Source organism: Tympanuchus pallidicinctus, unplaced genomic scaffold (genome assembly GCF_026119805.1).
Source record: "Tympanuchus pallidicinctus isolate F22 unplaced genomic scaffold, pur_lepc_1.0 scaffold13, whole genome shotgun sequence".
Classification (NCBI taxonomy): Eukaryota; Metazoa; Chordata; class Aves; order Galliformes; family Phasianidae; genus Tympanuchus; species Tympanuchus pallidicinctus.
Window position 1 is genome coordinate 12,720,618 of NW_026294648.1, and position 72,089 is coordinate 12,792,706.

Consider the following 72,089-nt stretch of genomic DNA (forward strand, 5'->3'; position numbering starts at 1 on the left):
CTATTAATTCCTATTAGCAAATAAATAATTGTATGTGACTACACGTACACACACAATAAGTTCACTAACAGAACTCTGCAAAAGGAATGTAGTCTTCTCTTTTCAGATTTTTTTCTAATAAATACTTTCTATATAGCTTAAAGGTTTGTGGGCAGAAGACTATCCAGCATTTATCTTTGATTCAATAATAACTAACCCAGCGAACGACCTTTAAGGATACTGAAAATATATTCAATATATGTTTAAAAGTGTGATATCTAATAAAATTGAACTCTCTTTTCAGTATTGCATAAACAAACATGCAATGTTTCCAGTGGCAGGAAACAGATAATACAGAAAGCTGTCCACTTTGAAGAGCTGTCCTATAAGAAGAAAAGATTGAAATAGCTGTGGCTTATTAGAAGCAAACATAATAAGATTAAAATTATTACATTTCATGAAAAGGTTTTCAAATTGCAGTTTTCCAGAACATAGGTATGATTCCTGGTATACTAATAGCCTAAGGACACAACATACTGAATGACTTATTAAAGTTTCATGATACAAATTTATTTCCTAACAATACTGTAGGAATTTATTGTTTACCATTACAAGAAGCATTGCTTCTCAAAGGTGTTTACAATTCTCAATTTGCAAAAATTAATTTTCAAATGTAAAGAAACATAGTAATCTTTACGACCTCCTCATTCTTCACACCCAAACTTAATTAGAAACATAAAATGGCAAAATAGGTTAGAACAAGCAAATCAAGGGTTGTAAAGAATTACAACTCAGAGCATCTTTCACTTCACCAATTCAATAGATTATCCCAAAGAACAAAGCAGTGTCAGGTCAATTACCTATCTTCATGTCTATGCTTAGAAAAACAATGAAATAATGTGCTCTTTGCCAAATCTGGGTGAAACTTCAGATCTGCACAATTTTCAGTATTAGAGAATTCATAAAATATTATATCACAAAAGGTCCAATTGTTTTGTTTGCTTCCCTTATTTTTTGATTAATTTTATCAATAGATGTTTACCTAAGAGGAAAATAACTCACGGTAATTTAACTCTAGAATGGTCTCATCTTGACATTATTCTTTATAGAAAGTCTAAAAGACAGTTCGGTTTCATCAGAAAATGAATTGAAATATTTCTTTTTATGGAGAAAATTCAAAGTAGCTAAGTAAACTTAGGAAGAAATATAAAAGCCATTTCAAGAAAGCGCACAGGTATATTCCTGCATCCTGTAGGGTTACTGTTTATTCTACATCTTTCTGAATAGTGGGAAATAATAATCCCTTAATGATCCCTGCTGATCAAGGAAGATTACCTAGAAGGTTGTCAATGCCTCAAAATCTGTTCCCCGCTCTGCTTAGTTCACAGATCCTTTGTGAATGCCCAGCTTGCTGCTATGACTCTGTCTCCTGTCTGGTATAATCCCCCCAGACAATGTTCAGTGCTTCCCAGGAAAGGCAATGTCTCCTCTCTTTCCAGATGGTGTCACCTTGACTGATCACTCTTTATAAAAAAAAATAAGATGCAAATTTGGAAGAGAGAACTCAATCAAATGTTGTCTGTCACAGTATAACTTGACAAATTCACATATATATGTGAAATATATAAAGTACACATTTTACAGTGGAGCTTGGAATCCACTTTCACAATTTCTTTTTTTCCAAATTGTTATTTCAAATAATTAAAAAAACAACAACAAAAAAAAATTTGAATAAAACTTCATAAATGCCGATAAATTGCTTTCCTGCCACATGCCAACACATAGTTGAAGAAAAGCTCAGGAGGGGTATGAGGTTAGTTTTCCCATGATAGGCATTTTGTTCTGATTATGCCGTGACAGCTGGAAAGTGAGTCTTAATTTTTTCAGAAGTGAATTTAATTGCTTTAGAGAGTCAGTTTAGCATATCACTTCAGAAATGCCCCAAAGCTACAAGTAAACCCATTGTTAGCCAAATAGCTCCTTATTTGTAAGCTTCTTAGTTTAGAGAAGTAGTAACCAAATTATGTTTTCAATACCATACTGAGTATTCCATGAGTGGCCTCCAAATCTTATCCCTGTTGGAACATTTTCAATTAAAAATTTGATGATAAGGCTCCATGATTGTCTGAGAACCACTGATGGTAGATAATGGGTTATAATCCAGTGAATTTGGGAATCAGTGGCTTAAAGGTTATCCTGCCAACACGGATAATCCATCAAGTCTAAGCAGTTCTATGGAAATAATTATTTAAAATATGATCATGATTTTTAAAGAAGTGGTAAAATTCCTTTTCTCAAAAAATAATGATTCTCAGCTTGAAAGAAGCTTATCATAAGTGAAAAAAATACATTTTATAATTAACAGTGATTTAACTCTGCTGAGATTACAAAAAAAGAAAATTACTGTTTTAATTATAGAAAGTTTTCTAATTATCCAAATATCATAACTGTATGTTTTCCACTACATGCAGTTCTTAGATAAATGTGAGATAGATACTTTATATCAACAAAATAAGGCATCTCTAGTAACAGCTTTGTATTCTAGAGGCATATCAATTTCCAAACTAAATTTTAAAACTATTAAGGAAAATAATGTTGCATACAGTAGGTAAGGTAATATAAAATACAGCAATTATGTTGTACATTTTTTTCTGTAGTAAAAAAAACATGGGGCATGTATAAATTAAAAACTTTAACTGTCATCTTGCATTTCAAGTATTTGTTGCAACTTTTTAACTGTTTTCCACTATATTTGTAATGCCGCTTTTTATTTTGATTTTTTTTTTCCCCTCAGTGGTAGGCCACTTAATTCATTAGTCAAAAAGTTCAGAAACAAACTGCATTTGTACATGTTTACTTTATCCTTACTGACCTCTATTCATAAAAATGTGATTCAATCAGTTTGTCATCTGATTGAAGATGTGCTTGTATCTTTGTTTGTTCTTGTATTAACCAATACGTTATCATTATCCAATAAATAGACCCTGTCTTAAAGGCAGAACTTCCTGAACAACACCTAAAAGGGAACTGAAATGGAGAGGACAAGCTCCGTGCCTTGAGACCATGCATAAAAAACACACCAATACTGTTAAAGGGAAACAAGAAAATCAAAGTCTGAAAGAAGTGCAATTGTTTCAATAATATACAAATAAGACTGATGGAGGGCAATTATATTTCTCAAAAGATGCAGTTAATGGATCTGGAATGAGGCTTTATTTTAAAACATCTCAAAGGAACCCAACCCCAAAACATAAAAAGCTAACAGACTTTTATTCTAGCACAAGAATATTTTGAAGACCCTTTAGCTGTTGGAACTATTTTTCTCATGTGAGAATTTGACCAGATATGCTTTCCATCATGTAAAGCTTCTGTTCAAGAAAAGATGTTGTTCTTCATACTTAAGAATTTTTAAGTGATTTTCAATAAATAATGAGTGTAGTGATTGGACATTATAGGAAGTACACTTGGTTGTCAATTTTAAATGAATCAATTCATACAGGTACTAGGAAACTGTACTCACAAAAAAAAGGAACACACTCACCAGAACACCAGAATTTAAATTACACTATGATCAACAATTCTGGAGTACGGTACAGAACTGGCAGACCTTTAAGGAAGCTTTCCTTGGGGCACAAAAGCTCTCCATCCCCTGTAGGAGGTCCAGAAAGGAAGGGAAGACACCAGCACACTGCCTTCTCTTAGTATTGATAGTTGATAAAAATTGAGTTATGTTTCCCTTAGTGGCCCCTCTATCATGTTATGTTACTTAACTGTGGTGTATTTAGGAGCAGGATAGAACCACAGAATTATAGAATCATTTGAGTTAGTAGGGATTTTTAAGGTCCTGTAGTCCAGCTCCCTGCATGGGAACATGGAAACCAGCAGCTAGATCAGGTTGCTCAGAGCCCAGTCCAGCTTGTACCTCAAATATCTGCAGGGTTGTGGCACACACCTCCTCTCTGGCCAAAATGTTTGGGCGGTTCACTACCCTTAGAGTAAAAAGACTTTTTCCTTATTCAATCTAAATCTTTCAGTTTGAAACCAATTCCACTTGTTCTATCACAACTGACCCTGCTAAAAAGTCTCTCCCTTTCTTTCTTACAACCTGACTTCATATACTGAAAGGTCACTATCAGGACTCCCTGGGTCCTTCTCGTCTCCAGGCTGACCATCCAATGTACGGATGTTTTCAACTTACCTGCTGCAGACATCAACATGATTAATCATGCATTCCAGGTCATCGTCAGTAAATACATACTGATGTTCCTGACAGCAACGAGTATCTCTTGTATCAAGAGAAGTACCTTGCACCAAGAGAAGTGAGACCAGCAGGTCCAGGGAGATGATTCTGCCCTTCTACTCTGCTCTTGTGAGACTCCACCTGCAGTATCATGTCCAATTCTGGGGCCTGTAACACAAGAAGGACTTTTAGATGTTGAAGTGGGTCCAGAGGAGGATGATGAATATAATCAGAGGGCTGGAGCCCTTCCCCTACAGGGACAGGCTGGGAGAGCTGAGGCTCTCCAGCCTGGATAAGAGAAGGCTCCGGATGACCTTATCGTGGCCTTCCAGTACCTGAAGAGGGCTCACAGGAAAGCTGGGGAGGGCAAGTAGTGACAAGGGGAAATGCTTTAAACTGGAAGATGGTAAATTTAAACTAGATACCAGAAAGAAATTTCAATATTTAGACTAAATCTCATAGGATGGTGAGACACTGGAACAGGTGCCCATAGACGTTGTGGATGTCCCCTCCCTGGAATCATTCAAGGCCAGGTTGGATGGGAATTTGAGCAACCTGGTCCAGAGGGAGGTGTGGAACTAGATGATCTCAAAGGTCCCATCTAACCCAAACCATTTTATGATTCTATCTCATTAATCCCACCAATTTCCCTCCTTTCTGACCTTTAAAAGTTAGAAGACTCTTACAATACACAGCAGAGTTATGATCTGTAATAGTAACTAAAAAATATAAAAAGCTTCTGCAGGATTAGGTTAAACTTACAGACTATTAGGCTAAACTTATAGACTGTGATAGCTGAAATTTCAACTAATAGTTTTCCAAATAAAGATAGCCTGGAAGTATATATATAATAGACATTGCTCAGGTGAGCAGTATGACACAGATAGGCCCATTTTTTAAAACTGCATTGTGCATAAGGGAATTTAGTAACTAGCTGTGAAATATAATTTCACTGAAATGTTACATTTGCAAGAATACAGCATGTCTTGTTACAGTTATATACAGAGAACATAATTCTAGAAACGTAATTTTCCTTTAACTAAGTGTGGAATGTCCTTATGTCTTTTAGACAGAAGAATGACATTCACATTCAATATATATACATATATTTTTAAGGACCCTCTATTTTTCCATGTTCTGGGCCAGCAGGAGTTATGCGCTAACAGATACTGTGCTGATAGTGCTTGCAGCTTTCATTAGAACTCAGTTTAATATACTACTGAAATCTTAAATCTAGGAAATCAAGGTCACCTTGTAACTGTTAAAACAATGGAAAGCACTAGGTAAATGCAGCATGCAAAGAAAATTCATACAATGATACTTTCATATTCTTATTGGCATGAAAGGTTTTCTGCACAACATTTAACTGTCATTCTACAAAATTTCAACCACTGCAGGCAGATTAGCAATCACAATTGCTTCAGTACTTTTCTATCTGTTGTATGGGATTATGGCACTCCTTTTTGCCTACAGCACAAGCAAAGAAAAATTATTATGTCATCTCATAGAAACAGTCTAAATTTACTATCCAGGTATTACAGAGAATATACAAAAACATCTTACAAGACAAATGATGAATTATTTCTAAAGTTTTGTCCCTTTGTAACTTTTAGGACCTGGCTCATCTCCAATGCATAGCTTTTCTAGCAGAACTGAGGATAGTCTCAATCATGTAAGTAGAAGTTAAAGAAGTGCTAATTCATAAGCCTGCCCTCAGTGTAAAACCCAGACAAGATCAGCTCACGTATGCTGTTTCTTCTCTTTGCTAAGTCTACTTTTATACATGTTTTAGGCCTATTCTTTTTAGTTTCTCTTCAAACAGAAATCTTTCTATAATCGTAACTGCTACTGCCTCCATGTCTGGACTCTGATAAACAGATTGTACTTTTATTTCATCTCTCTCTTCAATGACATGTGTTAATAGTTTAGCAATAAAGCCATTTCTAGCCACCTACTGTTTGAACATGTATGAGAAACATTTGTCATGACTTATTGGCAAGTTGATAGCTAACATTAAAAGAAAAAAAAGTAATAATTAAAAAGCCCAGGCAGTCTGAATTGAATTCATAATCTACTTTGACAGGATTCTCTGAAGTATGTACGTGTTGTCTAAAAAGAATATAGCAACAGACACCATATTGGCTAACATGCTTCAGACAGAACAACATTATCAAATCAAAATGATGACTTGGTATGAAGTGAATTAAAAAGAGCTGTATGTGCTTGTTCAAAGATTATTCACACATTTGCAGTTATTCTGATATATCTTCAGTAATACTAATCACTAATACACTGAGATTCAAATACAGCATTTCAGTCACTGATTTTTGTTATAATTTCTTTATTTTTAAAAGATTTAATTATGGCAAGATTTCATCTTCATGATTCAGGCCAGCCATCCATAGCATTTTATTCATATGCATGGGTGATTATGAATTGTCATCCATAAGGAAACAAGCAACACAACAGCTTTTCAAAATGATGTTTAATTTCCTGTATTTCTGACATTTTTACATCAGATACCTATCAGATACTGAAAAACAAAATGCAAAATCAATGGTTCTCAATACCAAATTAATCTCACATTTAGAATTCAAAAGCTTTTTGATAAATTACTAAATTCATACGTTATCTTTCTCAAGCATTCAACAACAGCGTGTTGCTGTGCAATCCATTCTTAAAGTGGATTTTGATGCCCTGCCCAGGTTACCTCAATCTCTTTATGGTCTCAGTGCTGCAGATGTGGAATGCAGATGCATTCTAATGGGAATAGCATATAATTGGCATCACAACTGAAGAGGTCAGAAAACACTAGCCTTAGTTTTATTCCAGTTTAGATGGCAAACAGGAATTAAAATCACTGATACAGCTTCCTCTACCAGAACAAATTGGTTGGTCACTCCTGTCAACGGTAAGAGGGAGTTTGCATGACAGACACTGAAAAAACAGTTTGTCTGTTAAACGATATGATCTTGAATATTACTTGCCAGGTTTTGGATCAAATTCTATCCACCATACTCTGATTTCATTTTAACCCTATTTTCATTGATCTGTGCAGTTGCTATTTCAGAATAATGTTAAAAAGGAGTTACATATGGGCTGAACAGCAGAAGCTCTCTGTAAGATTTCTATTTAAAAACTCACACAAGCCTTAAAAAAAAAAAAAAAAAAATTATATATATATATATAAAAACTAAATATATATATATATATATATATATATATATACACACACATCAAGATTGGTACCAAGGGGGTTATACCTTAGTCCTTATTTACATTCTCACAAAAATTCTTGGGAAAAATAAAAGGAATATATGCAGATGGAAATAAATGCTTCCAGATATTTGCCATTCCTTTCAGCTCTATATAGGAAACGTGATAGTTTGGGAGGATTTCCCAGATGTTGAATGACAATGTGTAATATCATACAATAATAATTCATATTATTACTTTCTGTGGAGATGAAGAACTAATTTAATATCTGGACTTTGAACACAAAGTTGTTCATAATACTTCCAAATTTTAATGCATATTTATCTAAACTGAAATGTACTAATTTTATAGGGATATGAGTAGCAGCTTCAAGCTGTACTTCAAAATCCTGTTAAACCACAACATAAAACTATGCCTATATTTGAAAAAACAAATGTATATAGCAGGTATCTGCATTCTGTCTTCACTTTTAGATTCTCAAATAATCTGTGTGGTAAGAGTTGGACAACTATGAAGGAAAAGAAAATTTACAGAGCAGTTTGGGAATAATAAAGCAATAACACTTTATATCCTCCTATTTCATAATAAAAGATTATTTTGCCCTCCAAATAGTACTGGCAAATCCCATATTTTTATTGGTGCTAGCTGTAATTTGGACAAATCAAGGGATTCTATTTAGTGAAAACTCTGTTGGGATCTATCATGTCTGCTGCCAAATTATATTTCCTTGTCATTAAAACATAATCTTGGTGTTTTATTATTGGATATCTTCAGCTTACGTTAGAAAATTAAATTTGGACTGGTACTTTGCATTCCACTCATAGTGCTAACTGAGATTTCACCATCACACAAATCATCATCTTTAAGGATAACTTTGAAGAAAATCAGTTCTCTCTCTTTCTTTTTTTTTTTTTTTTTAAACTACCTTATTAGGAATGTAGAAATAGCAGAATAAGCTACAGTCTTAAAGTCAGATGCTACATTAATAAAATATGTATACTTTAGTGACAAGTTCTTTTTATCCTCAGGGAAAAGGACTACAATGTGACTCTTCTTGAAGACCTCAAAGCTGATACATGTGCAAGACAAAGCTGGAGTAAACACTTAGGTGCATGAGCTCATTATAAGCAAATTTAGTTAAGGAAACCATTTGTTTTTTTTCTGATAATAAATGCAAAAATAACTATGCCAAGGTTTTCCAAGTGAATATTATCAGAATCCATTAAAACTCTCAGCGTAGAACCCACAGTCAAGATTGGATGCATATAGCACTAGTGTTATTTAAACAGAGGCATCCGCATTTGATGGACACCAAAGGCTTTGGAACGACATGGAAGTGACTGCAAATGCATTCACTCAAGCTCTAAGTATGCAGATGCAGATATTTTTACTTCAGGTGAGCTATGCTGTTCTCAATCACCTATTTTTTTTAATCTCCCTATAAGCTGGCTGTGATTGAATGCATGAGGCCCCCTAGGCAAAGACATCACTTTTGAGTTGCAGAAGTACTTATCAAAATTGTCCGTATTAAGGTTCTGTCCATGGTATAACAATTTTCTTGAGGAAAAGAGTGTAGCTGAATATTCAGCTGATTTTATTAAATCAGTTCTCCTAGGCCATGCTCACATCCTTTGGGGTGTTTGATTTTCATGAACATTTGAGTGACTAACTTATTGGCATGCACATTTGTGCAAAGTTAATTTCAAAGTACGATGAACCAGTATTTGCAGAAGGAAAGTAAAATCCACACACAGAAGTGTTTGTGCTAAAGGGCTTACTGCTGTGGGATTTATCTGATTTACCACGAAATCCCAACCTCCAGCAGTCAATATCAACCAAACTGCACATGATCTTCGGAGTTCAAAATTATTTCAATAACTTGATTTTTTTTTAAATAATTCACATTTGTTTTGAAAAAAACCTGCTCACAAACAAGGATCATAAAAAGAGACCAAGCTTTAAAAATGAATATATCAACTACTTAAACCAGCAATTTTCAGCAATCATTATTTTAGTAGATATTTTTAATGGATAAATATATTTGTAGAATATTGGACAGGGTATTTAGTTTGTTTATACTTTCATGGGAGTAATATAAACCTAATGTTACTGTCAATGCCAGCTTTGCATGCATTTTAATATTCCTTTCTTTTCCTACCATCTCTCTTAAGAACAGTTTCATATTTTCCCTTTGGAAGTTTGAAATAACAGGTCATAGCTGTGGAAAATATAGTTTCATTTGAATTATTGAGTAAATAATTGCTTCTCCAGTTCATTAAACTTAGTAAGAAAATCCAAATTCATGTATATTTTTCTCAACTTTCATGTATATATTCCAGTTCTGCTGCTCGTTTATTTTCAATATGAAAAATTAGTTAAAGTATTAATCTATGCTGTCAACATCTAAGGGAACTAATGATAGCTTCACATGAAATTCATTGTATAATACTGTAATCACACTTTGAAGAACCTCTCATAAAATTGCATTGAGCTGAAGACAGAGCCTCAATAGGGCTGAGCTGTAGTTGTTAAACTATACTGAAAAAAGATCTGTGCTTATGTTTTAGCATTTATTTCTGCTTCAGAAATATATTTGGATTCCACCAGCTGTAGTTGTCAAGAAACACGCAAATTAAAAAAAAAACAAAAAACAACAAACAAAAACAACAACAACAAAAAAAACCCAACAACTTAGAGAACTCAAAGTTTTAGTAAGGTTTTCTATTGAAAATGCTTCTACTTTGCTTATCACTGCAGGATTTGTAGGAAAAGAAAAAAATATAATAAGTTCTGCTGCCTTGCTTTTCTGTGATCAATGGAAGAGCTGAGTTCAGAAGATGAGTATCACCTGCTGGGGTGGAGAGGCTCATTTAAAGTTTTTAGAAAGATAATAAAACATTCACATAAGAAATGAACTTTGGTGCATTGTTTGGAATGGAATAATCACAACAAATATTAAAGTTATTGCTCATGTGTAAGGGCATGTTGTTACATTTACTACTGAAAATGAGAACCTGGAAAAGGTCAGAAAAAGAACTAGACTCTTCTTTCTTCAAAATCTACATGGAATGAAGGAGAAGGGAGAGCACTGTATTTGGTTTCTCCTGAATCAAGGTGGCTTTAAAAAAAAATAGAGAATTGGAAAGTAACCTGGACAGCTTGTTAGAAGAATGTTTCAAGCATTCCTGTGCTTCTCTAAAATGTTGCACTCACGCACAGCAAGTGCCTCAGAAAGCAGCACGTCAGTGGGATTATTGGGTAGGCAGAAACCTCGCCTGGGGAGAATTGTACCCTTTTTTATTCTTTTGAGAATATGATGTGGTGCAGGGCTTTCAAAAAAAAAAAAAAAAAAAAAAAAAAAAAAAGGGCTTGAAGAAAGAAGAGATGCTAACCTGCAAAAATGTGAAAGAAAATAAAGGCGCTCTGGGAGCCAGCACAGAAAGCAGAATGAATGAAGGATTTCTTACTCATACGCACGAACAGAGCTACATTTCACATTTCACTTCCTTCACACATGGAATGTACCACTTCTTTTTATGGTCCTACTTAACAGGCAGATAGTCTCCTGGGAATCCTCCCTCTGGGAATATAGCTTGTAAGGGACATTATAAGTTTTCAGACCTTTACACTTCCCTAGGTCAGGGTCTCACATCACAGTTACCAAACCTTTAGTAAAGGACTGCAGGCTGTCATTCAGAGCTAGCTAATGCCATACCATCCAGTCAACACTGAGTAGAAACAAATGTTTTATTTGCAGGCCTAAAACAGACATCGTGACAAAGCCTAAAAGACTGCTCCCAATTTAGTACATATTACAAATACTTGTGATGTTTGAAATCTGACTTTCTCTGAGTATTAGTTTGCCCACATCAATGTATGATAAATCAAAAATATTACTTGCAATAGCTCTCTACGCTTCAGGTCAAATGGTTCATTACAGCAGTAGATGGGGAAAGGGAGTTGGAGGGAGATGGATAATTAGCTTTTCTCTCCTCTTATTCTGTCCTCACAATTTATATCTTTTTCTTCCTTGGATCCTCCCCTGTTCCTCTCCCCAGCAGACAGCCTCACCATGCAACCTCTCCTGACATGGCACGGAGAAAAAGCTCCAGGATTTAACGTGTACACGCCAGACAGATGCTCATAAAAGTTAAACAGCATTTGTTGTATCAAAAAAATCCTTTGGAAAAGAAAACAAATTTGGATTAAACATCAGATTGTGTTATTTTCAAATTTGTGAAAAGGAAAAGAAGTAATTTAAGATGAGCTTACATTGTATACAAAATGTTCTGCCTTTTGACACTGGAAGAAAACTCTTGCCCTAAACCACTGACTTTGGCCTCACAGGTTAATTAATCCATTGTTGTTGTGTGTACACTTGAGCAAGCATTAGTTGGAGCTGCTAGTTACCTTTCCAGGTAGGTATGTGTCAAAAAGTGGTATTCTATGCTCTTTTTCCATTCCAAGTGTCCATACAAATGCTAGAAGGACTGGGACAGTGAAACAACTAACAGATTATATTTATATAGCACAGGTAAGTAAACTTACCTCAAACACACACATCTTCTCCAAAAGAAAACCACATTTGCAGGTACCAGAATTGCAAGTTAGGATTTGAACCTAGAAGTTAGACACAAACAATTTAAACCTTCAGATTTATTTTATTTTATTTTTTAAACACAGTAACTGGAACTCCTAATGAGCAGAGTTTTTGATTACTTATGACCCTTCCTGGGAATCTCCGGGTTGGGAGGACAGAAAATGATACTTGGTGAAAATTCTGAGATAGTGAATGTTGTATAAAGCCACAGTTGATATTTATTGACATAATGTTTGGAAGCTTTGCAAAGTTTAGGTCATACCTGGCCCTTGAGCCCATGGCAACATCAATGGATGTTCCACAAAGATTCCTGCTTTTAGCAGTGTCATTCTTTATCTTTATCCTTTATCTAGCAAACATCAAAATCTGAGCACAAAAGACAGAAAATGAGCTATTGATTTTTCAGTATTGTCTTAACCTGCGGCTTAATTGAAGGTCAGTATATGTATTCCTGTCAAAGACAGACTTTTGCTATTCATTGTCATTATCTGACACAAAACTCTCCTCAAGAAGAGCACAGATACTTTTCAGACAGTGAATAGAAGAACACACAACCCAACACCTTCAAACTAAGGAACACTGCCAAATGGAGAAGAAAAAGAGCAGAATGATTGGATTAGATGTCAAAAGCTACAAAGAAGCTGGAGCAAGGGGAGGGAGGGAAAAAGAATGCGAGGAAGAGACAGAAAGAAAGGGAGAGAAAGACAGATGAATGTCTATTTGCCATCAAAAGACAACAAATAAATTGTCTCAAGAGAAAGTGGATGGCTGCCTTTTTCCTTCTGTGTTGTTCACTCTCTCACTAAAGGACGTACAACCGCGAATACTTCCTAACACGGTAATAAGCAGCTTTTGTGAATAAAAGGAGCTTGTTTTATTAGAAGACAAATGTAGTATGACAGTAAAACAGAAGTTGGCAGATAATAGATGGGAAAGAAAATCCACATCTTTCTCTTATTTCCTGTTATTGCTCTTGCTTAGCTAATCCTCCACCATCATCTGCTCATGAAGGATCAGATTTTGTCACTTCAGATCTGTCATTTAAGAGGGAAGAAGTATAGATTATTTTAAAATAAATATAATAAAGTAGATTTTCATTTATGAAGATTGTACTTCTGTCATTAACCTACTTTAGGTCACTTTCCTCCTCAGCATTAAATTAATTCATTTTTTTCCCCTGGATAAGTCAGTCGACATCATTGTATACTCCTGCTTCCTGTCTAATGGCTAAAGAACTGTATAGATGAGCGAAGGAGAAAGATTCATACCTGTTTAGTCTCACATGGCAGTAACACTCCTAAGATGGTGATAGTCGACCTAAAATGTTTTGGTAAATCAGACATTCAAGAAAAAGTAAAGTAAAGTAAAATCTTTCCTTTCTGTGAATATCAGACTTTTTGAGTGAAATTTAATCTGTTGTGACTGCATGACCACAAGTATACAGAGTGAACTAAACGTCAAGTCATTTCTATTTAATTCAAAATAATTTTGCATTTGGAGGAGCATTATACCAGGAGTTGAAGCCAGGTGATTTTTAAGGTCCCACCTGCCCAAACCATTCTCCAATATAACCACATTTTAAACATGGATTACTCGGAGACGGATGAATAACAATAGTTAACTGTCACTTGCTCCAGAATGTGTACAGACAAGAGCATACAATGCTGATAACTTGGTTCATATTTGAACTATAAAACTTTTTGTATTAGTGTTTAAAAAATATTAAGTTGAAATACACAGATTGCATGGTAGACGTTTAACATCTCAAAATCTTAGTTCTCCAAAATTGTTTACCCAGAAATCTGAAGTATGAGAGGAACAAAAACAATTTATAATTCCTAAAAGGTTCTAAATATTTTCAGATGGCAGTTCATTACAGCTATACAGATACAAAATAAAAGCAGGTGTTTCATTCAGCAAACAAGATTTTTTCCTGTATCTTGATATTTTATTAGTCTCACATTTCATTTAACCTCCAACTATGTCTCCTGGCTCACCACTTTGCTTTGGATGATACTGCATAACTTTCAAAATTCATATTCATTGGTCATCACAGATTCTGATATCAAATCCCTGTTAACATTTATGAGAGCAAGCATAAGTTTTCAAGTACTTATTAACTAACAAATCTGTTTCTTATTTTAGAAAATTTATGGACTGGCATTTCATCAGAAGGGCTCCAAGTGTGCAGATTTGTATCCAAACCAGTCAGAGCTAGATCCACGATACGCATCTACATTCTGGGGCTTCTAGCACAATCTTGAGCTCATATTACAGTCACAAAGCATGCACAATGATGTGGAACAGCACAAAAGCTGCAGTAGCAGGTGTATGAGATTGGAGGATTATGCTTAAACTTGTGAGTTAGCTCTGGTGAGCATGCTAAATAACTGTTACTATAACCTTTTGTATGACATCTTTGTGTACAGTGCACATTTTAACAATACAAAAAAATATTCTGAAATATATTTTGACTGTTTGAAGTATATGAACTGTCCTAATATTCTGCATCTACACAGAGAAGAGAAAGTTACCATAGGTTGACAGACAAATAGAGAGGATAAAAAACTTATAAGAGATCTTCTTAATGGAGAGCTAAAAGAAATTCAGCTACATGTAAATAACCAAAGAGAGTAAGTTTCCACTTCTATAACTCACAAGATCAGATAGAACAGTGGGATGTAACTAAGGAAAATTAGAATACTATTCTAAGACACAAAGCACTTCTAAGTACAAAAATGGGAACATTAATACCACTGCAAAGAACAGTGAAATGAAGTTGGTTTTGGATCAAGGAGATCAGGAAAGCACTCTGACAAATGAGGAAGGATTAGAAGTTCTTGACTTGTTTATGCCAGAAAAATAAAAGCTTCACAGACAGAGCTGCTTTCTCTAAATTCAGGAGGGTGACAGATTCCAGAGAAGAAAATACAAGCAGTATTAGCATGTTGGAAAGAAGAGAGAGAGGATATAAACCAGCAATAAGAAAGACATTTTAGACATTACAAGATTCCCAAGCAGTAAGATAGGCAGTTCCTCAGGAACTCAGACTACTATGAATCTCTTCACTCACAACATTTCCATTATCTCCAAACTGACATATTTTTTCTACCACAGTGGCTAGTCATTTTCATTCCTGTTTGATAATCTTCATATGTCTTTCACACTGTACACAGTGTGAAAAAAAGAAAATGCAATCAGAGTTTTCAGTTCTTATTTTGTATGTTACCCCACACAGTACCTCTATTGCTTTAGGAATTATCCATTTATTCCTTCATTACTTCAGTATCTGAGTTCTACTCAAACTGTTTTAAATATGGTGGTCCAAATCTTGCTGCCATGGAGGTGAAAAAAACTACTCCACAAGACACATAAATTTTGGCTCTGATTTTTTCTTTCCACCCCATCTTTGCTGTTGTTTTTCATATAAGGTAGTTACCCATACTGGATAGGAAATTCTAGCCTGCTTCTTCATGCTTCCTCATTCCAGAAAAGGGGAAGGCTTCTCTGACTTTTAGCTTGGTTTACCTTACTTTAAACTATTCAGTACTTAAAGAAGCATTTCTTAGCGGAAAAAAAAATTGCAGACCATTCCAGTCTATGCATTTTGGATCTATTATAATACATACAGCACTACAGTGAGATTCTGTTTACAAGCTTAAGTTACATATAAGATTTCCTATACTTTCTTTTGAGGCTCACAACTCCTTTACAGTACATTATGATGGTAGGATTAATTCATAATGTGTATTTGTCTGAATTATTATAATTACCACTCTTCTTCTGCTGTCATGAGAGGTCTCTTGCCTCCTTCTTTTATTATATGATACAAACTAAGGACTGAATACCTCAAACCAATTACTCAATTATTTAATTCAGAATAACTAGATCACATATTTTTAAAAACCACTGAAGAACACAGAGAACTGACCTATAAATTAGGACAAGTTTAAAGACATATCTGAAATATAGAAAACAAGCTGTTTACTATGATCAGAACTTTAAAATATAAACGGACATATTTTACATCTGAGCCTCAAATAGATATTCAAACTCAGAACTAAACAATGACATCCACACTAGAATCCAATCAGCAGCTGAGGAAGAATCAAAGAACCAACTTGACTTTTTTTCCTACCAAAGTGATTTCATGATCGCTCTGTCCCTGCATTATAAAAATTCTGTTGATATGTTATGCCTACATGGTGGGAGTTGTTTTGTGGTTTTTTTTTTTTACCATTTTAATTACTAGGAAGTTGCATTTGACTTCCCACAAGGAAAAGGACTTGTAACTGAGCCAGCCATGTATGAGTGATCCTACAAAGACAGCACAAGCTATACATCTATATTGTGATGAAAAGCCCAAAAAATGATGGGGAATGCATTGAACTTAGAAGTTCCAAATTCCGCATACACCTACATACTCATACACTTATTCATGTTGGTTTAATGACTGTTATCTGGGCTTAAGGGATAAAACTGGGCATTAGTAGTTATAAAAGGAAAAAAAAAATGCATATCTTTTTACTTCAAAAGAGAAAAATCAGACAATTCAGATTTTGTCTTCAATCACACACAAAACACTTTGGACTTTCTGTCATCCAGTAACCTCCTCTACCGTCTCCCAGCCTCTTCCACCTACACCCAAACTCTCCTGCCACACACAAACAGGACAGGAAATACTGCTGTGATACTTCAGCTGTCAATGTTTTTAACTCTTCCTAAGAAGTGATGGTGTGTTTGCTAACTCCTTTCTTTTCTGCTCTGTTTATTTTAAGTCTGAGTCAAATGAGTATCACCTATTTCACATTATTCAAAGGTACTTTACTATTTTAACTGAACTGAGCTCTTCAGAAATATTTTGATAAAACCTCTTGTAGGTTTTGTAAACAAATGTAAAAATGATTCTTGGCCTAAAACCAAGAGTTTGTATTGCTAACAAATACTTTACATCCAGAAAGCATGTGAATTTTTGGATGAACTTCAAATATCAGAAAACTCAGATAAATTCCTTGAAGTTCAGAAGCATATACATTTTAGGGACTCTGAGACACTGAACCTCAAAAAGAAAAAATAACAGCGAAAACAACAATGACAATCGATGTTCCTTGCTGCATTTAAGAGTTTTTATCAATTTTTTCTTTTTCTCATAAATTATTTCCATTTTTAAAAATCTATTCAGCCTACTTCAGCTGACTGTTGAAATGTGCTTTTTACTGAACTCTAAGACATTTTGACAAATTTCCTTTGACAAAATTTGGATAATTTTATCGTAGCAGTTAGTTTAGTCAAGTCTGATACACAGCTGAAACTCTGGAGGAAAAAAAATTATGAAATTTCTGATCCAGAAGAACTAGAACTCTCACTAAGACATTGTAATGTGTTAAACTGTAACACTGCTCCAACCTTTCAGTGAATGATAGGTGTAAGTTAACAGGAGGAAATATTAGCAATAACATTTCCTCTCTTCTGTAAAATATCACAATCACAAGAATCACAAGATTCAAAAAAAACTTTTCCTCTCTTCTGTAAAATATGAAACTGTAAAGGAAAAAAAGGGAGAAAAAATTTGAAATTTTGCAAATTTCATGCACAAAACTATTCTCATTTTTGCTCTGTCTTCTTGTTCTTACTCTAATGTGTTTATTTCAGCACAAAGATGAAAATTATGGTTATGTTTTGTGTTGTTATAACACTTAAATTGTAACACTCGAAAAACATGTCTGTAGGTAACTTTCACAGGGATTGCTCACAGGTGAACATTTCAGTTATAAAAGCTACTAACATTTTTTTTACAATGCTCTCTGCTTTTCTCTGCATTATATCAACACTTCCAAAGTTTGCTGTTTATTTGCAAGCGATTTCAATCCCTGCTATTGTCTTAAATAAATAAATAAGAAGCTGAAACAGTACACTTTGTGCTGATCAAATGTAGATGCCTTTGTTCCCTCAACCTATATTCTGTCATGACAGCTAATTTTCTCATTTTGCTGTACAGGTATTACAAATTGATCATCATTAATGCTCGCTTTTTGCCTGAGGTTTGATTTTTCATTAGAAGAGCATAAATAGAGCAAGTTTCAGCTTGCTACAATTTTTTTTTTTTTTTGTCCAATTCCAAACTACACTTAGATGGGTAAGAGCCATCTGCCTTGTTATCAGCTGTTCCACCTTGTCCTTTCTATGTGTTATTGTAAGAGACCTCCAAAGAGCAGGACTTTTAAGATACAGTCAGATCTACCTCTTACACAGAAATTTCACAGGTTAAAAGAATAAATAGTCATCTCACTTAATAAAGATTGTCTGAGTTGCAACACTTCTAATGCCGGCCATGAGGTAACAGCAGTTTTGGGGCAGAGCATTGAGAAAGAGTGTAGAGGAAGAATGTAGATAGAGTTAATGCTTGGAGGTGAGGACTTCCCATGACTGCATTGAAATGACAATGCTCCCTGCTGTTGAATACAGTTTATTACAACCCTCCTCCAGTATCAAAAGCTTTCAAAAATTCATCTCTACTGTTCTCGCAGTTGTACCCTAATCATAGCAGAGTATATCAGGAAAACATATCACCACCATTACTGACACTTGTCTGACATCCATCTCTTAAATAACAGTAACCCTTTTATATATTTACACATTAATGTTATCCCAGAGCACGAAAACAAGCCTTAAACTGATAAAAATGGAAAATAACTCTTTTATTCGCAGTTGATACTGCCTCTGTTCAACATGCTCAGAGTAGGCAATTGCCCAGTACACAGCTTCATATCTGTCTGGATTTTACAGATAAAAGCTGTGTACAAGAAGGGATTCAGTGTACAGTTCACTGAATATCTCCACTTCTTTTTTGTATTGAACTACCTATAAAATGTGATAGCTAAATGTTTACCACAGTGATGATTTAACTCACTTGTAAAATGCCTTGAGAACAGCAAAATAAAACTCAGAAAATGAAGTTTTGTTATTTTATAGTTATCAGACAAATTCTTAAATGTGATTTCCTTGTTTGAGAGGGCTGGGGGACAGCTTTTTATTCAACTTTTGCTTTTTGTTGAGGTAAAGCCACTAGTGAAAAAATATTTTCCCAACTGTACAAATCTCTATTATCTGTAGTTATGAAGCTTTCTGACAGTTCTTGTGATTTAAGGCACACAGAATTGGCTGACACTCCTCAGACATTTGGCAGCCATCAGACTTTCCTTAGCACAACTGTAACGACTGTGTTTGAAGTAACAGCCCTTCTGAAAGGCAGATGGATCCCTGCCCAGCCTGCTCCCTCAGCTGATTCACTGGAAGAAAGAATGGAGGAGGAAATGTACGTTTTACTTCGTGCAGAATGGAGCCCTAGTCCCAGAATTTATTCACATCTAACCATTACCTGTAAAGAGGCAAGAGAAAATGTGTTTGCTATTATGTGTTTTACCTAGTGTGCAGTTGCACAGAGGAAGGCATAATGGGTTTTAGTAGTTTATGCATGAAGCCCGTGTAGTAGCTGTGCTCTAGTTTGTGACACACTTCGCTTGCTCTCTGACTGCCTCAAATCCCACCTCTGACTCTCATGTTCCCTTTCACAGTCTCCCCTGAGGCTTTTTAACAGCTCATAGTATGAGATATCAAAGTTATGAGGAAAAAAAACCTTTCCTCCTTAGAAACCACCTGCTATTGCCTTCTCTTCCAACACTTTTGCATTCACTGTATGGGAAACTGATTCTATGATTCTATGAAATGAGGAAAGAAAAAATCTAAAATATAACTGCACATACACTGCCTACAGTTGCAAGTCTGCCCATCTCTCTCCCAATATAACTCTCCCATAAAGCACAGGGAAGATATCCAAGGAGAGATAGCTCTTAAGTATGTTCTCAAGCCATCTGTGAACATTTTAAACCGTGTTCCAAACCACACAGGAGACTACAGCATGTAAGTGAAATGCACGGCATGGGGCGGATCCAAATAGATGACTTCTGTAGGGAGGACAGCAACAACCCACACGTTTTTTTGAGCACCGTTTTACCTCTCCAGAGTCAGACTGGTAAGTATTAGGCTATGCATCTCTGTGCTTACAGACTGTTATTCTGATTAAGTAATAACCTTCTGTAGAAAGGAAAATCTTTTATAAACTTTCTTAGAAGCAAAACCAGCCCAGATCATGCTGATATTGAAGCTTTCCTATTTCCATCTGCCATGCACAGGAGTAATGCATTTGGAGTCAGAGAAGAAAAGAAACAAAGACATATTAAACGTATTCCTAAGACCAGAAATTTCTGTCTGAATGAATTGCTATATTTGAGAAACCATGCCAAATTGATTTCTTTAAATAAAGGTTTATTTTAACCTTCCTTTGTTCACTGTGAGTAAACTCTTATGGTAGCCTGTCTTTTGGAGTTAATTGCTGCTTGTCTCCTTGGATATCATCATTTGCATAATTGTGATTCTTTTCAATAAAAAAGGATTATATAATCTTGGAGAAGCAAACATCATAAAATTTAAATTTACATGAAATTAAAGAAATAAGTGTTCCATGGTAACAGTGCTATTAACTTTCACCAAAGAATAGAGTCTTTAATACTATAAAGTCAACGTATTTATAGAAAATAATTTAGACTATGCTGCTTTTCAAATGTCATGCAAAATTAAAACATCAGACCATACTTTGAAGCAACATTACTGAAATAAATATTAATGCCAACTTTACGTTTGTAATGAAGACATAAGGTTCTCCTGAGGTCAATTTCATATTTCTGACTTGAAAAATTTGTAACAGTAAAAGAATTCATACTACATATTGGGCTACAGCTTCATACATCCTCACTAGATAAAGAGGGGATGGATAGCCATTTTATAAATATGTGCATATTTTGAAGTATGCCATGTAAAGTTTTCTATTTCTTCCAGTAGACACAGCATAACCAGTGCTTGCATAAATGAACCACAACAACCCACAGTGAAATTCTGAGTTTATAGTAAAGATTTTCCTGCCAGGGTAACTGGACCATTTTACCTCTTCCTTCTTTAAAGTATGGATTAATTAATTGTATTTGTTCTTATTGCCACTAACATTTGAAATTGCTGAGAGAACATGGCAGACTAATCTAATTAAGAAAGTGCTTTGTAAGCTGAAGAACAAAACCAAATTAGTTCAAAGACCTGACACTGAAGAGCTACCAACTTGAATTCTCTAGCATTGTGTTAGTAAATTTTTAAATAATTCTTTCACAATGCACTTGACACATTCGATACTCCAAGAAATTAAATTAGGCCAATCTCTAGCATAAAAACAAACAATCACTCATACCTCTCTCCCCCTTTGTTTAGAGCCATCCAGTTTCCCACAAAATTTCTTTCAAGAATTTCTTACAATTAAACCAGGATGAAATCCCCAATTATTGCAACCTCAAATTAGTCAGTATAGAGAACACAACTATGGAATATAATATGATACTCAATGCAGTCATCTCTCTTCCAACAAAGGTAACTCTTGAAATAAGATGATGGAGACACAATCAGAAGCACAATGTACATTTTAGAAACTGATGAACCTGAACTTCAAAGCTGAAAAAAAATTCCTACTCCAGCCTGAAGACAAGTACTTTTTCCTTTTACTTTATAGGGTAAATAGGCATGACAGAAAAAAAAAAAAAAAAAAAAAAAAAAAGGAGTAATCTAGATGTCATCATGATCGGAGAATCAATTAATATGAGTCTGTTGCCTTAGCACACCATGAAGTTCCTCAGCTCAGCACGGTGAGCAACATGAATTCTTAGAAAAAGCTACTGGCCACATATCAAGGCATTTCTTTGCCTTCTGGTTTATTTTTTTAGTACAGAAAAACAGATAAAAATCATCTAGCCTGTGATAGCCATCTTAGCCCTCAGAAAACAGTAACTGTGTTTTACTTATTTTTCCCAAATGACAGCTGTCTTAAGACAGCAAATCAGAATGTCCCTTTTACCCTGCACTGCTTTTGCTGTGAGGATTTGGGAAGCTATGAATTGATGTTCATAGCAAAGAAAACAATTTTGTCAATGTTCAGTGTATACCGAAGAAGATATCCAAAACAATAAAACCAACTGTATTTATTTTAGGCATGAATCTTGGCCGCTATAATTGGCTGGCAATATAGACAACATAGAAAATCAGGCTATGAATGCCTTGTATTTGCCTTTCTCATTGCAGCCACATATGTTGAATATTCCAATTAGATTAACAAAAAATAACAATGGAGAAGATAGTAACTAAAAGTGTAGGTGTGGAGATCTTTTATCCATTCACTGATAGGAAAAATAAAAATCTGGTTCAATAATTGCAAAATGTTGGAATGCTTCCTTCAGATAAAAACACCTTTGCAAAACACATTTTTATGTTTAACAAAAAAAAGCAAAGGAAATAATAGGTATCCATGCCTTGAGATTTCGTCTTGGGATAGGAAAACATTGTCAAGTTTGGAATAGTGACTTCAAAAAAAAAATACAGATGTGTTATCCATCACATGTATTGGATCCTTTGTTGCCATGTAACTTGCACTTATGCAGTACTAACCTATGTTGGAAATGTTCAAGGAAATGTATTGGTCATAGCCATACATTCCAGAACTGTGCAGAAACATCTTGTGAGCTACACTTTTGTTCAGAGAAGTAGTAATGGAGATTCTGTACAAGCCTTATGTGACTTAAAGTACACATAAAATGCATCCTCTAGTTTAATGGATGGGGAAAATACCAAATTTCAATGGAATTATGTCAGAATTGCTTTGTTAGGGAGAATTATTATTTTTTTTTAATCTTCATTTTTGAAAGCTTTGGGATACTGTAAATACATAGCTCAGTGAAATATTTTTTTTTTCTTAATAACTAGAGACAACATAACTCCAAACTGAAGCGTTTTTCTAACTTCATGTCCAAATTTTAGGTAGAGAGTGACAGATAGATAACAAATAAATGAGCAAAACTTGTAGCCAGACAAGCAAGGCACCAACAAAACTGCATTTTTTGGGAAATAGCTTCAACTTTGTAGAAGAATGGTAGAATCTGTGCTAACGATGAAAAAGAGAGCAAGCTGGATTTCTCCTTGAAGTGGAGGATGAAAAGTGAAAGAATTTTTTCTAGAATTGAAAGCACCAGGAGTTACACCTACACGTGCAACTTTGAACAGCAACTATGCTCCATAGGAATGGCTGCAGCTTTCACAGAGGCATGACAGTGAGGTTAACTCTCTGGATTACTACATGGGAAGTAAATGCTTGTGATAAAGTCATTGGCAGCCAGAACTTGCTGAGAACCCAGGTGTTCTACTCTTATCTAGATTTTCTCTAACAGACAGAGCTCTTCTAGACAGACTGTCTTCTTTTGAGCACAGATGGTTGAAATTAAAATAGCTATGACACTTCATTAACATTTTGGGGACAGCTGCTTTCCGTCTATTCTTTCTGCCTGGACCGATTTTGTCCTTTGCCAAGTTTGGATCAGTACCTCATGCAACTCAGACAGCCACGCATCACAGTGAATCACTGCTGGGAGTCACTGCCATAGCAGTGCTCTCTGATAAGTTAAGCGTTACTCTCAGCCAGTGACTGCACCACCTGGCTCAGATTGGGAGCTGCAGAAACGGTCACTAAACAAACATATCCCCATGTGTCCTCCAAGGTTATGTACCTAAGTACTTACGCAGAAAAAATCTTCATAAATTGTTACTATACTATATTATACTATAGTGTAATTTATAGCATTACATATACATAAGGTACATTTCAGAAGATTAACTCAAACATTTCAATTAAAAAAAGAGAACAAGAAAACCACTCCTTGCTTCTCAGCATATGACATTATTCAGTGTATACCATTCAGAATGATCCAGATGTTATTACAAGGAATTATTCTGATCCATTTTTTCAGAAATAATAGCATAAATCAGTATCAAAAACATGGTAACTATGAGCAGAGAAGCAATAAAATTTCTGTTATCGCACCCTCAAAAACAGACAAAGACAGGAAAGGAAAACACAAATAAATAAAAATAAGAAAAAAAAAATAAAAGGCATTTGTCTGGAAGCTTAAGCACCCATACCATACTGCTTTGCTTTATTCCTGATTCACAGGCCTATGAAAAATAGTAGCTGTACATTACACCCAATGTGTGATTTTAAGTCTGGATTAAAATAGCTATTAAGAGATAAGAATCAATGTAGAGTGTTCAAATGCACAGCAAGCCATTATTACATGCAGCCAGTACAGACTGCATACTAGCTGCATATTTTCCAGAATTCTAAGTTAAATATAAGTTATTGCTGCCACCAACAGGATGTTCTTCAGTATATTTTATCCTTGTAGCTCCCTAAATTTGCCTTTCAAACTTCTATATGCTTGTAGGATACTTCTGCTGTGATTTGAAATTCACAATCAATACTGAAAAAGCTATAGAGCAAAGAATTCTATGTTCCTCATAAATGCAAAATGTGCATTACTCTTTTTCTTTATGAAACAAATGTACAGAAAATAGCCTACTGTCATGGGTGTTAAAAAACAATTCCCCACCCAACCAACACAGAATAAGGAGAGCCTATAAAATAGATGAAGGATTCAATCTAGTGAGTACCACATAAAGTAGATTGACACTACTTGAATTTGTTACATCATCAACAGATTCTATTTACAGATAACGTAAGTATGATACAACCATGTTTAGAGTAAACTGACTGAAAAGGGAAAAAAAATGGGATGAAAAGCATTGCTGATGTAGATGAGGGTCTTCTCCTTTTTACATTCTCCTGTTGATCTGCCCTTGTTTGGCTTGTGTGCTTGCTTATGAGAGGGGACCAGAAGGAAAAACAAGGGATCTGTCTTGGTTCACATGATAGACAAAGGGGTGGTTTGCAAGCGACTTCACAAAGCATCCAGGCTTTGTAGAAGGGCACAGAATACGGCTGCAGAGGTGTCCAGCAAGACTGTACCATACAGATTGCTCCCCCCCCAACTCCCAAATAAATAAACAAGTAAAAATTATTTTTCATTACAGCTGCCATAATACACTGATAAGTATCAGTGATTGCCAAGATGATAGCAAAATTATTGTCTGTAAGAACAAAGCTTTGACAAGACTAGCAGATTTATAAACAAATCAATTCTAATCTGTTGAAAGGTCATCCTTCCATTAAGACTGAATAGGAAGAGATTAAATTACATGGTTGGCTACAGACATCAACAACAGGGCACCAAGCAGAGGGGCAGTTAGGAGCTGAATTGCATTAAAAGAGTAAAATAATACTCCCCATCTCTTCTCCTGAATGCTTGCATAAGGCTGGCTAGACAAATTTTGGTGAAGATCACACTAATATATCTATATGGTCAAAGGGAAATATATGAGTAAAGAAATGCTGTAATGATAGTTCACTCTTTTTTTTTTTTTTTTTTTTTTTTTTTTTTTTTTTTTTTTTTTTTTTTTTTTACACAATAAGCATTTCTTTCCTCCTCTATAAATTAGGTCCACGTGATGAAACCTGCAGTGCCAAGATTCAACTGTTGTGGTTTATTCTCTGCTGCTTTCCTTCCCTGCAAATTTTCCTTGTAAAAGGCACAGAAACAAGAGGCATACTCTGCAACAATGGAGAAAGAGGAGCTGGAGCAGGAAAGGGACAGAACAGAAAGTTTGCCTTCAGTGCCCAAAATCCTCATAAGAAAAGTTATGCTCTAACTAAAAGGATAAGGAAATACCTTAGTACCTTAATTAGTGCCTGGATAACTTCATTCTTAGTGTTTCTGCAAATTCCAACATGAACAGGCCCAAAGCAAATCAGCTTTCCTCACTAAGCTGATGGCTAAACCACAGCAGATCCCAGAGGATTTTTAAACTGCACAGGTCACATTCAGAGGTTGATGCAGTACATTGCTGGTATTGTCAACTAGCTTGATTTCAGCACTCCCTTTGAGGAAGGTAGAAAAACACTTTGCAAAAGACTGAGAGCAAACAGTTCTTCACTTCTGCCTTCTGAATACGTTTTTAAACTACCTTTTCAGTTCTAATGTAAAGACAAAGTAAACTGTAGTTACTAGAATCACTATTAAATGTAATATATGACATTCATTTTTTGTTCTTTTTCCAACATTTGCTTTAAATGTGTTGCTAAATATTTTAGCTTAATTAGCTTACACTGGCACCTATTGGTGGAAAATAATATTTGCAAGCGCCATCATCAATTATTGCTTGCTCTTTAATCATGAACAGCAACGCTCTTTATAGTAATTATTGGCTTTCACACTTCCCACTTCATTAGAAGAGTATTTTCCACTGTTTTAATTGTCCTACAATAATTTGATGTTCAGAATAACGAGTATGGGTTAAAGTTAGAGTCAGGTTTTCTTTTTTATTTATCTTGAAAGTGATCTCAAAAAATTTCTTAACTGAAGCTTGTACTCAGAAAACCTGCAAAGATACTGATTCACTGTGGTCAACCAGAAATCAGATGACAAAACAGTGATTTTTACAGGGAAGCATAGCATGTCTGAGTCTTAGCAAGCAAACCATTACCCACAGCCAGTACTGAAAAGATTATTTTAAAATTATCCTTGGAATGGTGTTGTCAGCAACTGCGAGACCCCCCCACGGGATGTGATGCGATAGGCCCCCTCCCTGCTCTATGATTGATGTGTGGCACGTGCCCTTAAGGGCGTAGACGAAGCACATAGGTTATATAAGCTAGAGTTCACGTGTAATAAAGGCCATTTTGCTGTTCATCATATTGATGTGTACGTGCAGTCATTTGGTCCTGGCCTGGTTTTAGGTCAGTACCATAGGAGGCAATGCAACAGAATGGTCATTAACTAGGATACTAAATTATTCCCAAGTGGGATAGATTTAGAAATGTGTTTTTCACTATGTTTTTCCTTATTGACTATGGATTTATTTATTCAAAAATAAGTTTAAGAAAATATATAAGAAAATAAGTTTAATTCTATTGCTTTTCTGTTTCACATCAGCTGCTCCCTGCCATGTCCAGAAAACATATTTCCCAAGAAGTCCAAATTTCAGCTGTTTTAAATATCACTGCTCTGTAACTCAGTAACTTAACCATAGGATTCTTGTGCCATTGTACATGTTCTAGGACAGTTCAAGTACCTTCCAGCTGCTGCTTCAGAAAAACATTGGTGTCCTTCCATACCTGCTAGACATTTCTTGAATATCTAGAATATCTAAAACTGGCTTTAGCTTTCAATATTTAAGCAATTGCACTTTATACTTAATATTCAGAACAGCTTCACAAACAGTCTTGCTTACACTGTCAGTTCGTCAGCCATGCAAATAACTAATATGAATAAACAAACTGACGCAAAATCCTGGATCCGCAGTGTATCTTCTCTTACTGCTCAGTTACTTCTCGTTTCCCATTGTTTATCTGAAGTGGATCACTCAGTCAATCAGATGAATTAAGTGGAATGGCTAACTTGCTCACTTCACTTCAACATATATGCATAGTGAATTTAGTTAATATTCAGGTATAGATATTCCATACACAAAGAGAGACAAAAATATATAGCAAAGTAAAAAAAAAAAAAAAAAAAAAAAAGGGGGAAATGCATGAGATGGTTTGAAAAGAACTGTCCAGCTTTAGCAATAAAAAGAAGGAAAGGAACACAGTGTCTACTAGACATTGTGACCATATCTTTTTTCACTTTGAGCTCTGTAAAGATGCCCTAAGCACACATCTTTATGGCATTGTGGTTGTGATTTCATTTCACATCATAAGCTGCTATCAACACAGCCTTGTCATTGCAATTTGTCACACATAGTAGCGTGAACATCCTCTATCTCACCGAAATTTTTATCTCACCAGTCACAATCACAGACTGCTAGTTTAAAGCAGAGCTCTCAGACATTATGAGAAGATGAAATCACAAAAGATAACATTAATAGACATTGCCACCACCAGAGAGACAAATACTGGAGCTTTTCTGGAGCTTATAAAATCAAAGCTAAAATGACATAATAGCCAAGCTTTCACATACATATACATATGAGTGAAAAAAGAGAATCCACTTACATCACTTCTGAATTTCTCAAGAAACACATCCAATGCTGTTTGGGTGAAGTATGAGATTTGCTTTTATTCCCTGTTTTATCATTTTTTGATGTCTCCTTTCTTCCCTCCATAAAGATGCAATCTCAAGGAAGCTTTTTTCATTCCTCAGGTCTTGAATTTCTAACATTTTTTCCTCCCACTGTTATCCATGTTTGCTGTGATTGTGCTATGCATTGTAAGAAACACAGCCCTTAAGCTGAAGATTTTAAATTAATTGAGGCGTAGATACAGAACAGTGTTTACCCCAATCTATGCTATGTGAAACCATGTGTTTTGTGTAAAATTCCTGCCAGACTCTCACGACTGCACACACATTTGATTGTTCATTTGTGAATGCTGTTATCTATTTCTATCTCTAGAACTCAAAACGAGTTTTTCATTTACACCTCAAGAACTGCTGAACTTTTTCTTGAGGCATAATGAAATAAAATCAGCAAAAGTAATTACAAGTTCAATGTTTCATGTCAACAGTTAAGTTACCACAAATACATTAAAACTTCCTAACCATCCCCAAAAACATTTCTGTCAACTTTGTCAGTAAGTTAACTTATGATAATCTTAATAACATCAAGGACTAAACATTTGGAAATATTTAAATATCTATTTGTTATTGATTTCCAGGAATTATTTTTCTGGAATTTAATGGAGCATCAATAAGATAAAATAGGCAAATAAACAATTCATAACATGGTGTATTAACAAATTATTTTTGAATCAGACTCATTCTCATATTACTCATTACTCAATTAAAAACTTGGATTTTGAAAAACATCCTTAACTTGTGTCCAGTGATGAAAAAAATGTATATTTTAGTAACAAACGAACATAAATAACAAAAAACAGAGATAGAACAGATCTGAAAAAAATGTGGATCTTCTGGAATGTGCTCTGAGCATGAACGATGAGACACCATAATCAAAGAAGTCTATTGGAAAAAAAAAAAACACACAAAGATAATACAGATACAGTCCCAGTCTAAATGCTTTTAGTAATGTATAGCGTTGAAATATCAAATATACAGGACGTGCTTTAAGAGTAATAGAGTCCTCTCAGTGCTTGAAAGGGAGTAAATACATTAAAATAAAAGGAGGAAAAGGTACTACAGCATTAATCTCTACATTTTGCACCTTTTTTCTGGGGGGGAGCACTTTGAATAGATAACAAGTCCTTCATGCAGAGCTATAAAGCACAAAGATTCACACAACATGTGGGGGATAAAGGACTATTATCTCTAATTCCACTGAAGATACTGAACTCTTGGTATTTGTATTTCAGTGGGCATTGTTCTGATGATCCAGACCAGTCATGATACTGAGAGCACTTTAGAAGAATGAGCACTTAAAAAAAAGTTCAAAGTAAATCCTCATCATGGTTAAAGGTGCCACTTTTATTGAGATATACAATTAAGACAGAAGATGTGTAACTGCTGAGTGCTACTCAATCTACAAGCAGTCATGAACAGCTTATTTTCCCCTGTTTTTACTACCATTCTATTGACATGTTAGTTCCAAATTCCATCACTAAAATTTGTTCAAAGTGTACTTTCATTTTAGTTCAAGTCAAGCAGCTTACTTCAAATAGAAAGGTTTATTTTTGCTCTTTTTTTTTTTTAATGGTAGAATATAAGAATGCATTTAAAATCTACACACAGTGGTCAAGAGAAAAAATTAGTTATGTTAAAAACAAAAATGAAATACAACAAAGCAATACAGTAAATATATTGAATGCCTACAAAAACAGCCTAAGATGTTCTGCTTTGTACATGATTTTCTCTGTGTCTTTCATAAAGAAGACCAAAATAGCAACAAAGACCATCTTCTGTGGTCAGTTCAGATAGCTTACTCTGTTTAAAAAAAAGAGGGGGGAGGGTGTAAGATTCCCCCACCCCACGTGGATTCCCCGTGTTCTCATATAAGGAGTGAAAATAATCAACAATTAGAGTGAAGTTTTACAAAAACAAAGTGTTTTCATTTTTTTGAAATGACAGTTCAAAAGATACCATACCTATGCCTTGTTACACTTGATGAAGAACTTAAAAGTTTAAAACATTCACTTCATTTGTCACAGACTGAAGCTTCCTATTAAAGTACTCTTCACAAAAGGATCAAATTAGCACCGGGACTTCTGAAGGTTTATAACTTTTTTTTTTTCCCTACCATGACATTTTGTATGTTATGTAGTTGGATTTATTCCAGCTTCTGCTTTTCTTATCATTGTCGGAGCTGTGAAAAAATAGATTTTTGTCCAAGAATGCAGAACCCCTTAAATTTACTTTGAGAAAAATAGAAAAATGAATAAATACAGCACTTGAATGACTCAAGAAAATCTTTCGGGGCCTGATGTTGGAGTTTGATTTCTCTGCAGAGAGCTGGCACTTCTGAACAAAGAGCAGTAACCTGATCAAACCCACAGGTCTTTTTTTTTTTTTTTTAAAACATACTCTGCATTGTTGGGTGTGAGATCATACTATCACTCTTATTAAGTAGAGTTACTGAAATGGGTCACATAATTTAAAAAATACTACCGGGAAAGGCGGTGACAGATGTATAAAGTTAATGGTAATGTCAATTACCTCTATTTTTTTTTTATTTTATCTCCCCCTGACTGTAAGGATCCTTGTAAATGAAGAGTAGATTTTTTTTTTTTTTTTCCCCTAAGGAGTACCTAATGTCATCAAAGTTTAAATGGGAGATGAGTACACTCCTCAGAACTTGGCAAATATGAATGAGATTTCTTGGCATATGAAGATGCTGCTTAGTAAGATTAAGCATTTAGGTTTCTGAGTTCATATAGGATAAGCAGTTTGAAGGCTTGAGTATAGGAAGTTTGGATGTTGAGTCCTCTAACCTGGAGAAAGAAAGAAAGGAAGGAAAAAACCAAGACAATTCAGAGAAGTGTTCTATGAAATTTTGGTGACAAAATTGAGATAATCTGCAACAATGCTCCCTAATATGTTACATGTCACTTTTTTTCTTTAGAGAACTTTAAAAAAAAGCAACTAACACAGAGCAGAGCTCTTACTAAAAAAAGCAGTCAAGCAATCTTAATGGGAAATCTGATTTTGGGTAAAAAGAAAGGAATATGCTTTTCCAGACAAACTCTAGAAGATGAGATGTCAAATTGTCAGTCTGTAAAGATGCAAAATGATTCATATTTGTCTTTGAACACAAAGATGATACAGCTGTTAAAGACAAAACTTTCAGTGAAGAGGGAGGACTTTTGAAGAGCATGTATTATTTATATCTACAGAAGTATAAAACAAAAACAAAAGTGTTTTCTTAAAACAACAGCATAATACCCAATCATGTCTTGTTTTGTTAATTTCAAATTATATATTTTTCTGCATCATCCTTACATATATATTAAAAAAAAGATGCAAAGCAATAGTTATCAGGTTTTTCTTTTCTAAATAGGTTTCTATATTAAAACAATTTAATAAAAACATGGGCTTACACAACATTGGATATTTTAAAAAACCATCATATGGAACTGTATTTTGATGAATATATTTACTTTGTACTTAACTACTTGACAAGTATCAGATTGTGGATTCAGGAACAGTTACACAAAGGCATGGAATAAAAGCCCGTTAAAGCCTAGAAATCATCACATTTCATCACTCATTAAGCACAACAAACACACAAGAACAGAAGTCAGAGACAGCGTGGAATACACAGAGAAGGTGTTATTAAATGCTTCTTTCATTGTTAAGCACTTCCCTTAAGGGCTGTCAGTTGGAGCCAGGATCTGGGCTTGGACTAATCTGTATTACGAGCCATTACTCGGTAATAAAAATTGTGAAAGGGTCCTCAGCAAATCTGAAGCATCTCTGGGCACCTGACAGTCCATAATGACATTTAGCACTAGATCTTCAGGATATATTCTGACCTTCACAGTATCTGCTCTGCTTACACAGAATTAGCTCTTTCAGTTATTCAGCATGAAACTCTGCCTGTTTGTAGTAGGTTTCTCTTAAAGTTCAAGAGAAATAGACATAAATGTAAAAAACTCTGACCCGTCAGTATTAAGTTTTTCCCTAAATGGGAAAATACATTCTGCAGTCTTATTCTTGTAATTCCCAACAAGCTTCAGACATGGTAACTTTAGGTACAGGCATCTCCGTGCAGATTATATTTGACAGAATGCTTCTTCTGCACCAAAGCTGGCAGTGAAGAACCTATTAATGATGTCACAGCCTTCAAGTAATGACAAGAGCATTTTCCCTCAAGGATGACAACACACAATATAAAATATGAAGGTATAGACGCTGAAAATGTGCGGGCCTAAAGCAAGTGATTCTCAGTGAACAGCTCAGACAGGTTGCAAACAGGATTAATGCCTCCTGTAATAGCTGAAAGATGACTGCATACACAGTGTAATTTTAATGATGCTAAGGATGAGCTTGGACAAGGAAGCGTCCTGATCATTGTACATTCCGCTTCTCAGCCCTCTGATAAAGAGAGAAGAGGTATAAGGGACATCGGTTGTTCTGCTCCCAGTAAATATTAACTAAGTATGGAAGCAACAGACAGGAACTATGCCTCCTCAGCAGCTATTTCTTGCTTCAAACTAAATGCAGGCTGCTGAAATACAAGTTCAGGCAGCCCAATTCAGACTGACACATAAACAGAACAAGGCAGAAAATTGGCTGTGAGAATCAGGAGCCAGTTCATGGAACACATATGAAACAAGAGAGTAAACGAGAACGCAGTTATATAGAGTTGCAGTTTGATCTCAAGTTTCACCCATTCTGACTATAGGATGCTGGCAAAAAAACAGATATATTCTCTTATCCCTCTCAGCCATGAATTCTTCTCATGCTAAATCTCATAGCTTGTGACTGCACAGCGCAGTTCAGGAGCTTGCTGATCTGGAGGAACACAAACTCATTTAAACCAATCAAGAAAATAAGACTGTTTTTTCCCCTGCCCACTGCCTTGGTTAATTGCAATAACAATAAAGTTTGTTTTTTTTTTTTTGAAAGTTACATAAACTTGGTAGCACAGCTCATCCTGCAAATGGATATGCTGGTAACAGCTCTTCTTAACATCTTGAGTATGTTAATAAATTTGAAGAAAAATTAAACTTCGATAACTTTAAAGAACCTCCAACAATCTCTTGTATTACAGGAATTGGTTTCACCTGTTTAATGTTTTTTTCTGGAACAATGATACAAAATGACAAAGAGTGAATAAGGCAAAACTGAACAATTTTTTTCTCTATAATTTACTTATTAATTGCATACTATTAAGAATGTAAAACTTTAAAAGTCCTCACTTGCTCCAAAAGTTATAGCAGTGAAACAGTTTCCAATCAATTTTATGAACAGCTTTTTGCTGTTTTGCTTCACATGTGATAAAAAAAAATTCTTCTTCAAAAAGTCTTCCAGCAAAACTCCCACACAATGCTGGCAGAGAGATAAATCCTACAAAAAGCCAATAGAATAAATGACCTCAAAATGCTTTCAAAATCTGGAGTATCAGTCTTTATGAGTTAATGTTATCTATATAATACTGAGCAAAAGCTTCTGTCCATTATTACATATTACACTTCAATGGTTAAGAAAAAAAACTAAAATTCAAAAGCATCCTACAGGATGCTGAATTAACAGGGTCCTACAGGACCCTAATTAAATAATAGAAAGCTAGCAAAGTTTAGCTTTAAACTAAACTTGAAAGTCTTCAAAGAAATGCTAGCACATTTATAGGATGCACCGGCGAAGCTGTTAGCTTTATAACTAAGTGGAAATAACCCATAAATAAATTGAAATATCTTGCTTCATTATATTTCTACTTCTAGTTTATTTGCACTTATTTTAAAAAGCTGTATAAGATAGACTTCAAGTTTGGAAGTACAGAACTTTCAAGAGGAGGAAATTTCATTTTTAAGATTGTAGTTTTATTGCTAATATAGTTCTTTATGTTTTCCAGTTAAGAAATTATTAATATTTTAAAAGCACTGAACATTCATGCAAGTTTTGGAATTTGGGTTTCTAAGTAGTTTACAGAAACATTTTCTTTGCACAAGACTTTCAGTTTTGGTTTGATTCCAGATTTGAACAGATAGTCAAATTCCACTTGGTTTTGCACTGCCAGTATTATGGATATTGCAAAATCTTTGCTCTGCCTACAAAGAGACAAAGCACATCAGCAGTTCATAAAATAAAGAGGCTGAAAAAACCTACAGTCAAATGTGCAATCAAATATATGAAAGTTTTTGTGTGACTTGTGCAGTAGAAAGACATCACATTATTTCCATGATGAAATCATTGCTTTCACACAGTTTATTGAACAGTGTCAAAATGCTCCACAACTACATATGCTGATTACCTCTTCCTAAATACCGTCAGAACATGAATAAAAAAATCCAAGAAACAACATCCCAGTATACATTATGGACTAGTTAAGTTACCCTTGACAGCCTTTGGTTACTTCATTAAGTTCCCAAGTCCATGTGGTAAATGACTATTTGGGAAGGCAATTGGAGTCCTCAGCACATGACCAATTCCAGGATACCAGAGGCGCAACTCTCGGCTCAAGGACTTCAGGTTGCCTGTCTGCAACATGTACAGTAATGGGCTCTGCCTTATTCAGCTACTAGAAGTGATTAAAAAAGGAAAACCAAAAAACAAATCATATTCCCAGAAGTTAACTACAACCTGGTTTCTCACAAATCTAAACACAACAAATAGATAAAGCAGTGCAGAGGTGCCTCTCTGGTGATGAAATAAGCTTTGGAAATCAGAAATCACAGCTAAAAGGAAAAGAGCTTGCATTTAAAAAGGAAAGTGTGTAAGTACAATACTTCTGTCATTATATCACACCTCAGGCAACATGGAACATCCTTCATCTGGATGACTCAGATGGCTTTAAGTACTTGACAAATGCATTTTCTAATCTATAACTTCAAAGTGTAATAATCAAGTGTCATTTGAATTTTCTGCAACTTAATAAGAGTTTCTTAGAAATAAGTTGTTTAAGCTATTTATACTTCTGTATATATTTAGGATTAAAAAAAAGTAAAAAGTCTCCTATTGAAAAGCTAATTAAAGAATCAGAACTGTCCAGATGTATTGGCAGGTGAAATACTTCAATGTTTTATGAGTTTCCAGGGATATTTCTGCTTGCAATAACAATAGCAGATCAAGTAAATTTCATTTATTTACAATATGCATCAGGTGGCCCTGGGTGTCATACAAACATGTAAAACATTAGGTTCTTGCTAGTAGAGCCTAAAGACAAACAAAAAAGGAAAAGGAGAAAAATCAAACTGAAGAACAAATATCAGTGAAGGAGATTCCCACAAAAAAAATCTAAATATATAATGAAAGAAAATAGAATTAACATTAAAAAAAAACAAGCATACTTCTGAAATAATATGCTTCTGCAATGATGCTGCAGTGTTTTTCAGAGCTTCTTAAAGTTTTAATCATGTAAAAGACGTACAGAGATAGCTACAAGATAAGTCAACTAGAAGTCATTTCTGCAGCAGAGAAGAGCAGCTCTCTGCTCTGGCCACATTTAATTAGTTTGCCTAATGAGCTCTTTTAACACAACTACTGAACTATTCACCTGCTCTACCTTTCAGGTGGAAATATCAAATACACAATTTCCACTTCGACAGAACAAAGAAGTTCTCTGCAAAATGGAAAAACCATTGTTTTGAGTCAACTCTGGAATCCACAAAAGCTATTTTGGAACACCCTTCTCTCAAATATCTTCAGTGTGATTTTGTTATTATTTATTATCAGTTAAATACATAAATTAGTACATATTACTGAAACAATAACTAGACAATTACTATTTACAGTTATATGGAGCTAGAGTTATCGCTTGTGAATGACTATATAGTATGATAGGACAACCCACGCATAAGAGAACTCCCATGGCTATTTCCACAGAAACTTAACCTTAATCTTCAGATTAAAGCCCTCTAATATGTTAAAAAAAATAATAACACAATGTTAAGGATGCACTTAATACATTGTTCTGATATCAGCTGATCACACAACAGAGTCCTGCATCAGGCAGTACATGGAATTAGTTCACTAAGTATACTACAGTGTTATAGCTGGAGTAAGTGGGCAGCAAACATAGCTAAGCAGATAGGAACAAGGAGTGAGATGAAGAAAAGCAGCCTAAGTGCACTAAGAAGTTAGAAGCCAGAAATAATGCTGCTTTTCTGAGTGATAATCACTCAGACTGTAAGGGAAGTCCTCAGCTTATCAGAACAAACTCAGAAAGGCTGACCCTTAGGAAGTCAGTCAGGGAAGTACCAACTGAAGGGCTCTGAAAGCTTTCCTTCCCTCCCACGTGACTAAAATCAAGATTAATTCCTTCAACACCAGCAATTTTCCCATTGTTTTTCAATCTTATACAAAACCCATCAGCAACGACTTATTTTAAAGTTTATTTTTCATGTCTTTCTAAGAGCTGGCTAGCTTTAATGTAAATGCAGTTCTTTAATCAAGGAAAGCAGCAATTCAGACAATACAATCCAGGTGGTCTCTTTTAATCTTACACGTTCTGAATATTCTGTTTATTGTTAACAAAAAAAAAAAAACTCTAATGGACAAAAGAGGAATTGTCCATGAACAATACATTTTGATTTAGTATTTCGAAGAGTGGCATAACAGACTAACAAGAATACAAAATGCACTGAAAGCTACAGTTAATACAACTGTACTACAAACAGAAGAGTTTATTTTGACACTTACAGAATAAATTCTGCCAATAGCATAAATGAATTAACCATCTAAATCTGTCTTGAGGTCTAAAGGCACTCACAAGCAAGAGAATAGCTATATGACATGGGAAAATAAGCCTAGGAGAAGGTGAAGTTTTTTCCTAGACTTCACCATGTAATTTCCTTCAATCAACCATTTTAACAGGCACACATTGCATTGCCTTACATGACATATGACAGAGAGAAAACAAATTTCTTGTCCTGATTACGTCATTACTAGTACGTAAGTAACTGTATAATCAATGAATATATGGATATCATAATTAAGAAATATACAAGAAAGTTAGGCTAAACAAGTTATCACACTAACGAAAAAACAGATAGAGGGCTTACTCTTGTCCTAGGCTCACTGAGAAGAATCCAAGAGACACCATCTCCAAAAGAGATCCTCCCCCACAGGCAGTCAGCTCTTAAATGGGGTTTAGGAGAGGTGGAACCATGCTGCACCCTTCCAGTAGGGCAGGAGAATTGCCTTCACCTGTGCTCCAAGGGCTGACTCATTGCTCGCTTCAGGTGGTCAATCAGAGGTTCAGGCCATGATTCAGCAGTTCCCATACAGTAACATTAAAAAAATACAGCTGGAGGCTCAAGTTCAGGTAAAAACCTAGAAAGTGAAATATGCTGCAATATCTTACTCTTACATCTTTAGAATCCAACAGAAAACCTAGCAAAAACTAATTATTGTATAGTAAATCTTATTAAAATCCTAGGTAGAAACAAAAAAGCAATCTGAAAGCACATTTTAAATAATTCATATGCTGTTCTAATATGGATATTTCATTAATTATTCCCTAATACATATACATCACTCATAACTGCCTTCTGCTAAATAAAGAAAAGAACAAAAATATACAATATTTTGTGTGGCTTCCAGGAGAGACTTGGATGAGATAATAAAATAAATAAATGAAATTGCAAATGTTCCAGAATCCAACTGAATGCCTTCCTCAACAATTTGGAAGGTATGTGAGGCTCATTCAGTGTATAATCGTTACTTATACGTGAAATGGTGCTCATACAATTATTAATATTTGTCATTTTATTGACTAAGTAGAAATGAACTAATGCAAAAAAAAAATCCATTTTTATATTCAAATTAATGTATTTAACAGTGTTGAATTGGTATGCAATTTCTTGATTTTTTTTTTTAATAAAACTGTGATATCACTGAAGAACAGTTTGGGTTTTTTTAAATCTCTGTCACTCTTGCAATTTTAAAATTTTATTATTCTATTATTTATGATTGGCCCATGAATTTAATCACAATGTTTATTGAAGATATCTATGGAAACAGGAGATCTCATTAAGTGAAGTGGTCAAGGTTTTACAGCTGGTATCAACTTAGGTCACCAAGGGTTCTGGATCAACACTAATTAAGGAGATGTAATACAAACTAACTTGTTGTTTTACCTTGATTTAAACATTTATTGTTCAGTTCTTTGGGTTTTGCTGTCTGAACCACAATACAGAAATACAAGAGTAACACAGAAGAGTGACCTAGTTTCTGTGTTGAAAGTGGTTAACTGGGGCAGTACAAAGTTCAGTACGTCCATAGCAAATTTTTTTTTTTTTTTCCCACTACACTACTTCCAAAATTAAGCTTCAAAGTATCACATAGGGCCTGTTTTCCCATGGAACCTTTCTTTTCTTAAGAGGACAAATGATCAATTGAGTACAACTGCATTATGCTCATTTTATTACGTTGGCTTCCAAACAGATCCTCAGTAGGTGAAAGATTCAATGCAGTATTGAAGTGCTCAACATCTCCAGCTTACCAAGTAGATGTCTGTATTATATTATTCTTTGTACACAGCCATTTTCTGAGACTTGGAGGGCAGAAAGGTTAAAGAGCAGGAGAAAAGGTCAGTCCAGATAAGTAAAAGTCCATATTTCATAGAATTACTGTTTTACTTATCACTTTCCTTGAGATTTGACAGGCATACTAGTGATTAGGTTATCACCTTCAAATAGATTTATAGGCTCTAGGAAATTTTTATTCAACTTACCCTTGGGGATGTCTTGATATAATGTCTTTATGTTGGCAATTGTGATTTTTAAAGGTCTCACAGAATAATTAAAGAAGACATAAGCAGCGAAGAGAACATCTTTGGATTTACTATCCTGGTAGCAAATATTTAACACTATTTAAAATATAGGCTTGTTTGCTTTGCTGATTGATTTTGAAAGCAATGTTACTGTTCAAAAATAGTTTAAGACAGAGAATGAAAATCAATATTTCTACTTTGGTTAACTTTGGTATTTGGCTTTCGTCATTGGTGATCTTATCTGATGCAACATTAATTAACTTCAAGAGATTCTTTCCTATTAATTGGACAGGTAAGCACTGAAGCAACCACAGTAATGAATCTGAGCTTATCATATGCAGGGCACAATACAACCAGCAAGAATTTAAATAGGGAAATTTTCAATACCTCTTACACTTTCTTAGAACCAAACACAATTGAATCACTGTTTTGCAACTAAACATCATGAAGCCATGGATTTACTGAACAGCTGATTTTGCAAAATATTTTCAGTCTGTTATTGTTAGAACTTTGATGTTCATTATGAATTCTTACAAAAAGTGTTCTTGCCAAGTTTGCAACAAAAGACATTCCAATCTCTACAGAAAACAGTAGATAAGATACAATGCTATACAATGAAAACAATAGAATTGCTATTAGAAGCAGCTCTGAGAAGCTACAGTAAGACAACAGATAGGCAACCACCTGTTCAGCAGTAGGACTCTCTTTTGGAAAAATATATGGAGTGCTAGCTTATCAAACTGGCCTTCAGTGCTGTTTTTTCTTTTGCAAAATCAGCCAATAGGTGTATGAAATAACTGTCATAGTATATCACTGGTCAGTTATATCACTCTCATTTCAAAAGCAGAGATTTTCTTGCTTTCTAACTAAACACCCTACTAAGCCACTTTGAGACTAACCCATGTTTTTCCTTTTCAGTTTCACTGGGTCTATGTACAACACCAGTATTAAAATGAATGAGATCCTTTTGTACTTTGCTGTTAACGCTCATCAAATATTCACACAGTTAACACAGCCGTCTCAGTATTACAACAATTACTCAAAAGTAAGAAATGAACATGTCCTCACAGAAGGAAACTTTCTCAACTTACTGTTTCTTCAGTTTCAGAAGCAGATACGTGCTCATTTGGGGGAGATGAGCAAGGAATAGGGGAGGGAGAACTGTCACTGTTCCTTTCACCCATTTTAGACAAAAACATTGACCGTCAGCTAGTTTCTGACAATTGGCTGTTATTAAACTCCAACTCGCTAGGGCCAGCTGTGCCTAATTTGAGTCACTGGTGCAAAAATAACCAGTCAGCAGGAATTGAGGCAATTATGGGTAATTTTGCTGTAGTGCAGTCCTGCATGAGAATCTCAGGATTAACTTTAGGCTGGCATACCAAGGTGATTGAAAGAAGAATCAAAGGCTTCCATAAAATCATTGGTAGTCAAAATTAGTTTTTGTATGAGCTGATTTAGGAAGTTTGTAAGCTATATATATATATATATATATATGTATTTTTTTTTTTTACTTACAGGCAGATGGTTGAAATTATCTTAATGCCTGAATATGTATAGAGGTACTTATTAATATAAAATTTGTAAGGGGTTGTTTGTTGTACTGATAAACATCCAGTCCACCTGCTCATATGTTAATCTATAATTGTTTTTTCAGCCCAATCAATTTATGTATATATCTAGAAATTTCTATACCTTTCTTTCTATTTCTCTACCAGACTGAAAAGCAATACTCTTACTTTTAATTTTTACTTAATTTTTAGAAAATATTTACTTCTTTCTGGATGGAAAAACAAGTAATGCTCTCTTCATAAGAACATACATAAAGTACGTATAGTAAACTAATTCAGAGTAAGAAATGTTCTTAAATCAGCCTTAAGTTCTGTTTCTATGTAAAAAAGTAGAGTAAGTAGATAATACGATTTCAATTATCGGTTTTTTTCTTTTTTGAAAAAAAATTGTAAAACAAAACTGTAAACCTTAATACCACAAGATGCGGTTTATTTTATACTTTGAAAAAGAAAAAAACAATTTTGGATGTGCTATGTCACTTAAACAGCTTCCTTAAAAAAATATTTTTAAAAGTATGGTACAAGTAACAAAAATAACCAAGCAAATAAGTTTAAATTTGACAAAGTCCTGTCATTAATAGCAGAATCAGCCAGAAAAATATGAAAGAATTTTAGCTTTGTTTTTAAAGGTGACAGCTTACTGCCTTTGATTCATGTATCACTGTAGAAAATCTTTTTATAGAGAGAAAATAATAATCTCTTAATTACATGTGAGAATTACTACAACTTTCAGTCTTTGAAACTTTAAGGATATTATATTTGAGTGGCAAAAATATCAGGTATACTGACACTGTTTACTTAAGTCAGCTTCTGCTGTAAGAAAGCATAGGTTCCCTACCTCTAACAAGGTATAATTTAGGACATCAAGTCTCTGTTCAAGCTAATAAGTAGATCTGTGTCCCTTCAATTATTTATTCCTCTAGCAGACAATTCCATTAACCCCCTCCTGTGCAATAATTTGTTCTGCCACATGTTAGAAAAATTATTTTCCAGCTGCTCAGCAATACTGCTACAGTAAATTGAAAGTATTTTCTGGTAGACAGCTGATACTCAACAGAGAGGCAAACAGTGACATCTGATACATGGAGGGTAATGTGGTAATAAATAGCATAAGACAAATGTTAAGTTACTCCAGCATGATGTTTGCGGACTGACAGCAAGAAGAGATGTAAAGATACTTATGAATTATTCACTCACCTCAAGAAATAAATTAAGGCTTTTCTTACTCTATGGGTGAGAACTAAGAAAAGAACACGGACACCTGTTACATAGAAGTTAACTTTGTAGTAAATGATACAGTATAAAAATGATTAAGTTCATCCACCGTGATGTGGCAGACATAAAATGACAAAACATGTAAAATTGTGATAAATTATTCATTTAGCTTAGGTAAACAAGAACCCATTTCATTTTCTGTGCCCAAGAGGACTGTCTGGTGAGTGTGTGGGAAAAAAAGCAACAGCATTACAGCAGCTATTACTTTTGTACTTTATTCTGTAGGAGGCTATACAGCCAAGGAACCGGCACATTTAATGGAGTCATTTTAGCAATGCCACATCAAATGGTATTTCCATAGCAGTTACAATTTTTCTGAATGGGTATCCTTAGCATGTAACTCCAGATTGACAGCAATGAATAACAGCAGAAAGGAGTGTCCTCACCATGATTTGTTGGAAAATTCTATATTGAGCAAATAACTGCCATTCAGGGCTAATTGAGATGGGTGGAGCTGATGAGGTTATATTTTAGTATAGACCAGCTAGCACTGGTCACTAAGTAGTGGCACCCAGGGTTGCTCTGACTCAAGAGTGATTGCTTTCAACGTGTAAAATAATCCAATATGTATAGTGATCAATTATGCACTCACCTGAAATACTATACTCCTTGTTTTCTAATGAAGGATTCTAGAGAATTGTAAAATGAAAAGGAGTGGCACTTCAGTCTGATATAACAGGTGAGACTGGCAGTGAGGAGCAAAATAAAGGGATGATAAAAGGGTATAGCAACTGGAAAAGGAAAAATAAAAAAGACCAACTAGGAAAGCAAGTCTCTCAGGCATCCTATTTCTCACTTAGAATTGGATGGATGTTAGTAGCAATTCATGAACTTGTCTAATGTGTGGCCAAAACCCAAAAAGCTAAGAAGCAGACAAAAACAAGAACAAAAATCCACACTATGCATAAAGTCCTGTCTGACAACTCATTTGCAGGATATTTCTAGACAGAAGGGATATCAGCAACTGGTAAAGAAAGACCAGTTGGCTGAACCTTTCTTTTCTGACCCCTCTCCCTGCATTTTCTTTAGGGATCCAATTGTTCGTACCGTTTCTGCAAGTTAGTTTTCCAAATATTCAAAGAAAAAAGTATGTTTACAAATACTTTTATAACCTTGTTCTATGCATAGAAGATAGAAGGATATTTCTTATGAGCTATTTTACCTTAAAAGAAACTGTAGATCTACGAAATGCAGAAATCCAGGCAATGGAGAAGCTGATTTAATGCAGAGAAGAAAAGACACAGTCTGCTTTACAAATGCTAATGCATGTGACAGAAAACTATCAACCTCATTTCTCAATAGCAAATTTAAATTTCCAAGCTTAAATGGTTTACCAAAAATTACACAATAAGTCACTGCTGAATTCTGAAAGTAATCCCAAACCTAATCCTCAGACCACAGAGAGTCCCTGAGGAATTACTTATGGATGTATTTTTCACTGAAATTGTGCTTTCCCTTGTTTCCATTGTATTTAATAGAAACCATGGCTCAACACCCTTTAAATTTATTACATCATATTTCATAAGCAGTGGGCAGAGATGAGCAGACACTGAAGCTGATTCCTTAGTAATCCTAGGCCAGTCGCCTTGATGCAAATCTTAATTAACTTGAGGAAGTGTATAACAAAAGTATTTTTAAGACTGTTTACCTGCTTATTGTTTGTATTAGCAGCAAATAAAGCCATAATTTTCTTAACCTTAAAATAAATTCTGGCTGCCAAAAGGAAATTTTATGTATCCCAGTCTGATTATACTTGTGCCATAATGAAGCTTTAAAGAATAATGAAGCTGCAGCTGAAGAAGATTCAGCATATTCACATCACTGGATTCAGCAGAAAAAAGTCATTTTATTCCAGAATTCAGAATGTTGCTGGTCAACAAAAAAGTAGGGGAAAGTACTCTGGCAGTATTGAAAGACATGAAATATCACTTATATATTTACCTCTCAAACTGAAAGTGACAGTCAAGTCCTTCAGACAAGAAGGACTTGTCAAGGACATTGGACTGGAAAGTGTTTCTGCATATTGGGTAACTAGGGTAGACAAAACTGAGTCTGGAAAATCACATCCTGCTAGGTGAAGAGAATGAATGATACGCAAAGGTTGGGAAATGTAGCATGTATAAGGCAGGCAATTGGAATTACACACACAATTTAACTATTCTTTTTAAAGGAGATACCTGAAATATAACAGCAAGTGTTCTCTCTATTCCAGTGTTGGTTGATATGGCAGTAATAAGCTCTGCGAGATACATCACTGGCCTGTGCAGCAAAGACTGAGCAGTACATTGAAATGCCCCAAAATGCACAATAAAAGTGGAACACCAAAATGAGGAAAAATAAATGAAAGAATTCCACCATGCAAGAAGAGACAGATGAAAGTGTCAGAGCTGCAAAAAATCAGCTTCTAAACCTTGCCTGTAAATTATGATTTAGCTCTCTTATTTAGTCACACTGATTAGTGGACGATACACAACCCATTGTGCGTTTGTTTGTTTCAGCTTCTGAGAAAATTGAATGTAAATGGAGCATTGTTACAGAAGAAAAAAAGGATTTCTCATAGTCACAACAGCTGAACACTATTGTAAAACAGAAAATGTCTTTATTGTACAGTTAACATATCATGCTAAGTAACTTCTTTATTTAACTTTCTCTGCAGGTGGTCATTTTCCTAATGGGAAGTGTGGTATCTTCAATAATTCCCTAGCAGACAGAATTGTTTGAATTCTGAATTTTAAAAATTGATCCAACTTACAAATATGCTAATACAGCAGTTAATTAAGTCAATGAAGTGATGTAAAAATACAAAATTCCATGTCAGAATGAATAGAAAAGTTGTCATTTTTATATAGCATTTTATTTGTAATACTATCTGTTTGTCTTGGCAGTAAACAATATTCGGAAGAGTAGCTGGACTAGAAAGAGTAACAAAATAATGAATAAAAAAAGATAAGCCCTATAAGTGGCACTTATGAAACTTCAGTTCATGATAAGAATACTAATGGAAAGCTCGAAGTATTTCTTTTCCTGTCACTTAAAAAAAAAAAAAAGTGAATTAGAAGAAGAGTACAGAAAGATGATTGATGGAGGATGGTGGTATTATGAGCAATATTCTGAAAATGTCTCAACAGAAAGAAAGCCTATAAATTTGAATTCACACATCCCTGCCTTTCACAGCTCACAGTTCCAAAGAGCAATGTCTTCTATATGACCTTCCGCTGTCGTGCCTGCTTTATGCATTGTCTCTGTGTCAATGCAGACACTTATACCAGCTTTTATAGCAAATTGATAAGGAGGGCAAACAAGGGACCTGAAAAAGGTTACCCCAAACTATCAAATGAACTATCTCTCTAGAACCTAGTCAGCAGCTAACAAATTAAATACTTGTTCAAACTCAGTCAGTCACATTATAAAAAGAGTTGATCTTTTGCTACTGATGCTGTAGAGAAATGCAGGTTGGGATTTTTTTGTCTTCCCTTAGATCTTCATATCCTAGATATATTTTGGTCAAGTCTATATAACTGAGGTTAGGAAAAATTCAGGTGTGCTCAGATAGCTGGTATCAAGGTATATGACTTGGCAAGTTAGCTAAGGCTCAAAAGAGTTCTTTGGGAAAAGGAACTTGATAATCAGTGAAACCTTGAAAACATTTTAATTTTCCATTCGATCTGATAATGGTATCTAATATACTTAGAGAAATGTCTTACAGTTGTTAGTTGAGGTCCAAATGGATACAAGATCTATATGTCAGCAACTTTAGAATGGAAGGATTCCAGCAACATAGATAGATGATAATTGGCATTTGATTTCTCATCAAGTATTATGATTAAATTCCTAATTGGGAAGTCAGCGTTTATGTGAGTGTTTTCACAGAATTGTCTCACTTATGAGACTAGTGATGGAAAACAGCAAGAGAGAGAAGTTATTTCTACAATTACATATGCAGGACCATCCAAGGAAAATGACTATGCCTAGTTCAAAACATAAATTCATAAGCGGTAACCTGGAGATAACTGGATGATAAAATTTAAATAGTGAATGAAGGACAGTTTGAAAAAACAGTCTTTCGTGGTAATTTTTTCATAAGAACTTCTAGTTCTCTGACAGTTGGTATATTAACACTTTTTAACTGTGTCATGTAGTAAAAATTTTTAAGACATTCTATAAAGGTTACCTTTCAAGATAGTATGTATTCTGAATTGTGCTATCTAGTACATTTATAATGCACCATGAAGTCCATTTGCTTCTAATTTTAAATGAAGTCTTGGTGTAGTAATAAATTAAATCTGAACTTGCTTTTAATTACCTGCGTAGTTTGTCATATTAAATTGGGTTACCTTTCATCACAGTACTTGTATGGCACAAAATGAATATAAACTGGCATAACATGTAATATACTTAAAATAGCTTGCTATTTTATTTTATTGAATGTGAATGAAGTACTGGAACAAACTTTCCCCTATGATGGCAGTTTTAACCTTAATTATTGCTCCTACTGTTAACAATCTTCTTCTAGTATGAAAGAAATTTCTAATCTAAGAAAGAGCTTTTCAAGAGTGCTCACTGCAATCAACATTTTCTGATTTCTGATCTCATTTAAATAGACAAAATAAGGAGAAGAATTATGCTTTCTAAATACTGGTTTAAATATCAAAAAATTCTCGCTGAAATGGGACTGAATGAGATATATCAGGACAATGCATTTACATACAAACAATCCACATCTTCTGAATTTGAAGTAGAATCTACAGAGCAAGAATTGCAAAGCCCTCATATTTAGCAGTACAAATAGATTAAGTCTTGAAGTGTTTAGTAGACTGACTGTGCAAACTTGATACATGCTGTCTTAACAAGAATAACAAAAAACTCATATGCCAGTGGGAAATAATAACATTTGCCTGAAATTTATTCTTATCATTCTCCAAAACAAACATATCATGCAACGACCTGTCAACAGAGGAGTCTGAAAAGTATTCTGCACAGATAGAACTGGATAGTAGTAAAAAATATTAATTAGCAGTAATTCTGAAAATCTGAAAGCATGAATACTAAGTAGATACTAAATACTAAATACATTTCTTATGTAACCAGCAGTGGAAACTACTGACAATTCTGCTCAGTATATTTCAGTAACTGAAGACATGTTTACCAGCCTCATCACTGTGACATATGGACACACTGAGGTCCAGTTCCATTCCATGCAATCATTCATGCATCAGTTTCCAACATTAAATTCCATCTCTGCCTACAGTTATACAATGCCTCATTTCTTATGTGATCTTTTCTTCTGAGACACTAAGTGCTATATTCCTGCTAAATATCTAAAAATCTTTGATGGACAACTATCCAATGAATTTGGAGTTATTGTGCATGTAGTCATCTAGAAGAAGCCGCATTGAAAAGTACACTTTGTCAGTTTTTTGCTGTCATTAAATTGGAACTCATCCTCTTTCAAAATCTGAAAGGCATATTCCCACCTGAGCAGAAATATAAACTAATTATGATTCTTCTTTGCACAGTCCCAAGGAAAAAAAAAAAAAGAGACATTAATAAAACATGAAATATCATGAATTAGAGGTAGTAAAATATTTAAACTTACTTCTAGTTGTTCTGTACCCATGACACCCAGTCCATACTAGAAGAATACAAGCAAACCAATTAGCTTAATGTCTTTTTTTTTCCTTTTTAAATGCAGTGAGTTTTTCAGAGGACACATTATACTCATCTCACAATGGAATTTGTATGCTCCCAAATTGTATTGAGCCAATATTTATTAAATGGATATAATAGAGTAGAATGGTAGAAAATTCTTAAGATGCCATTATAAAATGTGTCTTAGCCTTCTGCCTGACCATGGTTTAACTGGGAGTAAGGTTTTGGAGCCTTTAGACAGCTTTTTGACAGCAATAGTAAAGACTGAAATGTAATTAATTGTAAGGTAAAGCCTGCAACATTTGCAAATAGGATTATATGATTTAATTCATAATGATGTAGAGGCCAGGACACCCAACCAAGATTTCTTCTATTTCTAGTCCTAACATTTAGTATGATTAATGCTGCAGAATGTTAAATAGACTTTATATAATTGGAGAAGTATGATTAGCCAAGATAATTTTTACTGAAATCACATTTCATACCTTTGCTCGTGAATAGTCCACGTTCTAACTTTAATTTGAATGCAGACAATTCTAACACGTTTCGTACTACATATTTTTAATCTTCTTTCCCTTACCTCAATGAATATGATTTTTGTATTTCTTCTCTGGCTGCATGGTGAACTCATTTATACCCTGTCTCAGTTTCCTATCTGATTAGTTCTGTTCCCCACAGATTTAGTTCTACTGAACCATGATGGTACCACACAGACAGCAGAATGAAGTATAAAATTCATACATAATCATGTAAGTAGAGATAGAATACCTGCAACTACTATTCACTTCAAAGAAGCTGCCATTGTTTAATGCCTTTAAATGTTGTACTGCTGTTTATATTCAGTGGAATACATTATCCCAGCATATAGCTCTGGATAATTATCAGTGAATGAATACACACTGTAAATATCAAAATTGGCACAGAAAGAAATACCTTCTTTGCACTCCACTCTTGTCTCCAAAATAATTATGTAATATTTAGGGGAAAAAAAGTCTGAAAAGACCATTGAATGAAATCCTTTCCATATCTCCAAGCTTAACAAGAGTAACACTGAAAGAATATATACAAAGCTGGGATGAAAATCCTGAGGAAAAGAAGATTGAATTTCCATCAAGAATACCAAAGATTTTAGTACTATCAGCAGACTCAGATAAAACTCTATACATAAGCACTTCTCTGTCTTGCAATAGCATATAATAGAAAAAGGAGCACCAGATTTCATTATAATCGTCAGTTCTATTTAGATAGGCATATAGTGCTACTGTTCCCTCACATTAAGCATTTTCTGCAATTTATAAGGCCATTCGGAAATGTGAGCAAGCTGGCAGTTTATTACCATCTGCATTTCACATAGCAGAGATGTTGCAAGTAATTTCCATCTACAATTAAAAAGGAGTGTTAGCACTATCTCCCACTATAAATAATTACATGATCTAGTAAGTAGGTTGGATACAAAATGGGGATTAGGTCTCGAGATGAGACCTATCTTGATGCTAGCTAGCAATGTACTCAGAATTTCCTACATTATCTAGTAATCCTAACACAAGCACCAAAACTACTGTTAAGACACTACCCCATTATTCCTATTGCTCCAAATTAGTTCTCAATGAGAAATAACTCAATTTTATAAGGCTTTTTTATTTATTTTTATTTTTATTTTTATTTTTTTTATATTGGGTACAGCACTTTCCAGCAACATATCTCCATGGGATTTGCTAATTGTTGTCAGTTAATCTAGCATTACCATTGGTAGGCCTTAATTAAGAAAAGTTAATACAGTTTATAGGGTTATAATAGACAGTCAGAATAGCAGACATCATGGATTAAACTAGCTTGAGTCACCAGCTCACTTGGCTTGAGTCTGAATCTGTGGACAGTTAAGAAGTCAATATGCTAAACTAATCTTATTCAGTGAAAATTTTGAAGCAATTTAAAGCATGAATGTATCTTCCTCACTAGATGGAGACCTATTCCATTTCTCAGCCTTCTATCTTTAACCTATTTGTTAGCAAAATTAGAAACCACTGAGTGAAAATTCAATCAAGTGATTGGAAGAGTCCTTCATATGGATCAGAGGTATTATAGAGACAGTTTCTCTAAGATGTATGAAGTCCCTGGAAGTGGCTTACAGTTGTGACATTTCCCATGTTGCCTGCTAAAGATCCGATCACACTAGTAGTAGGTCAGAAGTATACCATTTCACTTTGTGAGAATTGACCTCTAAGCAATTAAAGTAGAGCTGCTGGAACAACCAGTGTGTTAAGAAGAAACAAAAGAGGTTAAATATTTGATGGAGTGGTGTCAGAGTGTCCCATTAGTATTTTGCCCTTGCTTCATAGCTTTTCTGAGAAAACTTGTAAGCTCAGCAGCACTGCTTCAATTACAATATATGAATACATTAAAAGCACTCTATTAAGTTGTGAACAGAAAATCTGCATGAAACTGGGGGTAGAAGTGCAAAGTGCAAGAGAAGTTTTAAACATTTACAATTTGATCATTCAAGAATTCTGAATAAATATAACATATATATAAATATAGATAATGTAATTCAGTAGTTGCTCAGTTTGCATAATGCAAGGTAATAAAGTAATTAATAATGTAATTAATAATCTAATCTAAGAATTGAACTCCCTTAACTTTTTTATATTATTCATCTATATGGTTACTCAATGTCTTATCAACTGCTAACTTTTAAATCTAAGTTCCATTGCACAAGCATGCATTAGTGAGACTGGAAGAGTTGCTGCTGCTGAAACACATTAATACAGTCAAAGTCAGTTTTACAGCAAGCTGGGTGTCCTTATTCTGCTGACAGATGCGACCCTGCAGGTACTTGTTCAGTTGAATAGTAAAAATCTTTCAAGCTGTGGTTTCTGATATCATATTTATAGTTCATTATCAGTTCTACTGTTAAACATCATTATACAATGGGAGGCAACAAAGATAACTTCGTCAGCTTTCATTCCTGGGCCAGAATGTGGTCATTCTGTTCTCCACAAGGCTTTTGGGACCTAGCCAAAACTAACAGTGCAATCTATTATTGTATGCCATTCTTTAGACAAAATGTTATAGATTCAGGTTCATGCCTACAGTTCTCACAAAACATTTTGAAAGCAGATGGGTATAACCAATGCTTTCTGCATAGCGTATTCCCAATTACACAACATAACTGCAATATACCTTCTGTCAACAGAAATAGGATGTTGTGCTGAAATCTACTTGACCAGCCAGTCCTGGTCATACTGTAATGGTCATTCATATGACAATCTCCTATCACTGCCACCCTACCTTTATCAAATAGTCCCTCCAGAGATATTGTATGAATTCAGGCAAACTCCTTTATAGACTATAGAGTAAGCAGAATTCTTGTTATCTTCTTTGAACTACATGCCATCTCATTTTGAAGTGAGGCCAATAATCAGTATACTAGCTGCTTACCTAAAGGTCACTGAGTAAGCAGCTTAATTTCTTTTCAGTAACACTGCAAAGTTTGACACTAGTATATTTGACATTATTTTTAAAAAATAATAAAATACTAATAACTCTTTAGACTTTTCAAATAGTATTGAAATATTTGTGGCAAAACCAGAATAATTTACCATGTGATCGACTGTTCTGTTGATTAGCTAACTTACTTTGAGTATCTATTTTCTTCAGCACAGGGAACATGAGACTGACCCAAGTTAGAAATCTCTTTCTGTAACTCAATAATTTGGATTCTTTTGAGCTTATACCTTATAGAATTATACTCTCACTTTACCAATTTACACTGAAAAACAGACGCACAAGAAAATCATCTGTACATGGCTTTGAAGTCACTTAGATACTTCTATTTCTACTTGAAGGCCTCAACAAATTTTTCTTTAAAAAGAACTAGGTAGTCTTTTTCCCGATGACATAAAAAATATCTCCTCTTTTTCAGTTTTCTCCTTATTTTTTCACAGGAGGATAAAGATATCCCAAAACATGATGCATGAAAGAAGGTCAAGAAAACCCACATCACAGTCAAAAATCTATATGATTTTGCTGGGAATAATGGACCCAATCCACTAAATAGCTTTTGAGAAGCAGCCAGAGATCAAGAAACTGCCCTCTTTTCAACACACACAAACAAAAGCAATATTTTCACAACTGGGAAGTAGGTAATTTGTAATTTTTTTCTATGCTTCTTTCCATATGCTTCTGTGCTTCCTCTCTAGAGACAAGTCTGAAGCTGAGAGTTGGTATAAAACAATACATGAAACGTTATGAAAAAGAATCAACTCCTTGTCAACATCAATAGAATGAACACTTTTTCAGACCAATAGAAATGATATTTGTGTAGGATGCTGTGTTGTTTTAGATACCTTAGGGCTTGATTGTGCAGCTAATTGGATTCAAGGGAATGCCACAAAGTATAGGTGGTATCTGTTAATAACAACTGTTACTAAAAGTAGGGAAATATTTTAAAAGTTAAAATACAGACTAGATATTTCAGGAATGTTTATTTTTCTACAGAGAATGAAGCTACTTATGAACATTTATACCTCTGTAGCAGATGTCATATCATTTCTGCAAGTATCTATCTGATTAAAATTGTTTGCCAATAACAGATTCCTCTCAGGCACAGATTAAAATAATTTTTCATAGCTAATTCCAAGGACTAAAAATTTACACTGCCTTGGCTAGAATGCCCTCCATGGTTTCTAATACTAACAGGTAGACAGTTACAAATAGGACACTGGGAACTGAACATTAGAGGACACAAATATTCTGGATGTCTTCTGAGAGCCAGTTCCTTTAGAGAGCCCACTACCTGTGGATAATTCATGAGTGCTCATTCCAGCTATTGCTGATTTAAAATATTAAGACAGCTCACTAGCCTCAAAAGAAAACCTCATAGGTTTGAAAGATAGGAAAAGGCAGAAAGAACAAGCTTTCTGAGCACACCAGATAAAAAATTTATAATTTTAATATCTTCGTATTTCCATATTCTATTATATGCTCATCAGAAGCTAAAACATAGAATAGCAGTTACTTTATTTCTTTTCTGCCTGCAGGTATACACCAAGGCATCAAGCTGATAGGTTGGTTCATATAACAACAGCTACTCTTATCGCTCCAGATAATTTATTTATACGGGAGTCTTTTGTTTTCCCAGGACGATGTTGATTCAGTATGACTGCCTTTTCAGTTTCTAAAGATGTATAATTGCTATACGGGTACATAAATTGATAGAACTTAATTCCTTATCTGCATTCAAATGTGGTATACAAGAAGGCTTCTCAGTGACAAATTCTAGGAAACAAATAGCACACCATCACATTTTCAACTCAATGAAATATTTCCTCAATTTTTAAGGTCTGAACTTTTGCTCAGCTTTAGTTTTTTCACTTTCACATTAACTAGCTTATACACAAGTACCCGGAAGTCCTTCACAAGATATGAATGCTGTTCATTTGTCTTTGTTCCTGGAGAATAAGCATCTAAGCTGTATTTGGAACTTGAGTTTACAGATATACAAAGACACATCAGTTCTATGCATAAGAGATAAAGTGTGCCTCAGTCATAATATGGTACACAATAATACATGGGCTCATGTTTAATGTTACATTGGTACACCAGGCCATGAAATGGCAGAAATGAGGGTATTATCTACAGAATGTGTCCTACTGCAGGGCACAGAAGAATTTTCTTGCATGTACATGATCATTATCAGATACAAGTTAAAACCCTGTGTGATTGCTGGCAGAATTCAGGTGCTGCAAAACAAGCTAGAAGTACTGTTTGTGAGGGTGGATAGTGACAGGACAAGGGGGAATGGTCTTAAACTGAGACATGAGAGGTTTAGGTTAGATTAGGAGGAAGTTTTTCACACGGAGGGTGGTGATGCATTGGAACAGGTTGCCCAAGGAGGTTGTGGATGCCCCATCCCTGGAGGCATTCAAGGCCAGGCTGGATGTGGCTCTGGGCAGCTTGGTCTGGTGACTGGCAACCCTGCAAAATAGTAGGAGGTTGAAACTAGATGATCATTGTGGCCCTTTTCAACCCAGGCCATTGTATGATTCTATGATACTGGAGACAACAGGGCCACCTACATCCAGGTAAAGTCTGGGAGATGAGGTTCATCAAGCACAATCACCTTGATACAGGGGACTATCCTGTATAAGATCTTTACTGATGATCTAGATAAGTATTGAGACTCATAACTGACCTTCTAGGAACACAGTGTTTTGCTTACAGCTAGAAGGGAAAGACAATAGTATTTCTTCTGAGAACCACTAATTGATGAGAGTTATTCAAGTTATACAATTCAAGTTAATGAGCCTGAAAGTAAACCAAAACAAACAAAAAGGGCTGTACGTCTGAATGCATAATTACATTCAGAAGAGTTAGCATAAACTTTCTTATAGAAATCATGAGCTTCAAACTCTATGATTCAGTGGAATTCTGAAAATATGTCAAAAGTAATTTAGGGTTTTGGAAGGATCCTAAGCTGCTAGGATTAGTAGCTTCTAAGGTGGTAAATGTTCACACCTCTATGTAGACTAAACCCTATGCATTTGTTAGAGCACATTTTTGGACCAGAAGTTGAGTGGTACAATTAGAGCTTTGGTTTGTGCCCAAATGAGTTGGCAAGACTCAAGTGAATGAAACTTCACAGATTTACACACATCCTGAAAACACTGGAAGCATGTTCATTATTGTACTCCAGGAGATAATTATAGCACTGAAATATTTCCACAAAAAAAAAAAAAAAAAAAAAAAAAAAAAAAAAAAAAAAAAAAAAAAAAAAATTAAAATCTGATGATGAAGACAGAAATTGCTCAGAGAATTAAAGTCATAGCAAACAACAGCTATAAAGATGAAACCTTGCTAGCCCTGCAAAGATGTTATGCTTATTTGAAGTGACGATTTCCTTGTATAATTTCAAAATATTTTATTTTGAAAAGAGATTTTATTCACTCTAGCATACAAGAAACATTGACTTAACCGAGAACAGTACTAGTTAGCTCTACAGTAATTAGCAGTGTCATTTAGAAGTGCTTAAACACATGATGTTCTCACCAGAGATTACTCCCAATAGATGAAGAGTGCAGTCTTTTAGGCAGCAAGAAACTTCAAAACCTGTCAATAAAGGAATTTGAAATGAATATGCCAGGAGGGGCAAAAAAATATCCCCAAGATTTGCTGAACTGTTGAGAATGTATGAAAGTTATGAAAAAGAGAACTCGTAGAGCAGTGTGGTAAAATAAAGAATAATGGTTTTAATTTCTTATAGAATTATTTATTCTTAAAATTTGAGTTTAGCTATATGAAATAATCTACATCTATAGCAACCAGCCAACTAACCTGAATAACATTTTCTCTGAATTTCAAACACAGACAATCAGAGTCTCCATCTAAAGACAACTGTAAAATCCATCTGTTCTGATGAGCAGAAATAAATAAATAAAAACCTAGCATTTTTTACATTCCAAGCATGTCTGTTAACTTGCTCTATTAACACTGCTCGGATAGAAACAGCATATAGAATACATAGGAGCTAATACTGGAGAAGCTAAACAAAAGCTGTAATCAGATTTTAAAACAGACAATATAAAGCATTGTAATTAACTAGGTTGGAATAAAGTGGTCTTTATTAGTGCAAATGAGCTCATCTGCTATAAGAATGAATATTTCACGATCTAATGCAGAATGTATTGACATCAGCCAAACATTTACATTTCTTCCATGGACAGATTGTTATTGACCTTGTGATGTGACATATCTACTGTCACTAAGCTACAAAATGGGAATCTCGTCCTGCCTCTCCTCTTTTATACACAGAAAGCAACTAATTTGTCAGCACGCCAGCTTTAACTAGCTGAGATGAAGGTAAGCTAATTTAATAGGAACTGTTCAATATCTTCGACCCACCTGACACTGTCAGTTAAGGCAGCTCCACATTGCAGTGTCTTTCATTATTTCCAGCTCTTTCTTCAGACTACTTGAACAGCAAGTCAAATAATATGCTTAGGAGTCAATAGGACTGACTTTTTCTCAAGGACATTCTTTTGATGCCAGGAACTGTCAAGTGGGAAAACACGTAGCGTGAAGGTGAGAGGACACTAATTAAATATACATAGCTCTGGCCAAAGAAGAATGAGGCACAGCTTGCTATCTGAAAACTCAGTTGCCTGCTTGACTGAGGTCACAGCTGTTGACTTGTACAAGTTCTTAAGTTGCGTTCTCAGTATGAGACACTTTAACACTCTTAAATACTAGACAAAGGCTATCTTCAAGGATTCCACGTGCAGTTATATGTGCTTTTGTAGTCTACAGACAGACATAACAGATTCCTTACTCCATCTACCATATATAATTAATTTATCTCTTTTATCTATTAGATTTTGAGGTATGGTAATATTTCATGAAGCTAGTGAAGAATTTATGCTTGTTATAGCACAGCACTGGCTTATTTTAATGTGTAATTTATAGCACAACATCTCTCCAGATTAAATTGGCTACAGCAAGGAGCAATGAACGAGTGATTTTTTTACGTACATGTATTTGAACGACCTCACAAAGGTGAGTGTGCATCTGTTTTTTTCCACACTCCTAGCCACTCTCATTTAAAATCTTATCTAAATTCCAACTCTAAGTTGGAACATGTATTCATATTATCAATGCAACTTTTCTTATGAGTGCTGTTGGACATAGCAGTGCAACTGAAGTGGTTTGCAGAGCTCCCTGACCAGACCTTGTAGTCTTACATCAGCATGGCTCAGTGCAGCGCTGTGCCTGTGTGCCAGTGAGCATCCCATTCACACAGTACCATAAATGAGCTCATTTGCAGAGTCAGAGTTTATTAGGACTTAATGGTTTGAGCACTCTGCCCTCTGAGCACAGCTGTACTGCAGTGGACTAATATCTCAGCACCTGCTCCACAGGGCTTTGAAGTACCTCTGCTACTCTAGTGGTCACTTTGACCATGGTGCAGACATGTCCTTGGAGCTGAACTAATAATACATTCATCTTTCAACAAATATAGAATTGAAATATTTCTTATATATCAATAAGACAAAACATACAAGTAGCAAAACTGGTATTTGACTGTACTTGTAAGTCCACATCAAAAAAGTTGTCAGAGAACTATATTTTTGAACTGAAAGATGTTTACATGTAGGTGTCTCCTATCTTTCCAAATACCACTCTAACCTTCAGAGTTTTATGTGGCACATGCAACATGGAAGCCTTTTCCAGACATCTAAGTAGCAGTGTACCTACAAGTGCAGCTGGGTTTTTGCTCACATATTTGTACAGGAAGAGAAGGTCTTGTAAGGCAGTTTCCACGTCATAAGGACTATTTTTCCCTATGGATTCAAGGGTAATCAAAACCCGTATTATCTGCATATGGACAGATGAGGAAGTGCTCAAAACTGGGCTTGTATGACTGAAAAATTATGCAAATTATCACATTTAATAGTTGCATGATTTCCCACCAACAAGTAAACATTTCAAAGTCCAACATTTACTATTCCTATTATGTAAATACAACGGTGTATCAATTCACTCTTTATTGTTCCCAGCCTCTTGCAATTTTACCTATCCATTGCAAAGGAGAGAATGTTTTCCTAGAAACTGAATTTGTCCTTTCCATTTTCCCTGCTGACAATACAAATGACATCGTGTGTTTATTTTATAAGAACAACCTTTCCTCATCAGCCAGCACTAGGAACAACAGGGGAAAACAAAATTTCTTACCTCCTCAGACACTCCACTTGACCTTCCTCTATTTTATCAAACTATTTTCAGATGTGAAAACTGTGAGATTAATTATTATCTGATAAGTGATTTACACATCATTTTGTTTAGTCTCTCAGACTATTTGAGAGCAATTGTAGGTCTCAGTTCATAAGCTTTTCAAGTTAGCATCCTTCTTTTTTTAATTATTCTAAATAATAATCGTATTTCTATCTAAATCCATTTACATATATAAATTGAGAGTGATATATTTCATACTCCTTATAAGCAATATGTAATGTGCTATTGCTGAAGGGTAAATGTCCAGCAAGAATAGAAAATGCCTCAATAGATCTGGTTCTTCCCTTCTACTTAACTTTACTTTATGCATTTTTCCTGTATATTTGCTTGACAGTCTAGGTATATATGTGTCAGTCCCCATGATTCAAGACTTAGCTGTCCATGAATAAATCTCTCCAAAAGAAATGCCTCCTGTTTATTTCCATGGAAACTTCAACAGCTACAAAGTGCACAATAAAACTATTTGATAGTGTTATTCTCAAATTCAAGTACAGAACAGTATTTTTCATAATAGTCACTGCTCTCAGGCATGCAATGAAAAGCAGACTGCATGCCATGCACCTACATGGCAAACTAGAATGTGGTTTGTCATTCACATCACTGTTGCTACTGCTGTAACACATCACTCACCACCTCACTGTGTTCACATTCACTGCTAGGTCTCCAGAAACATTCAGGAACCGTCAGTGAATGTCAATGGATGTAATTTTTTCTGCATGGAGGAATTCAGTTTCACACCTTTGCTTCATCCATGCTTCCATGTCAGATGCCATTCTGTCAGACTACCCCTCTGCTGTCATCAGTCACAAGACAACAAAATGAAATGAACTGGTGGAAAGGTTCAACCTCTACTGCCATACCACCAACATCTGCCTCTGGCATCATGGGCCAACACAGCAAAATAGGAAGCATTACTTTTGGAGAGGCCTTTGTAATTCCGCATAGTTAAGGGCTAACCAGGAGCTGCCACGGTTACATTACTTGATTTTAATTCATTCACGTAAATGTGTTTAGCAAACATACTGAAATAGCAGATACTTCATGCATCATTGCTCTTCAGTGTTTTTTAACATCTTGGATGTCATGTGTACAGTCCACAAAACCTGTTTGAAGCAGCTGTCAGTACTGAACTTTATGGGTTTGGTCAAAATAGATTTCCTCACAATTTCTTCTCTCATTTACATGAATTTCCAAAAGTGCAATGCTACTCATTGCAGAATTCCTTACATTTTAAAAAAAGGTAACTCCTAGAAAATTTTGTCCTTTTGAGCTTAATCCCACGTAAGCATCCACTGAATTTGCTAATTTCAAATACTTTAAAACATTGTGTTCCATGTTCAGATACTGTGTTACAATCATACTCCCATTGTAAAGTACAGTAAGAAAAAGTACACTGACTTTTTCTGATGTGTTATTTGCAGAGACGTGTATTTCTGAAAAATTGTAACAGAAAGAGGAACACAACAGTAAAGAAAACTATATATGACAATAGATTGTGATGAGATACTGGCTAAAGACAAAATATTAAAGAAAAATTTGACTTAGCATTCACCCTGAAACAATAACTATATATTGATGGTAGATAAGAAATGTGAAATACAAAGATTTCTACAAAGTAATACATCAGCTCTACCCAATGCTGTTCTGTAATTAGTGCATCATGGCACAGACCCACTTTAAAAAAAAAAATCAGAAAAAATAAAGTTGTTTTCCTCTCTTCCTTTCTTCAGGGCAGGAAACATGCCACTGTTTGTAAACTGTTACATAAATGCATAGAACTACATAAATTTTGCCAACAATGAAATAATTCCATTTTGCACAAAATTCTGATATTAAGAATAATTATTTTCTAGCCAAAGATTCTATGCAGAAACATATATCCCTGTATGAAATAACAAAGCAAGACCCCAGCAGCCATACTGTGTTACACAATCTTGCAGTTTCATGAACACATTAAGGATGGTCTCAAAACTAGTTTTAGGAGCATCTGCTCATGAAGCAATCACTGGTGAGACACACATGGCCGCAGTTGATTTGTGTATGACTGGCTCAGTCTGTCAGCAGAGTACTTACTCTGCCATGCCCAATAATGTGCTACCCATATTTTGGAGATAGAACAAATCACCATCCTCTTTCCTTGTCACTTTTGGAACATGAGAACATCTCTTTCCTTTGTCTCATTTAAATGTATAAGGAAATATTGAGTATCTTTCTATGATAAATAGAACTGCTGCATAGCAGCAGCTGTGTCAGAGATAATCTGTGTAAGCAGGAAATGATTCACTGGCTCCAGTGAACTGTTAGAAGCATTTGACTTGTGAGGAGTCTTCATTGTGCAGAACAAGATTTATCAAAGCCCTGTGCCTGAAATGCTGTACTCATTCAGATTTCAGAATGAGTCCAACCATAGTAGCAAAACCATAATGGGCTAAGAAATATGCAAAAGGGTCCCTTACGCTCTATGCCTGCTCTATAGCATCTTAGTGAAGTTAGCTGGCTTGCATAACTTTGATCAGCAACATATTTAGCCTACAAATAATGCTTTCTTTTATTATCTTATTCTTTATTTTCTTAAAAACTACATTCACTCCTGTATTATTGAGAATATTGCTATGTATTATCCTCATTTGATGACAGAATCCTCAGCTGCCAGCTTCTGATTGATAGATAGTCTGAAGTAGCAGGAGGTCATTATATTACTTGAGCTATCAAGTCTCACCATAAAAAAAAAAAAAAGATATCCACTATTTAATATTGATTGTACTTATACTTGACATTATAAACACTGGCATTTCACCTGCTCTGAACTGAAATTTGCATAGGACTGAGTGCAAGTAAGTTCCCACTCCATCAGTGAGAACTAACTGCCAACAGCTGATATAGATTTAGATTATGGTATGATCTTCAGCAAGAGGTGTTATCCATCTGTCTCAAATCATTGACTGAAGATGTTTTAACAGTACTTTCAACTTCATTCTACTCTCCTCTTATAAAAACCTACTGAGAGTATTTTTATAAAGTCATTTGATTGATCTATGGGACTTAGAGATGTTAAGTTTTCCACCACATTGCTCAAATCACAGAAGAGAGATGCTAATAATTTAGAAATAGCATTTATGATTACTTCCTCAATGCTGCTCTAGTTCAGACCATTTATTTTGTAGCACTTTTTAGATTATAATGCAAACCTTTAAATTAATCAATACAACTAATGACAGTTTTTCAACAAGAAGTTATAAAATTTCATGATACATGTATTGATTTAAGAAAAGATATGACAGAGGCATATAAGGTAATGAATGACATGAATCAAAACGCACCATCTCATGAGATGTGAACTAAGAGAGTTAATGAAAACTGAGAAGTAATTATTAAATAGGCTTTTTTTTTTTTTTTTTTTAATACAATACATAATTAACACATGGAACTCATTGCTTCCAGGCATCACTTAATGAAGAAGCTTATGAGGTTGGGAGTTTTTTAGCTTTGTGTGGCTAATAAGAAATTTCACATAAATTCCAGAAGGCATTTTCTGCTCCAAACAAGCCAAGACTCAAAAAACAGCATACACTTTAGGTGTATATCCTGCCATGCCATGAACATGCTTCTATGCACTTTATCACTAGAAGTTGCACACAGATTCATGTATGGACTTTATCACTGTATTAAAAATACTTCTACTTTAGGTGCTGAGCAAATGATAAACTATGACTTCCTCCAGAAAGTAGACTATTATAAAGCTTTATGTGGTGAGGTCTAGAAATTCCAAGAAAACTTGACTTTTCAGCCTGAAATATAGCCCACTTGAAAGCATTAAGAAGAGTGCAAATGGATAAAAACCTTCTATGCAAATGACCTGTTGTCTACATGGACTCTTAAGGAACAACTTAAAAGCAGACAAGCTTAGAGTGATATTTCCATGGAAATACTCCCATCATCCCTCAATTTTAATTCTTAAAACACAAATATGCTCAATATACAGTTTGTCTTGTGAATCCCAACTTGAAGAAAAAATATCTAAGAAAGACTTTTTTTTTATGCAGAAATTTTTATAGTAAGAAATTTTTATAGTAAGACAATAAAACTCTATAGGTTACCAAATGGGAATCTTCGGTGACACTCAGTGCCCCAGTAATTTCATCATTTTTACCTAGTTATCTATCTAAAAATGATCATGTGCTAACTTGCAAAAATAAAATGGTGTCTTATAAGGGATGCTTCAAATGTGAACTGGATTGATGACTGAAAGTATTTATTCCAAGTTATTTCAAATACCATTTCAACGATTGACTATTAATAAAAAATGAAATAGCATAACATATATTAGACATTATTTACAGTTAATATAAATCCAGTGAGATTACTTATGTACATTTAATATAGAATAGATTAAACATTAGTATTAAGTATCTGCCCAATTTTGTTAAATACCAAACCACTACAAAAAATATTTTATTCTGAAATTAGAGACATTTAAGATAAACCTAGATATTTTGCAATTTCATGTAAACCAGTCATTAATGCTTGAAAACATTAACCCTTGAACAGTTTTGAAACTGTGTGAAAACCACCTGCTTTCAGGAAAAAGTTTGATTCACAACTAGAAGAAAATACTTTTCACTGCTAATTGTCTAGAAGCAGATACATCTTACGTTAATCTGGACTAAAAATATAAGAGTGTCGGGAAAAGGGAAGAAAGAACATAAATTCACATGAAACTGCAAATACAGAAATACTCTGAAGTGAGATATGTACTGCTTTGGAGAGTACTCAAATTGTTAGCAAGAGAGAGCTAGAGATTTTTTTTCTCTTTGAATATGTAAACTTGCATAATGAAACACCTTTAACCTGAAGAGTAGAGAATATTCTCTTTCAAAGCCTAACCAGTAAAAATGAAATCTGAACTTAGCTTTTCCCCATCCTAATTTGGTGCTCTTACTTCTTGGATGCTGGAAGGAAGCATATTGAATTTACTAGAAATAGCATTTCTAGACTATTATTTCTTTCTATTTCATTGCAAATAATTGAAAAGAAAAGGTGTAAAAGATCCAAGTTCGTCTTGGGTAAAAAAAGTTCATTATACAAATTGAGACTAGAGGAAAAAGTCTAATTGATATGGAAAAGAAAACTAAATCAATAGTTAAGAAAGATTTGATTTGGTTTTATTTTAATTCTAGTTTGATTGTTGCCACGGTTTTGTGATTTCTGTTATCTGTATTCCACATCATAACCATTAGTCACAGAACTAGGCTGAACTGGGCCGGAACCACGATAATTATCAAATCAAAAATACGGTTTACATAGCACCAGAGTAGACTCTCTCTTCCAAAATAAGAAGGTGTAAATTGATATATATATCAGCAACAAACAGCTACAGTAAAAAGAAACAAAAATTAGACTGAAACTCAGCTATTGATCTGCTCTTGAAGAGACACAGAGCTTTAAGACTGTAGGAATTCCTCTGGTTTCCATGAATATAGAAAGGGGAGAACCAACAAGATGGTAAAAAGGCAAAGGATTTTGTGATATGGAAATGGTAAGAAACTAATTTCCACACAACTTTTAATCTGCAGCAGGTAATTATAATCTCCCAAGCTGATTTTACTTTTGTCCTCTTTAAGGAAAAATGCCATTCCTCTTTAAGTAGTCTACTTTGTACTGGGGGGGTGGAAGAGCATTTTTCACCTTTTTTTGTTAGAAGTTTTGTGTTGTAATTTCATTACAAGTGGCTACTGTACTTAGAGGCTATGTTCCGTACTTACACTCTGCTCATCTAATATTTTGCTAACTCATTTAAGCTATAATGTAAGAGGCTAAAAAAATGAGTTTTAGGTTTCTGTAATGTAATTATTACTTTTTATAGCAAACAAAAATGTTTACCCAATTAGTAAATAATGAAAACTAATTTCCTTTCGGTAGCTGGCAGCAGCAGCAAAAAAAAAAGTGTAATTTCTGTCTTATTTTTTAAATTACCTGCTCTACATGAACAATTTTTCCCCCTCACTAAGTTTTATTAGGACTTTTACACAAATAAACATCAAAATTCTATAATTACAAATTAGAATCACTGATTACATGTATTTACAGTAATTACATAATTAGCAACAATTACACTAATTATACCAACAATAGACTGTATTGAGTAGAGAGGAAAAACAATTCTCACATATAAACATTCTCACATACAAAAACATATTTTGAGCTAGAAATAAGGTTTTATTATTATCACTAAAATTCACTAAAAACATAAGCAATATCACTGTATTATGTCATGTTTATTCAAGCACTGAAATCTTTTTAAAAAGCTGCTTACAAACATGATGAATTATTCTGAGGTACATATAATCCAAATAACATACTCAGAGTTAAAGAAATACATAATAGATGTAGAATACATTGGGGTTAAAAACTTTCTTTACACAAACACCTAAATGCTATATTCAAGAGTTTAACCTGGTGGCTGCATTAGCATAGAATCACCGAATCATGATTGTTTGAGTTGGAAGGGATCGTTAAAGGTCATGTAGTTCAACTCCCATGCAATGAGCAGAGACACCTGAAGCTAGACCGGATTGCTCAGAGCCTGGTCCAGCCTAACCTTGAATATCTGCAAGGATGGGGCGTGACAAGCAGCTTAAGTTGATCACAGCATGGGCCACCAGTGAAAGGTGTGACCTTGCATGTGGCACTTTGTCCCCTGCTGCATGCTCCCACCCTTGCTGTGCTGCTGTGACCATGGAAATCAAATATTCAGGGTGCTAACTATTTTCATTTGGCACTGTTAATTAGTTTTCTATCAAGCTGCTCCACATCATTCCGCAGCTGTGGGATCACTAGAGCTCATGTAAGAAGGGAAAACAATACTCTCCTTATGAGAGGTTGCACTATCCTTGACAAAATGAAACAGACAGCAAAACTGCAGGTATAAATGCTTAAATTAGACAGGTACATCTTAACATGGCATGCAAACTCAAGGAAAACCAGCACCTGGAAGACAAAGAAACCGTGGGAACTCTGGCACAGCAGTAGTACACAAAACTTACAGTAAGTCACTGCAAGAAAGCTAAGAACCACAGACCTACATTTCCAAAACAAATGAAAAATCCTGTATTCTCACAAGCCTTCATCTGTGACAAAAGAAAACTGTAGGAAACACAGTTAATTTTTCAAGGAGAGATATCAGGAATAACAAATTCCGAAGCTAAGTCAAGGAAGCAGAAGAGTACACATAGCATGTGCATGGGGCTCTCCACAGCTAACTTGTCAGCAGTCTGCTAAATATCTGAAAAGCATCATAGACAAGAGTAGCCAATCACATACATAATGGCACTTCTTCTCATGCTTAAGATTTTGGTACAAAATAAATTATAGAACTGTAGGGGTTAGAACCTCAAAATCATCTTGTCCAACTTCACTGCTAATGCAGGTTCCCTTAACGATAATTGCTTGTGCTAGAAAGCAGGTGGTTGTTTCTTAGTACACACTGAGCACCATTCTTGAACTGACCATACAAGCACGAGTACATCACCAAGTACATCACGCATACTCACTGCCAAATTATAACCCTCTGGATAAAAAAAAAAAATAAATATATATATATATTTTGACACCATGTTATAATATTCATCCAAGGATTATCAGGATAGCAGGGCTAGAGCTTGTTTTAATAGTATGTCTTGATAACGACTGGAAAATGTGGAAACCCAGCGAAGGTCTACTAGAGTTTAATGAAAGGCCAAAGCTTCAGAGGTCTACTACCATACATCTTTCTCATCACATCATCTGATCTTTATTCCTCAAAACCAGAATGAATTGAAGGTAGAGCAGTTAGCACTTAGAAATTAAGCTACAACAGTTTGACTTAAACACTTTAATTATGCTGTTTTTACGCTGCTTTTTTGTTTAGTGAATGACAGCACTGTTGAACATTTAATGAGCTGTGAATGACTATACAATATGTATGGGATCACAAAACCTGCTGCTAGTGAACGGTTACATTTAAGTGCCAGGATCTATGCCATGATCCATTGTTGATAAACTCTGTTCTTAAGATTGGTTGGAATACAACTATTTTCAAGTCTCCGAGATAAAACTTTACATTCTGGTTTTCTTCTACCTGAATCAGTCACTGATATGCTGATACTGGCCATGAACATTAAGTCCCTGTGGGTTCAGCACTTAAAATATTTGATATTTCTTTTTTTCCATCTGAGTTTCTTTAAAAGAGAAGGCTCAAAATTTCTGTTTAATTCAGTCACACTGCCTGTGGATTTGCAGGCTGCCAGCACCCTCTGCTAGAATATCTGCAGGCAAGAAGTGCTGCTCACAAACCTGACAGAGACCCTTGAAGAATGAAGAAATGCATTATACCTCTTTGCATGTACATCTGATATTGTGCTTTTTCCAACCACACAGAATGCCAGAGTTTTACTCTCTGTATTTTCACATTATAACACTATTAACTGAATATAGATTTTTGTTGTTGTTGTTGCTGTTATATTTCTTCTGATGACCACTGGTATTCTTCTGAAGTGTTCATATCAGATCTAACACTATTTACTTTAGGAGACTTAAAAATAACATCTCAGAGGGACTTAGATTAACACAGTAATCCTAAAAGCCAAGTCAGATAACATTATCTCATTATTTGGAGATATTCTCTAACAAAGAACTCTTCATTTGCTGCGTACTCATCTGTAGTTCTATTTCAACCTACAAACAATAGACATTTAACAAATTATTATTAGGAAATTTCCCATCTGTATATCTTCGGGTGACACATCTCAGGAAATGCCTTGACATCACCCATTCACTAACTATGTAGATATTCAAAAGTGACCTCCTACAGCAACAGGAGAAAACTGTAGGAAACAAAGAAACCAGAAACAGGACTGAAGAATGTTCAATTTTTTTTCCCCATTCAGGTATCCTTAATTCAGACTACAAAATTTGTTTTAAATGTATCTGAAAAAACATCATAGCAAAAAAATAAAAAATGAGAAAAATAAAAAAAAATAAATTCATCTTAGTCCTTTGCATACCCCTATGTGGGTGTTTTTACTATTAGAGGATTTATTTTTGCAGTCTACAATATCCTCAAAGTTATTTAGAGAACAATTCAATTGCAGTAACCTATTTAATGTTGAAAATGCAAATATGGAAGGTACTCCACTCTTTATGACCGGTAAGTAAAGAACGTGATTCTTTATTGCTAACTCAAAAGCTGAAAAATATTGCATTTTGTGCTGTTTTTTCCTTCACTTCTGTTTGCTTGTTTTACAGTTCTAGTTAAAGAACTGTTAAAACAAATTACAGAAGCATAAAATAACTGCCTGGAGATGTCAAGCAAAGAATCTTGCTCTTGTTACAAACATCAGATTCATAAATCAGGTTTCAAACTAGAATATTTCTAGAAGCTCTACAACACACTTTGCTAATGCCTGCTTCTGAAATACCAGGATCTAAAAACCAGCAAATATAGGAATTTCATTTTGTAAAAACAATATGCATAGGACAGAGGAGAATGAATTCTCTACAGCCTGGGGTGATCTGGATATAGAGGAGTGAAGGTGGGGTTGCTATTTAATTTCTAGAAAATGACTCCAAATTGAAAGCAACCCTTTTTTGTTGAAGGTATCTGTTTCTCAGAGCAACTGCTTTATATGTGATAGAGGCCAGAAATCAGAGGGAGAAAATCCAGTGCACAAATAATTTCCCTTAATGCCTCAGTTTTGTACTTTCATGTACTTTTGTTCAGCGACCCAATTTGTCCAAATAACACATACCTGAAAATTTAATTTTCTCTGTGAGCTTTAAGCATAAGAATTATTGATTGCAAATATTCAGCATCAAGTGGCCAGCTACTTTTGTTCATTAGCTGTTACAAAATTCTGTCTGCTCTAGGATGAACTCCAGCTTTAAACACCCTGTGTGTGGAGTTTGTTTTCATGTCAAAGTTCTCTGGCATCTTTTGCAAACTGAGCATGCAGATCAGTGGGAGAAGTCCAATTAAAATTATACCACAATGCAGCAGTAACAAGACTACTGTGACCTTCTGTATTGTTAACAAGTAAATAGTCAGTAAATAGTAAAAAGCCAGTGCAGGTATACTTGTTCTCAATGAAGTGTTTAATTATCTTGATACTTTGAGAAATTATAACCACACAGACATATATGATGCCAATTGCAGTGTGCTTTCTTTTCCATCTCTAAAAGCAAACATGTACAGACAAACAAACAAAAAATTATATAGGTTTATTCACATTTTCTGCTTTATGTCTGTCCATCTTTCAGAATGTCTGCAATTCAGGCATGTGCAAAGCATACTATGAGTCATGAATATCAAACTGAAATTGCCTAACCAGAATAGCAAGGGAAGGAGCACTTCATTCTCCTCAGCTACTGTCTTAACATTATCCATTCTTCCACATCTGGACTTGTAATACTCGTCTGGAGATGATGATATCTGCAGTCTGAAGCTGTACTGATCATACAAAAATCCCACTTCTACAGAAACTGCCTCTTTATTCCACTGTTTCATCATCTTTTGTTTAAAGGGACTATTCTTTGTTTAATCCAGAAGATATCATAGAGTCATAGAATCGTAGAATGGCCTGGGTTGAAAAGGACCACAGTGATCATCTAGTTTCAACCCCCTTGCTATGTGCAGGGTTGCCAACCATCAGACCAGGCTGCTCAGAGCCACGTCCAGCCTGGTCTTGAATGCCTCCACATATGGGGCAGCCATAACATCCTTGGGCAATTTGTTCCAATGCGTCAGCAGCCTCAGTATCATTTGATTATTTACTGAACTCATGGGATAGATGATAAACAAGCAGATCAATTAATCTGAAAAGGTCTTGGATTACTTTTTCCTTTCTTGCGAATAATTACAAGGGATGACAATTTATTTTGAGACAAAATTCTGCAACAAACTTTTGTTAATTAACAATCCAGTGTAACAATCATTCTGATTACTGAAGGGTCTGAAGATCAATGTTATAGGATTTTCTCCTCGGAGGCATTATTTATTTAAAAAGGTGATTTTATTTTCTTTTTCTGAAATACGATGCTTTGCCAAAGTCAAATTATTTTCCAGTGCTTTGACTTTGGGTGAAGGTGTGAAAAATAATCAAAAAACAAACAAACCAAAAGAGAAAATTCTTAAGGTAAATTACTAACAGAGAAGCACAAAACTGTCTGAAACGACAGAGAACTTTCAGGAATATAATCAGGAGCAAACTGACTTTCCTGTATTTTGGGTTAATGTCTGCATTGCTTAATTTCTGTCCACACTCATCCCTAAAAGAATCCCAAACAAAACCCTCCAAAATCAAGAAATCAAAAATCATGCTTCAATAAAGACAGGTATTTTGAGAATACTTAAAAGTCTTGAACTAGTAATGTTCAGGAGATGGACTTTATACTCTGTTTCCACATGCATAGAGATGTCTTGTAAATGTTCTTCTCAATCTGTAGTAAAAAAGAATTACAGCATAATAAATGCAGTTTTGAGACCTTTCAGACTTCACCAGTAAATCTCTCTTTGATACTATATGAAGATGTGAAGAAGCTTGATCAATAATTAATGTTAATGACGTTCAGTCCTAATCAATAACAGAACTACTACTCTTTTCAAAGCCCAAAGACAGTTCTGTTAGGTACAAAATCAAATTTAATTAAAGCTGTGAGTGTAGAAAAGAGTTCCTAATGCTATCATAATTACCTTGTTTAAGACTGGAATTGTTGAAGTCCCCTGTACCTTTTGCATGTTACCTGATTGCATTCATTATCTGCACCTGCTGCAAGATGATGTTGGGCTGCTCATGTACAGTACACATAGATGAGACTATATTGATGTGGGGATTCTCTTATCCTTCCAAGCCCACTGAAAAACTTTCTCAGAAATAAGCAGACTGTGCCCAGAAATCTGAACAGTTCTGAAGATGAAAACTGTCAGTGGGAGATGCATGAGACTCACTCACCTATGTCCTGTCAAAAACCACTTTTATATGTATGCTACAACTTTCTCTTAGCCTCCCAGGATCGTTAGGTCACACTGTGGAGAATAGCAATTTCATTCATTGCAAGTTATTAAGAAAAAAAGTTACTTCTTTAACTTGGGGATCAAAAAAGGTAAGTTCTACCCATTGCTTCACCTGATCTCCTGAGAGATGTCAAACTGAGCCTTTCTATTTCACTCCACACTTGAAAGAGGAGGTCACAGAGTGAAAGTCAAATATTTAACAACCCTCCAAACAATGTATTCAGTGCCAGGGGACCTGAGTCAAGGAAGAGGGGTAAACGTTATGTGAATTGTGATCTTTTGAGACTGCTCTCTTTCCATTCCAGTTCTCCTAGTAGATTTCTGTTTTCACACATTAAAGTTCAGGTAAATTTTAACCCATTCATGCTGCTGCCTCTAATGGTAACTTTCACACCTACATAAAAAAAAAAAAAAAAAAAAAGAAACCTTGTTTTTAAATCAATATATCTCATTCATATTAGCAAATGCCACTGAGAATCAAAGAACTGATACCTTCCATGAGAAGCAAGACAGTGATGTGTGCTATGATTTTACTTGATTAGAACCTAAGATTTGCTTCTGAAAATTAAAACATTTAAAATGTATTTTTATAAAAATGCAAATTCTCCCCTATAATGAGAATGCCTGGAGTGTTAATGTAGGAATTAATACTGTAACACGTATCAATACTCTCAGTGTCACCCATTTGTGTAACTGCCTTGAGTTCACGTGCATAAAATCAAGAAGGTATGTAAAGACTTGTGAGCTCAAGACCTTATTAATGTAATCACTCCCTAGCAATCTAATTTGAATGAAATCCGTCAGTAAAAAAAAACCTGTAGTGTTAAGTAAACAAAAGACAAAAGTATAAAATGGAAATTGGTGAGTATTTTAACCCACACAGTAAAAATACAATCAATAAACTGCCTAGAGAGTTGCTACTGCTGTTTTGATCGTGGCATTTTGTTTGTTTGTTTATGATTGTCTTTTGTTGTTGCTGTTCTGTTATTATTGCTGCTGTTGCTGTTTTAATGTAGGAAAAGGGAGAAATTTGCTGTGTTTAAATTTCTGTGCTTAAGGATCCCTACTATCAACAGGATTCAGTCTTGTTAAAGTGTAATCTTGCATCATTATAAATTTCATTGACCATTCAGTGTAATGCTGAATGACTGATCAATTGCCAGTTAAACTGCTCATTAAGAAAAAAGTACAAGTTTAAAGGAACTTGGCTACTTCATTTTTCTCCCAATCATTTCCTTGGTCTATTAATAGGCAGCTTTTGTCCTACTGTTCAATAGTGCAAAGTTAGATTTGCCTCATTCTGTGTAGTGTAAAGCACTTAGGCAATTTTAAAGTAGGAGCACTTTATGAAAAGAGTTTCTTTAGAGTGAAAACGACAGTAATAACATATATCTTAAACGCTAGATTTCCATGTTAAAACATCAATTCAATAATCTCTGATCCATGAAAAAGCTAAGTTATTTTACTGTGATTTTATTTGTTACAATGAACTGACTGCAATTCCTAGGAGGAAATATGCATGCTATGAAATTGAAATTTAAAAATCTCACACTAATGGAATCTCAGAGATACAAACATGGAGACAAAAACCAACTTAGCCAGCAACTACACATAAGGGCCACCATTTTCTTTCAATAACCTTTACAACCTGTCTTTGAAGTCAAAAGTGTTTAGTAAAGAAAGTAAAAGCAAATGCCTAAAGATACAGCCTCTGATTTTTTTCTCCCTTCCACTCCAAGAATGTACTTGTCACCTCAGATCATCCCAAATTACACATTTTATGAGAACCTTTTCTTTTTATTCTTGACAAGATTCAGGAGACATATATATAATTAATTCACATGAGCAGATCTTCAGAAATGAGATATTAGTGACTCCTAAAACACAGGTTAGTGCTCATCTGCATAAAAACCATAAAAATGATGGCCAGATTGAGTACAATCCCATTTATTACATCACTGCTATCCCTTTTTCCAGACAGATGGATTTACTGCACTTCGGCATCAACCTGGAGGTCTAGATAACAATAAGATAGAAGGTATCTGTTTATAAAAGCTCAGAACCACTTCCTCCATCTTAGAACATTATTATCAACCACAGCTTGCTAAACCAACATTAGAAGCTAGTTATCTTTATTTACAGCCCGCTTAAAGAACAGCAGTATTAGCCTAAACACATGTTTATGAAAACATGTCATCAAAAATCCTCATGTGCCACAGGAACAATGGGAATGCTGAGAAGCTCTAATCTGAAGATCTAATCTGAAGGACTGATACAGTGGAGGTACAAGTAAAGAAGAATGCATCAAGTGCATGAGAACATTTGAAAGGGAATCTGCAAAATGCTGAAGAGCATGGAGAAGCAAGGAAACCATGGTGAACTGCAAGATGTGAGGCAACATGCTGACCAAGAACAGGCCTAGAAGAGCAGGCAGAGGCAATGCTCCTCTTCTTCCTAACTGCAGAAAACACACAAATATCACCCCCAATTTCTCCAAACATACAACGAGCAGTAGATGGGATACTGGTGAACCAGCTAGGCTACGAAAATGAGAGACGTAGTGCACCTCAACATCTTTAGTTTCACTAGATAGGATTGCATTGTTTGCTAAACAGCATTTTAGAAACAGATTGTTACTGATCTTTTTTTTTCTTTCTTCTTTTTTCTTTTCTTTTTCATGTTATTTCAGTGCAGATGATAGAAATGCAATCAACTGCAGTTTTAAACAATTCAGTTCCTTCACACCAATGGGGAATGCCTCACGTGAGGCAATCAATCTTAAAAGAATGACTATCATGATCTGCTTTCTTCAATAGGCAATCTTTCTATGTGGCTTCTTTTTCATTTGGTTAAGCAGCTGTGCAAGTT

At 34.9% G+C, this 72,089-nt stretch overlaps 1 long non-coding RNA gene across 1 annotated transcript; it reads right to left on the bottom strand.

The window, feature by feature from the left end:
* Positions 1-11,473: 11,473 nt before the first annotated feature.
* On the bottom strand, positions 11,474-37,512 carry LOC128075947 (uncharacterized). The gene is made up of 3 exons (XR_008204160.1): positions 37,183-37,512; positions 11,984-12,055; positions 11,474-11,615 (listed from the first exon to the last, which is right to left on the bottom strand). It is a non-coding gene; the product is annotated as an uncharacterized LOC128075947 (long non-coding RNA).
* Between the last annotated feature and the right edge of the window lie 34,577 nt (positions 37,513-72,089).